The sequence below is a fragment of the Actinia tenebrosa genome, unplaced genomic scaffold, assembly GCF_029948245.1.
Source record: "Actinia tenebrosa isolate PJP-AT-01 unplaced genomic scaffold, QUT_ActTen_1.0 PGA_scaffold10__47_contigs__length_13832649, whole genome shotgun sequence".
NCBI lineage: Eukaryota > Metazoa > Cnidaria > Anthozoa > Actiniaria > Actiniidae > Actinia > Actinia tenebrosa.
In genome coordinates, this window is record NW_028292570.1 from 1,459,775 (window position 1) to 1,519,340 (window position 59,566).

Consider the following 59,566-nt stretch of genomic DNA (forward strand, 5'->3'; position numbering starts at 1 on the left):
TTATAATACCCAGACCGCGAGATAAACACGTCCCCCCCAGGAGTGGCTGCCAGGAGTTTTATCCACGCGATATAACATTCACTTCAATCGCAAATACGCGGACGCAGACAATCCATACTAAATTTTTTTTAAAGACGTTTTCAAGTGAAGATGAGTTTGCGAATGAGCATGTTTTTTACTGAAGAAGCGAATTAGTATATATCGCTGTTAAGCATTGATGCTTTACTTTATTGCCCTATTTTCTCTATTTTTTGACCTAGGTTTTTAAATTGCTTTTGAGATATTGGAGGATAAGTAATTTGCTCAAGGTTCAGAAAATTTGCATTTTCGAAAAAATTTCATATTGAAGTTTTGAAGTATAAAAATTTTGCAGAAACAAAACATGTTGGTAACCTTGTGGAAAAGTAGTTTGTTTCCTCATTTTTGAGTTCCTAATTTTATCTAAAGAAGTTGGTAAATGTTAATTAACATTTTCGTGAATTCAAATCTACACGATGAACTGTTTTAAAATTTATGTATTTACTATGTAAATTAAGCGACGCGTGACTCAAGTTGCTTTTATAAGTAACAGTATTTAAAGCTAATGTCGAAAAAGAACAAAGAAATACCATTTATTGCTCTCAATGCTCACTAATAAATAATAATATCAAACAAATGTCAGAACTGAACATCATATTAAGAATAAAATATATTAAGAATATAGTTATGTCTGCTTCGAGCAGGTTTCGTCGGATGCCGAGCTTAAACAACGCAAATTTCTCTGAATTCGAGAGTTGCGTATAAAGCGTTCATTGTATAACCTAAGCTGAATTTTCAAAGGTACTATGGCTTTCAGATAAATCCGAACACCCGGTGCACATGAAAATGCGCTTTGCAACTAAGGGTGAAATTTAAATATCGGAGAACCCGAATGTAGTTTGTAAAAAGTTTCTGTTCACTTATTAGAACGCGTTTCCCTATTTCTATTTTAGCTAAAAATAATCATTAATCTTTCCTATACCATACTCCAAAAACAGATCTTCTCTAGTTTGCTTCATTTTTGTACGCGAGCGCCATTCTCAGACCTACCATTTTCATCTCGGATTTAGGGAGTGTGCAATAATTATAATCAGGAGGGGGGGCATCACATAAAATTGATGCTAAGATAGGGGGGCTCAAAGTAAAATCACTCATTTTACGGAGGGGGGCCTTAAGTTTTATTCGAATGTATATAAGGGACTGTGCAATAATTATCAGGAGGAATGCTGAAAAATGAGATATATCAAGCAAAAGATTAGGCAGTACCACCCTTAAAAACAAACTTCTTAGTTCTCACCCCCCTCCATCCCACCCACCCCAATGATTACCATCCTTCAATTAGAGATTCTGTCGTCATGCTATTGTAAGCCTGTGCTTACTTGTTCGATATCCTCGTCTGCATCAAATAGTGCTTCATAAGAATGTTCAACAAAACCGTCCATTTCAGAGTCATCTGATTCCACATCAGAGCCGCTTTCAGAAGAATCAGAGTCGTATTCGCAATCACTGGACAGGAATTTTGTACTTCTATCACTGTAATTAATTCTTTCATCCCTAGGTGTTTCAGCAAGAGCAAAATTAAGGACACTGATGATTATGATGTCATGAATCTAATTATGTATCTACGATTGTCATGTCAATCGATATCAAGAAGTAGATTTATTCCAGTTCTCATTTATCGAAAGGAAGATACACAATATGACAGTAATTCATATTCAAGCGCTGTCTGTACACCCTCTAGATCTGTTTCATGTGGTTAAATGAAATTCAGGCAAAGTTAGACTCGATCTGAGTAGCAGCGAATAGTCTACGATAGCCGCTGTTTCCATTTGTTGTCTGCCCACTGGCCACCTATATACGCTAAGCACATGCTACTACAATCACACGCTATTCTGGTGATTACGCTAGCATTATCTTTATGGTCATCAGCAGGGCTAAGCTATTTGATCGGTAATTCAATACCGCGATATCGATCAACGCTATTTATTGCTAATGGGTCAACTCGATCACACGCTATCCATGTGATCACGCTAGCTTGACCTTAGATTCGCCAACAATCGTTTGCATTACGATATTCACTATCGCTAGCCTCTGGCAACCACACTCTAAACGCTAGATTTGTTTTTGTCCCGCCCTTCCTCCCTATGTTAGGTATATATGGGTAAGTATTCCACTGACCAGACCATCAGTGTGACAGGTGCACGGTGAGTTGTGACAGGGTTGCCATGGTTACCGCGATTTTATGTGCCGGGCTCCTCTCATCCAAACGAACAAGCACCTAACGTCAAGCTCATCTACTAGTGATGATATTAAATTCTAAACTAATGTTTTATACATTTGGGATCAAAAGTCATGGATATATTGTTATCATTTAGTCACCTCGCTACAAGCACTATGATTGGTCGAGGACTGTGCTGTACTGAAGTAATGGCTTGCTGCATGCAGTCCTTGACTAAACACGAGAGGAGGCTTAGTAGAAGCGCAACAAGGAATGGACCTTAGAATAACATTACAATGTTTTGGGTCGTACTTTCATTTCTGAACGCTTGAATGAAAGATAGTTGTTTTTTGTTTTACTCCATACAATTCCCTTTCCATCAATAGTATTTCCCAAGTATTTCCCATTCAGATTGGAATGAAAACAAGCATAATACCACCAAGCACCAGTGCGTAGTGTTGCACAATTTTTGCTCCAGTGATCGTTATCTTGATCTTTGGTAGAAAAGAACATGTTATTATGGTATGTCAGTGAGTCTCCAGCAGTACCCGAATAAGAGGCAACCTTGAGTCTGTACTTGTTTGATGCAGAACCAACACTAAAACTGCCATATTTGGCAAAATACTTTACTGCACTCCAGTCCTCCAGGTCCACACGTAGAGTCGAGGGTGTTCTTGCTGTCAGTCGATGGATGTAGTCATTACCCAACCAGAACTCGCCATTCAGGTTTCCAAAACCTGTTTTGTACTTTTGCCATCCAAGATAAAAGTCAACAGATCCATCTTTTCTTCTCTGGAACACTGTCCACCCCCCTCCGTCAGTGGACATGTCACAGTAGACTTGAAAGGGTCCTTGACTGTCGGGTTTTACTGTGTACACACCGCTACGTCTTTCACCTGATTTGTAGATATCGGCACAATCTCTGTAGACAATGTTCATTCGTGTTTTAGCTTCCGTGTCAGCAACTCCACCACTCGTAGCGGTACACACGTAGACACCAGAATCGGATTTGACAACATTTTCAATAACGAGAGATCCATCTTTCACTTCATGTCGTCCAGCTGGAAGATGGCCGTTTTCTTTCTTCCATTTTATCAGCGGTTCAGGAACACCTTTAGCAGAACAATTTAATACAGCATTGGTTGCAAAGTAGGCTTCTAAATCTACAGGTGGTTTGATCACAAATAATGGTATTGGTATTACGACTATCATTGTCCCTGCAACGGCTGATCCAAGTAGGTTTTCTGCTTTACACAAATATGTACCAGAATCATTTATTGCTGAGTCTGATATCGATAGCTTGCTGTCTTTGACAACGGTTCGTGTTTTTGATAACAAACCAACAGCCTTATACCACGTGACTTTAGGTTCGGGGTGTCCTGTCACGTGACACATTGGAAGGGTTATGTTATTCCCATGCTTGACACGCACAGGTCCTCTATTTAGATTAACTCTAGGACTAAAGTTGATTTCAATTCTTGCTGTCTTCTTTACTTTACCAAGAATATTAGAAGCCTGGCATTGATATATACCTGACTCAAGAGGTGTAACCTTTTGGATCCCAAGGTCAGTATTATTCAATATGAATGCATTCGTGGGCATCAAACCATTGACTCTAGACCATACAATGGATGGTCTTGGATATCCTTTAGCTGAACAATTCAGGATAGGAGACTTGCTTTCATTGACGATCAAACGAGGAGGAGAGATGACAACTGATGGGTGTTCTAACGATGGACCGCGGTCCCCTTTCGGTCCCGGCATGCCTCGAGGACCGGCAACTCCATTTTGTCCTGGATCACCTTTCAGTCCCGGTATTCCTTGCTTGCCTGTTCTACCTGGTTTACCCATGGGTCCTGGTGGTCCTCTGGGTCCTCTTCTACCTCTCCTACCTCGTATAGCGATAAAGTTCTTAGCAGAGATAGCTTTAGTCATTTGCTGCTGCATTATTTTGGTCAGTTTTTCGATAAGACGGCTCTCACTCTTCGTATCGTTAGTTTCTCCCTGCAATATTGAGTCTTTCTCGTCGACACTCCTTTGCATTCGTTTCTTGTTCCTTCCACAGCATTCTTGAACGTTCTTAAAAGCGAGTCGTTCGAGGCTATTTCCTTTGTTTGCAGCCATTTTGTCTACATTGACTGCTTGAAAGGTCATCTTGTTCTCCAACTGTTGTATTTTCGTGTTTTGTTGCTTCAGAACCATCTCGATACGTACAAACTCACCACAGCACAGCAAGAGAGCGACTAACGAAACAATGGCGACTATCGTTGAAGCAGCTAACTTATTCGACTTGGAAACGTTTCCATCCATTTTTAGTTTCCAAAGATACACTTGGTTATTTAGACTCTTCGAATTAAGAGTATTTCTTTGAGATATCAAATGAACAAGGACGCGCAGAACATACTACTTTAATAGACCAGGCATATTTTGATCAATTTACGTACAAAGGTCGCCTCTAATCAATTCTAATAGATCTAGAATTTCAAGACCTGATAACGCATTTGGTAAGAAATCAAGAGTCGGTAGTTAGGTTAGAGATATTGTTTTCTTATATAGAACACAGGTAGCCCAATTTAAGATTTTACTACTGAAATCACTCTCGACCCCAAAGTCTTTCAAAGGATTCTTACTGCACATGCTACACGAAATACCATTATTAATCTAGATTATTTGATATCCGAATTCTGTCAGAGGTTTTACAATCACCAAGGATTAAACTAGTTATACTTTCTCTTGTTTCACTAGCAACAGTACTGTTACCATTGAAATGTAGACCTGGTCTTTGGTCTTCAAAATCAGCGGTGTGCATCATACGAAAATGGTGTATTGTTCCGAAGTTGAGGAAAAGGGTCGAGTAGGTATTTGCAGTGCATCGTGGGACTGCTTTCGCCATCTTGGAAATATGTCCCAAAAAAGCCCCAACAATGCACTACAATGTCGACTCGACCCAGGTTTTTCCTCAGTCTTTCTCGTAATGGCTAATACGACACCGGAAATCGAACACAGGTCGCCTTCTTTACTTCCTAATGCTCCACAATACCTTGCGACTTGGGGTAACCAATCAAAATACTGTCCCAAAATGAAATGCTCTTCAACTGAAAGTACAATATACCTTTTTTTGTCTCTAAAAAAACTAACTTATCTCTTTCTGTTTCATTTTAGTATTTGGACATCAAACGAAGTGCTTACTATTTAATCAGCCTTCACCACAATAAGTGCGGTTTTTTCCTCTGGCTACCCTCAAAGTCGCAAAGTATTATGGGTATATGAAGGAAGAGTACTAGTACTGGCACGATTTTGAACTTTAGATTGTAAAGCCTCTGTAGTCTAATGGATATGACGTCGGCCTCCTAAGCCGAAGGTTGCGGGTTCGAGTCCCGTCGGAGGTGAATGAGTTGTTAATTTTTGTTTAATAAACCAACAGACTATCCCATCATGCATTGCGTATCAAACAATATTCGTGGAATTTTCATCATATCTTTTAAAGCCATCTGCTGAATCGTAAAAATTCTCGATAATCATCTAATACTAAAATACTTTAGCATACATTTGGAGTGTGTTCTCATACGTTTCTATACACGATTAATTTATTTAATCCCTTCTGGCCGACATGACGAAGTAGTCTACAAGATCCCGTGCATCGAGTGTTACAGCGTCTACAGCATGAACCTGGGAGACCAGGCAAGAAAGATTGGGAAAAAAAGGAGAGAGACATCCGCCCAGATTGGTAGAACGTCGAGTGAATAGACAGAGACAACCACTAGTACACACGCAAAAGTCAAAGAAGTCATCCATCTTAGACTCCATCCCAACAACATCAATGAGGACAACAGAATTGAGATTCCTGAAGCGTGGATACCGACCATTCGAAAACACTCCGTCACGCCCACCTATTGCAGCCAATCACAGCCAAGAAGACAACCTTCAGACTACGCCATCGCCTGATCGAGTCTATAGCAGTTTTAGTCGAAACTGCCAAAATTAAGAGACAAATATATATACATAATCTTTGAATGCAAATTCTATTGTGGTTTTGGATATCATGCATATAGACGTCAAAAAGCTAAATTTGGACAAAAAAAAAAAAAAAAAAAAAAAAAAATCTCCTGAGAACCTTTTCATTTTCATGTGAAAAATGAATAAATATAATCTTTGAATGTCAATTGTAAGCACTTCGTTTGATGTCAATAAAATGAAACAGAAAGAGATAAGTTAGTTTTTTAAGAGATTCAAAAAGGTATAGTGTACCTTTAGTTGAAGAGCATATCATTTTGGGACAGTGTTTTGATTGGTTACCCCAAGGCGCAAAGTATTATGGGGCATTCGAAAGTAAAGAATGCGACCTGTGTTCGATTTCCGGTGTCGTATTAGCCATTACGAGAAAGACTGAGGACAGACTCGTACCCAGTCGTCATTTGTTTCAGGCTTTTTTGCGAGCGGTGGCTTTTGCGCAAGGTGGCTTTTTTCCTTCCCCTGATGCACCGGGAACTCACTAAATGCTTCCCATCAACCACAGCGTGAGATCAATAAGACAAGAGAAGCGACTGGGTACGAGTCTGTCCTTGGTGTTTGTAAGACTTTGGGGTCGAGAGTGATTTCAAGAGTAAAATCTTTTAAATTGGGCTACCTGTGTTCTATATAAGAAAAAAAATATCTCTAACCTAACTATCGATTCTTGATTTCTTGCCAAATGCGATATGAGGTCTTGAAATTCTAGATCTATTAGAATTGATTAGAGACGACCTTTGTACGTAACTTTGATCAAAACAATCCTGGTCTTTTAAAGTTCTGCGCGTCGTTGTTCATTTGATATCTCAAAGGAATACTCTAAATTAACCGAGTGTATCTTTGGAAACTAAAAATGATAAGTTAACCGCTTCAAAGATAGTCACCATCATCGCTCTGTTGCTGTGCTGTGGTGAGTTTGTACGTATCGAGATGATTCTGATGCAACAAAACACGAAAATGCAACAGTTGGAGAACAAGATGACCTTTCAAGCAGTCAATGTAGACAACATGGCTGCAAACAAAGGAAATAGCCTCGAACGACTCGCTTTGGACGTTAAGGAATGTTGTGGAAGAACAAAGAAACGAATGCAAAGGAGTGTCGACGGGAAAGACTCACTATTGCAGGGAGAAACTAACGATACGAAAAGTGAGAGCCGTCTTATCGAAAAACTAACCAAAATAATGCAGCAGCATGGTAAGAACTTTGTGCAGTAGCTGCTAAGAACTTTATCGTTATACGAGCACCAGGACCCATGGGTAAATCAGGTAGAACAGTCAAGCAAGGAGTACCGGGACTGAAAGGTGATCCAGGACAAAATGGAGTTGCCGGTCCTCGAGGCTTGCCGGGACCGAAAGGGGACCGCGGTCCATCCATTAGAACATCCATTAGTTGTCATCTGTCTTCCTCGTTTGAACGTCAATGAAAGCAAGTCTCCTATCCTGAATTGTTCTGCTAAAGGATATCCAAGACCATCCATTGTATGGTCTAGAGTCAATGGTTTGATGCCCACGAATGCATTCATATTGAATAATACTGACCTTGGGATCCAAAAGGTTACACCTCTTGAGTCAGGTATATATCAATGCCAGGCTTCTAATATTCTTGGTTAAGTACAGAAGACAGCAAGAATTGAAGTCAACTTTAGTCCTAGAGTTAATCTAGGATATAGTTATGTCTGGTTCAACAGGTTTCGTCGGATGCCGAGCCCAAACAACCCAAGTATTTCTTCGTTCTTTTTCGACATTAGCTTAAAATACTGTTACTTATGAAAACAACTTGAGTCACGCGGCACTTAATTTACATAGTAAATACATAAATTTTAAAAAAGTTCATCGTGTAGATTTGAATTCACGAAAATGTTAATTAACATTTACCAACTTCTTTAGATAAAATTAGGAACTCAAAACTGAGGAAACAAACTACTTTTCCACAAAGTTACTAACATGTTTTGTTTCTGCAAATTTTTCACACTTCAAAACTTCAATATGAAATCACTCGAAAATGCTCATACAGTTTTTCTTCAAATTTTCTGAACCTTGAGCAAATTACTTATCCTCCAATATCTCAAAAGCAATTTAAAAACCTAGGTCAAAAAATAGAGAAAATAGGCAATAAAGTAAAAGCATCAACGCTTAACAGCGATATTATATTAATTTCGCTTTCAGTAAAAACATGCTCGTTCGAAAACTCATCTTTCCCTTGAAACGTCTTTAAAAAATTTTAGTATTGGATTGTCTGCGTTCGCGTATTTGCGATTTGAAGTTGAATGTTATCGCGTGGATAAAACCCCATGGAGCCACCTTAAATACTTAGTAATGAAATTTATTATGAAAACGATGAAAACTGAGTAAGAATACTGAGAAATCTGAGTCCCTGATAGGAATGGAACCCATGACCCGGAAGCTAGTGACTATATGCTAAACTGTTAGCTATATGATAGTTACTTCACCATGACTAGAATATAAACGCATTTTTGGCCACAAATTCACTCATTTATTGTCTATTAATATAAATTCAGTGGCTTGTCTTGAATAGCATTGGGCTATGCATACATACAACAAAGATTTGTTATTCAGCTTATATAAGCATGATAAGTTTTCGCTACACACTATTTTTCTTATCTCTGTCAAGAAAGCATATTTGTACTGACTACTTTGGTAAGGTTACATCAGCAGGTAAAAATAGCGAGAGTTCCTATTTGATCCTAGTAAGTTACTTGTAGAGGTATTCTGAAACAGAAAACATAGTTTTGCAGCACTGTTTCTGCCATGTAAACTTGAGCAACAAGCTTGTAGCTTCCGGGTATATCTTCTATAACGCGAGTCTGTATGATCGCTGTGGCAGGCTCTTTCGGTTTCAAAGGGCAGTTAAGATTGTGGTCTTCACAAGCAAAGGGATTTTTTAGAGGCCATGGTAGTCTCTCCCCTCTAGAAAATATGGCCACCAATTCGATGAGACCATCTTGGACAGTTTCTTCAGGAATGAAGGTGATTTTGGCGGTAACATTGGCTCCTACGTGGAAGACACAAGGTTCAGAGTCACATGGAGTCAATCTGTAGGACTTTCCCTATTATCGGTCTAATGAGAGATCCACAAGAGTCAAATTCAATTATCTTTGCTTCGGTTGAAGACACAGCTAAAACTACGGCTAAGACCACAAAGTCGCACGCACGACGCATCATCAACATTTTAAATGATATTTCACACTATGCCTAGGGAAAGTAAAGTCGACTGAATCTTTGAAATTCTTTCCTCTAAGCTTTCAAACTCTGAGCCACTGTCCAATAGGAGCGGGTTTCTGAATATATTGAACTGAAGCTGATTATGCATTATATAAGTTTTCAAATAAAATCAATAATTACGTCTTGGTGATAAATTTAGAACGATCGTAATGGTCATCAGTCTCCTCCACAGCCGCTTTCAGTGTTGTCACGCAACGCTTTCTCCCCTTAGTAACGGCTGCTAACCCAAACAAAACATTCCTTTCCTATGAATTAACCAATTACGGCTTAGTTCTCGAAAACTAGGAAACAAGATTGCGTCTTTCTAGGAAGGCTTCGAGATAACAGCTAAGAAATTTCGCATCAAACAGTTTAATGATCATCAGAAAAACGCATACGAAAGATTTTACAAGAAAAACGAGTCTTTGTTAATCTGCCTACTGGATATTATGTAAACAAAAAAGAATAAAATATTTGATGTTTTTCTGAGCAGAGAAGTGTTGTTTCTTGAGCATAGCCCAGTAATTTCTTTCGAGACAAGCTCGAGGACTTTTTGAATTACAGGAGTTCGAAGTTCTTGACATTTCATAACCGCTGACGCGATGTTAGAAGGTTGGCCACTATGATAACGCTTTGGCTAACGGTTCGTACTCACTTTTCACGCCTTTTCTAACAGTTTTTGAAGGATAATCGATCACTACTTTCACTTCTGGTGCACTGTGTTTTGCTGGCGACGATGTCGAGGTAGACGTTAAATTGCTACTCTGACGAAAATCGCTCAAATTGGATTCAGCTGAAACTTCCTAAGAATACTCTTTAAAGGTCCAATAATCACTGTATGAAGTGTTTTCTCGATATTCAGGACGAAAGTATGATATTTTTACGATTATTTTTTGGAGTCTGTGACGTCATACACTCAACATCGAACATTGCTACATACATTTCTTTGTATATAAATCCTTAATTTATTTTATTCCTATGAAGCCCAAAGGGTGGCTAATGTGCTTATTTCACATTACTTGTGAGTATAATTTATATTTTGGGGTGTTTGGGTATTTCTTTCTCCCTTTACTACTGATATTTTGATCATAAACTACAAAGAAATGTATGGAGCGATGTTTGATGTTGAGAGTATGACGTCACAGACTCTAAAAAAATAATTGTAAAAATATCATACTTTCGTCCTGAATATCGAGAAAACACTTCATACAGTGATTATTGGACCTTTAAAGAGTATTCTTAGGAAGTTTCAGCTGAATCCAAGTTTGAGCGATTTTCAAGAGTAAAATCTTTTAAATTGGGCTACCTGTGTTCTATAAAAGAAAAATATCTCTAACCTAACTATCGATTCTTGATTTCTTGCCAAATGCGATATGAGGTCTTGAAATTCTAGATCTATTAGAATTGATTAGAGGCGACCTTTGTACGTAAATTGATCAAAATATGCCTGGTCTATTAAAGTAGTATGTTCTGCGCGGCCTTGTTCATTTGATATCTCAAAGAAATACTCTTAATTCGAAGAGTCTAAATAACCAAGTGTATCTTTGGAAACTAAAAATGGATGGAAAAGTTTCCAAGTCGAATAATAAGTTAACCGCTTCAACAGTAGTTGCCATTGTATCGTTACTCGCTTTCTTGCTGTGCTGTGGTGAGTTTATACGTATCGAGATGGTTCTGAAGCAACAAAGCACGAAAATACAACAGTTGGAGAACAAGATTACCTTTCAAGCAGTCAATGTAGACAACATGGCTGCAAACAAAGGAAATAGCCTCGAACGACTCGCTTTGGACGTTAAGGAGTGTTGTGGAAGGACCAAGAAACGAATACAAAGGAGTGTTGACGGGAAAGACTCACTATTGCAGGGAGAAGCCAACGTTACGAATAATGAGAAACTGACCAAACTAATCGAGCAGCAAGTGAGCAAAGCTATCTCTGCTAAGAACTTTATCGCTATACGAGGTAGAAGAGGCAGAAGAGGACCCAGAGGACCACCAGGACCCATGGGTAAATCAGGTAGAACAGGCAAGCAAGGAATACCAGGAATAAAAGGTGATCCAGGACAAAATGGAGTTGCCGGTCCTCAAGGCATGCCGGGACCGAAAGGGGACCGTGGTCCATCGTTAGAACATCCATCAGTTGTTATCTCTCCGCCTCATTTGATGGTCAATGAGAGCAAACCAGCCATTTTGCACTGTTCTGCAAGTGGATATCCTCGACCTGACATCGTTTGGAGTAAAGTGGATGGTTCATTGTCCCCCAACAGATCTAAGATTGATGATACTGGTAAACTTTTGATAAAAGACGTCAAATTAAATGACTCAGGGATATATCAGTGTTAGGCTTCTAGTATCCTCGGGAAAACACTGACAACTTCAAGACTCGAGGTGAATTTCCGTCAAGGATTGACATTAAAGAACGAGCCAATATATGCTAGGATAGGGGACAATGTTACTCTTCCCGTGTGTCACGTGACTGGGCATCCACAACCGGAAGTTGTTTGGCGAAAGTCACTTGGCCAATTACCTGATAAACGTTCTCATATCGAAGAGAATAAATTAACTTTGGTGAGCTTACGAAAAGAAGACTCCGGGACGTATTTTTGTAAGGCTGAAAATCAACTTGGATTCGAAGTAGCAGGATGTATGCTAGTCGTGGTACAGTTGCCTGTTTTCATCGCTAGACCTCCGCTTGTCGTTAACGTCAAACTAGGCTCGACCATTATGCTCAATTGTACAGCTCAAGGTGACCCTCCACCGTTAATCAGATGGAGAAAAGAAAAACAGGACCTCCCGGTAGGACGGTATGAAATACGTCATGGCTCATTGATGATAAAAAATGTCGTCTTCTCTGACTCAGGTGTGTACGTGTGCACCGCTACGAGTGCTGGAGTTGCTGATACAGAGACTGAAACACAAATAACAGTGGCCTATAACTACGATTGTGCCGATATCTACAAATCAGGCGAAAGACATAGCGGTGTGTACACAGTAAAACCCGACAGTCAAGGACCCTTTCAAGTCTACTGCGACATGACCACTGACGGAGGGGGGGGGACAGTGTTCCAGAGAAGACAAGATGGATCTGTTGACTTTTATATTGGATGGCAACATTACAAAACAGGTTTTGGAAACCCGATTAGCGAGTTCTGGTTGGGCAATGAGTACATCCATCGACTGACAGCAAGAACACCCTCGACTCTGCGTGTGGACCTGGAGGACTGGAGTGCAGTAAAGTATTTTGTGAAATATGGTAATTTTAGTGTTGGTTCTGCATCAGACAAGTACAGACTGAATGTTGGCTCTTTTTCGGGTACTGCTGGGGACTCACTGAAATACCATAATAACATGTTCTTTACTACCAAGGATCAAGATAACGATCTCTGGGGCAAAAATTGTGCAACACTACGCGCTGGTGCTTGGTGGTATACTTCTTGTTTTCATTCCAATCTCAATGGGAAATATTTGGGAAACACCATTGATGGGAAAGGGATTGTCTGGAATTTTGCAAAAAATAACTATTATTCATTCAAGCGTTCAGAAATGAAAGTACGACCCAAAACATTTTAATGTTATTGTTTGTTTCGCTTCTACTAAGACTTCTCTCGTGTTCCGCCAATCCTCAACGACTGCATGCAGCAAGCACGCACTGGTGCCACTACTTCAGTACAGCACAGTCCTCGACCAATCATAGTGCTTGTTGCAAGGTGACTAAATAATAACCCCAAATGTGTAAAAGCTTAGTTTAGAATGAAACATATCTAGAGGGTGTACTGACAGCGCTTGAATATGGATTACTGTTATATTGTGTAGCTTCCTTTCGATAGATGAGAACAGCTGGAACAAATCTACTTCATGATATCGATTGACATGACCGCCACAATCGTAGATACATAATTAGATTCATGAAATCATGATCATCTGAAAATATACAAATATACTGATGTATTCGACATTGAATATAGGTACTTTACTTTTTTTTTTCTTTTTGATGAACGGAAGCCAAAACACGAGAAAACGTCTTGAGTTTTCTGAGCATCAAATTTTTGAGAACATTCCGGCCCTGTTGTATCGGCTATAAAATCACGAACCGGGGGCGAGCTCAGCATGATCACGTGATGTTAGTCAAAGAAACTAAAGGTACTTTGTGATTGGATGGAGGAGCTCAGCATGATCACATGAGGTAAGTCAAAGAAACTAAAGGTACTTTGTGATTGGATGGAGGAGTTCAGCATGATCACGTGAGGTAAGTCAAAGAAACTAAAGGTATTTTGTGATTGGATGAAGGAGTTCAGCATGATCACGTGAGGTAAGTCAAAGAAACTAAAGATACGTTGTGATTGGATGGAGGAGTTCAGCATGATCACGTGAGGTAATTCAAAGAAACTAAAGCTACGTTGTGATTGGATGGAGGAGCTCAGCTTGATCACGTGAGGTTAGTCAAAGAAACTAAAGGTACGTTGTGATTGGATGGAGGAGCTCAGCATGATCACGTGATGTAAGTCAAAGAAACTAAAGGTACGTTGTGATTGGATGGAGGAGCTTAGCATGATCACGTGATGTTAGTCAAAGAAACTAAAGGTACTTTGTGATTGGATGGAGGAGCTCAGTATGATCACGTGAGGTTAGTCAAAGAAACTAAAGGTACTTTGTGATTGGATGGAGGAGTTCAGCATGATCACGTGAGGTTAGTCATAGAAACTAAAGGTACTTTGTGATTGGATGGAGGAGTTCAGCATGATCACGTGAGGTAAGTCAAAGAAACTAAAGGTACGTTGTGATTAGATGGAGGAGCTCAGCATGACCACGTGAGGTAAGTCAAAGAAACTAAAGGTACGTTGTGATTGGATGGAGGAGCTCAGCATGATCACGTGACGTTAGTCAAAGAAACTAAAGGTACGTTGTGATTGGATAGAGGAGCTCAGCATGATCACGTGAGGTTAGTCAAAGAAACTAAAGGTACGTTGTGATTAGATGGAGGAGCTGAGCATGATCACGTGAGGTAAGTCAAAGAAACTAAAGGTACGTTGTGATTGGATGGAGGAGCTCAGCATGATCACGTGAGGTAAGTCAAAGAAACTAAAGGTACGTCGTGATTGGATGGAGGAGGTCAGTTTGATCACGTGAGGTAAGTCAAAGAAACTAAAGGTACTTTGTGATTGGATGGAGGAGGTCAGTTTGATCACGTGAGGTAAGTCAAAGAAACTAAAGGTACGTTGTGATTAGATGGAGGAGCTCAGCATGATCACGTGATGTTAGTCAAAGAAACTAAAGGTACGTTGTGATTGGATGGAGGAGCTCAGTTTGATCACGTGAGGTAAGTCAAAGAAACTAAAGGTACGTTGTGATTAGATGGAGGAGCTCAGCTTGACCACGTCCAGTCATTTTGACTTTGACCTATGAAGGAATATATGGAGTTCGACCGCATGGCCATCGGGTTTGCGGAGTAAAATTCAAATTTTGTTCTTTGTGACTCACCAAATGACCAATGAGCACTCGGTTTATAAAATATTGAAGAAATAGAAAACGCGCGCGCGTGCTGTGTGCTGTCATGAAGCACGCGGGGGTTGGTAGAACACGAGAGAAGTGTTAGGAAAAGCACGATGCGTAGCGGAGTGCTCCTGGACACTTCTCGAGTGTTCTGCCAATCCCCAAGTGCACTAGATGTTCTTCGTTTACAATAGAAAGTCGGGATCTTGTTTACGTCTTCGTTTATTCGCTTGTTAGTTTGTCGTTGTTCTGGTAAATCAAATACCGACGCTGGAAACATAGTCAATAAGAAACACCTTGCTTGTCCAGGTATTACATAACAAGCATGTATGTACGACTCTTTATATTTACTTGAAAGGTTTTGTAAAGTTATTCTTCTATATCATATTCTAGACATCAGAGCCCAGTTGTTCAAAGCCCAATTAGTGCTAATCCTGGGTTAACTATTAATAAGACCTATAGAATTAATCCTGGATTAGCGCTAATCCAGCTTTGAACAACCCGGCCCAGGGGAAAACATTTGTTGTTGTTTGTTGCTCGACAGGGGAATGTTTTGTTAACAAAATTTGTATTTTGGGGCAAAAAATAAGAGTTACAACACAACTTTCATTAATTTAATTGTATAGTAGTAATAAATTGTGCGTTCGGTGTGTATATAATGAAGTAGAGAGAATAATGCCAAGGGCATTTGATATTTTTCTCTTATTCTCTCTAATTTAATTGTAGTTTGATTCACAGAATACCTTCTATTTCCTGAAACAAATAATCATACAAAGAATGGTTCACGAGCTCCACTGAAGCAAGGACGCGCTGTAATCTATGATGCAATTGACTGCAGTCTGATCAAGTTCACATGAGAATCGAAAACTATAAGGGGATAAAGCCTTAAAAGTATTTTCTTCTATTATCCAACTGTACGCTAGCTTTTTCTTTAACAAAATATTCCATAGATTTTAAAATAAAAAACGATTCTTACAATAATGATGTATTCATTAAATAATTCAAAACTTTTATTTATGAGTGATATAATCAAGCTTTTCAGAAGCAAAACGTTTCCAGTCAGATAAATAATTTTCATCGTACTGATTTTAAGAGGCAATGTCCGCAGAAATCAAACAAAATCGAAAATCGGTGGCCACGTTAAAAAAATTGATTTTGTTCATAGATGTCCAAAGATGTGGATACCACCCAAATAAACGTACTGATGTTCATTTTGAATAATCTCACTTTTATTTTGAGAAAACCGTGAAAATCGATTTTGGCCGTTGGCGCCCTCAATTCAGCCTAAATCCGAGGTGAAAATGGTAGGTCTGAGAAAGGCGCTCGCGTATAAAAATGAAGCAAACTAGAGAGGTTTCTGTTTTTGGAATGTGGTAAAGGAAAGATATAGAGGATATTACATGGGCGCGCGGAGATACGAAATTTTAATTTTTTTCCGGTCCGGTATCCTAAAACATCGTGCGCTCTGATTGGCTGTTTGATCAGGCGGTATTTTGTAAGTATCCGTGCCCGCGCTCGCGGTCCGGTATCCTTTGCCGCTAAACAACAAAACAAAACGGTTACAAAAACAAGTAAAAAAAATACGGGGAAAAAAGATAACTAAGTTATTTACCGTTCTATAGTCGGTCAAGATATTGAAAAACTGGGTCCTCGGTCCGTATATTCAAGACCTCGGGCACAGTTTTTCCCTATCCGGATCTCCTGGCCATGGCCGGTAAATAACATATATTTATTCTCACATGTGAAAATATCAGTTTTTCGAAAAGTAGAAATATAGGTATTTATCATATAATTATGCATAAAATACCTATATTTCTTCTTTTCGAATAAGTGATATTTTCACATGTGAAAATAATATGTTATTTTCACATGTGAAAATATCGTTACCATGTGTATTTAAGCTATTAGTTCATAAATAAAACTTTTTATAATATTTCTCACTTCTGATTGGTTGAGAGCAGTGCTGTTTTCCTGAAACACCAGTGCAAAAATGTGAAACACCAGTGCAAAAATGTGAAACACCAGTGCAAAAATGTGAAACACTTTTCAGTGATTGGTTGAAAAGACAAAAGAAATTCAAACTAACCAATCGGATGACAGCATCTGTCATAGCAACAGAACAGCCTTCCCTCTCTGGAAGTTCTCAGAAAATTCAAGATGGCGGATTTTCATCTTAAAAATGGATTCAAAAATGCTAAAAAGGTCAAGCTTCATCAGTTGAAAACGCGCAAAAAAGGTTGAGAATGGCAAAAGGAGGACTCGCTGCTTGTTATTTCACAGGAAAAATCAATTAATTTCCATACTATGGAAATACTATGGAAATAATCTGTAAAATGGAATTTACATACTATGTAAATCGATCTTCCAAACTATGTACATACTATGAAAATGATTTACAAACTATTTTACCTTGTAAATACTTTGTAAAAATATTGAATACAATAACATAGATGTATAGAATTAATTTACTTTGGAAATAGTATGGAAATAGTTTGGAAAAAAATTATGAAAAAAACAAGTAAAAAGTATGTAAATTAACTGGAAATAGTATGTAAAAAAATTGTATATAGTTTGTAAATAGTACGGTAAATTATCATATTGGCGAAACTAACGCCTTGGAAATAGTATGGGAATTGTTGTTTATACTAGACCCTGTGACAGTTTGGAAATAGTATTGTAGCTACCGGCGTAACCATGGCTAGGGTTTTATACGGATCTCTGACAATCTTTAATAGTTCTTAATTTGATCGTAAAACTATAACAAACATAAAAGAATACATGAATTACTTAAGGTTACAATCGCTATGGTGTTATCTCTAATCAGGCATGATTTACAGTGAACAGTGGTATATATGGTGTGTCTAAATCATCCAAAAATGTACAATCAATAATAAATCATATATGTGTGTGATTACAAAGTAATTTGTATAAGATTTTACTGACCTTGTCTAGCCATATACTTGCTCTTACAAATCGCTCCTCGTGGTCCGTTGACCGACAATTGAAATTTGAGATCAGAATAATGATGTACTTATTATATACTTAATAATTATTTAAACATTCCACGACTGTTCATGGCAACAGTCACAGGGCTTCCCAACAGTCGGTGGAGAACCACTGTTCAATCAAAGAGAATCATTGTTTGTTGTTTTTTAATATTTGGAACATAAACAAATATAAATGTCACTGTGACTTAATGTTCATATACACGTAGTGTGTGTTTTACTTGGATGCTTCGATGCCCTTCGATGGTGGATGTTAGTCTTCCTCTGCCTTCTGGAGCACTACAAGCTTCTGTACAGGACGTTGAAGGTACTTCGTCTCTGTCAGTCGTCTTCCCTTGTTGTCCAATTGGGAGGTAGCTAGGGCGAGGAGTGCCTTGCGCACTAAACCATCATCACTTGGAAGAACTTCGTAGACACGAGCAAGCTTCCAATCGCTTCTTGGTAGATTGTCGTCTTTAATAATAACAATGTCATTTACCTTGACGTTTCGGCTAGGTCGTTCCCATTTCTTTCGTATTTGCAGTGTTGGCATGTACTCTCCTCTCCACTTCTTCCAAAATTCATTGGCTAGATGCTGCACTCTCCTCCATCGCTTGCGACAGTACAAGTCAGCCCTTAAAAAGACACCTGGAGGGGGCATCAGTACCTTTGACTTCATTGTCAGTAGGTGGTTTGGTGTCAAAGGCTCCAGGTCTTCTGAGCTTACTGTCGTCAAAGGCCTTGAGTTGACGATGGCTTGAACTTCCTTCATCAGAGTGCGGAAGCTTTCGTCGTCGAGCTGATGTCCAGCCTCTTGCATAAGCGGTCGTAGGACGTTTCTCACACTCCGGATTTGCCGCTCCCACACTCCTCCAGCGTGGCTTGCGGAAGGCGGATTCATCTTGAAGGTGATCCATTCACAATTTTCCTTGAGTAACTCATCGCGTACTTTCTCTTCATCTAGGGCTTCCCGTAATTCGTTACTGGCTCCGATAAAATTGGTACCACAGTCAGATCTTAATTGACGTACTGGGCCACGCTCTGCTAGGAAGCGCCTGAGTGCGTTTATGAATGAGTCGGTGGACAGCGACGCTGCGGTCTCTAGATGTATGGCACGGGAGGGCATGCAAGTAAACAAAACGCCATAGCGTTTCACCTCCTTTCTTCCCTCCTTTATACTAAATGGGCCGAAATAATCCACAGCACAATAGGTGAAGGGAGGTGCTGGTTCCAGCCGGTCATTTGGGAGGTCCGCCATCTTTTGTTGCTGCAAAGGAGCTCTTAGCCTTTTACATGTTATGCACCGTTCGATAGCCGACGCTGTTGCCGATAATCCTCCGGTTATCCAATATCCGCGCTGAAGTACTTCGTTGTAAGTCATTCCTCGGCCTTGATGCTTGGTTGCTAGATGACAATTATTTATAACCAACTTGGATATGTGGGCCTTTCCGGGCAATATAACTGGATGCTTCAGTTCTTCCGACGTGCTAGCCCTTCGAAGGCGACCTCCGACACGCAGGACACCTTTGTCGTCGATGAAGGGATCTAGACGATAAAGGCTACTGCATTTCTTTAGACTTGTGTTACGAAGTCTTGTTGACTCTCTGTTGACAAATTCGCCCTTAACATCTATCGAATTCAAGGTCTTGATTTCTTGTTGGAAGTGTTCTTGTTGAATACTGCGGATGATGACGTTTTCTGCTTGACGCAGTTCCTCTACGCTGATCGCGCGGTCGCTGTAGAAGCAATTATCTGGACTGTCGGCATCTGATGACAGTTTGAGCTTGGCCTTCTTCTTCAACAGGTTCTTGTATCGTATGCACCTTGCTACGGCCCTTTTTGCTGTAAACCAGTTTGAGAAACGGTTCAACCTGCTCGTCTCAAGATGACCTGACTTGAATTCGTCTGTATGCGTGGTCAGTGTGACTGTCTTCTTGAGTTCTGGATCATCAGGACTGAGCTCATTGATTTCACGTTGGTGGACGTCATGTTGACCAAACTTGCGGAGGAATTCTGGGCCTCCGAACCACGTCTCATACTCTAAGAGTTCCTTGGCCATCAAACCTCGTGATGCTGCATCAGCTGGGTTGGAGTCTGTGCGCACGTACTGCCATTGCTTGGATTCTGTATGCTCATGGATCTGCTGAACGCGATTGGCGACATATATGTGGAATCTCTTTGCGCTGTTGTTGATGTAGCCTAGGACCACCTGGCTGTCAGTCCAAAACACTTCTTGAATGTCCTGATACTCTAGCTCTTGACACAACCACTGACCAACCTTGACTGATACCACTGCTGCAGTAAGCTCGAGGCGTGGAATAGTGACTGGTTTGAGTGGCGTCACGCGTGCCTTTCCCATCAGCAGAGCACAGTGGGCTTGGCCTTCATCATTTATCAAACGAAGATAGCTGCACTGCCCGTAGCCACTCTGACTAGCATCTGAGAAATTGTGTATCTCAACGTGCTTTACCTCGCCAAAGTCCTTTGGCTTGTAGCATCGTGGTATCTTGATATTTTCTAAGGTACTCAGCTCGTCGCGCCATCTTTCCCACCTCGGACGAAGATTGTCGCTTATGGGATCGTCCCAGTCGACTGCTTCCCGACACAGCTCTTGAAAGATCTGTTTTCCGACCAAGACCACGGGAGCCAGGAATCCAAGAGGGTCGAATACTGAGCAAACAGTAGACAGAATACCTCTTCTAGTTAGAGGACGATCTTGGAGGATTATCCTAAACTGGAAGCAATCTGTCTCGATACACCACATGACACCGAGAGTTCGTTCGATTGGTAGAGGATCTTGGTTGAAATCTATGTCTTGAAGATTTTTAGCTCTGTCCTCAACTGGGATGGATTGAATAACTTTCTTGCTGTTACTGTTTATCTTGTGAAGTCTTAGACCCGCCTTCGCGCATATGGCTTGACTGTTCCTTATAATTTCTACCGCTTTCTCCGGGGTCTCTACAGACTTGAGGCCGTCGTCGACGTAGAAGTCTCGACGAATGAAGTTGGCAGCTTCTTGGCCAAATTCAATTTCTCCATCGTTCGCAGCTTGCTTGAAACCGACATTTGCACATCCGGGAGATGCTGCTGCACCAAATAGATGGACATTCATGCGGTATTCAATCGGTTGGCTGTCCAGGTTCCCATCTTCCCACCAGAAAAACCGAAGAAGGTCTCGGTCTGCTTCATCGACATAGAACTGGTGGAACATACCTTCCACATCGCATGAAAAGGCAATTTGTTCCTGACGGAATCTACAAAGAACACCCAATAAGCTGTTTGTCAGATCGGGTCCTTGCAGAAGGTTCTTGTTCAATGATGTGCCTCTGTAGACGGCGCTGCAATCGAAGACAACCCGAATCTTATCTGGTTTCTTTGCGTGGTAGACGCCGTGGTGGGGAACATAGTTAATACGTCCTCCTGTGGGTCTGCCGCCTTCGGCCGGAACTCTCTCTGCACATTCATCAATCGTCTTTCGCATGAACTCGAGATAGTCTCTTCTTAATCTCTCATTCCTTTTCAGACGCGCTTTGAGCTGTGCGAGGCGTCTCAGGGCTTGAGACCTGTTGTTTGGGAGACAAACATCCTTGTTCCTTAGAGGGAGAGGCATTTCGTAGTGCCCGTCTTTCCTTTGGCGAATCTGATTTTTCATTTCCGTCAGAAATGCTCGGTCGTCTGCTGACATGGGCTGTTGTTTGGGATCTGGCTTCTCGTGGAAGTCTCTCTCGAACATCTCCCTCACCTGGGCAGGGCTTATGACCTCTCTTGCGTGAGTTTCGGTCGTGAAGGTGGCTTTATTGGCATCCTTTTGCTCTTCGCGCACCATGGGGATGTGATCAGCTGTTGTCGCATTGACCCAATTGTTGGTATCAGATTCTTCTGGTGACTCTTCATTGATGGGGCTCTTACACACACGTCCAACGATGCCCCAACCAAGGTCGGTTCTTATTCCATACGGGTCGTTATCAGAACCTGGTATGACTTCTCGAGGCTTGATGGCTTTAGGGCAGTTCGTGCCTATCAGCAAGCCGACTTCGATATCATCTCTGTAGGGCATCAGTTCATCTGCGATTCGATTAAGATGTTTCCACTGTCTCGCGATTTCAGGCTTTGGGATCTGGGATGGCTTGCAAGGAATGACTGGTCTCGTGAAGATCCTTGGCAGTGTGATGGAGACTTGACGCTTGTAATCTTGCACCTTGATTCCTTGAATCTTCTTACACTGTATTAACTCATTTTCTTCGTGCATTGTTGAGAGAAGAAGATGACTATTTGCTCCGTCGATGTTCAGTGCTGATCTAAGGCTTTCGGTGATGAAAGTTGCATTAGACTGACAATCAATCAACGCGTAGGTTAACCTTTCAAGCTGAGGTTTTTCTGTGCAGGATATCCACACTGGAACAATGAGACTGTGATCTTGTCCATACTGCTGACCTTCAACCTTGCAAACGCTTGTACACTTTGTTGCTGCTGTATCTGTTTTTGCAGTCTCGACCTTATGCTGTTGCTCCCTTCGACCTTCGTCATCGACATGCAGACAAGTGGGATGTTGCTGTTTACATCGGGAACAAGTAGTGATCTCTTTGCATTTGTTTTCCTTGGACATGTGACCGTGCTGTAGACAACGGAGACAAAGTCCCTTTCTGATCACAAACTTTGTTCGCTCTTTAATGTGTTTCTTTGCAAACTCGAAACAAGCATTTAGGTGATGATTACCTTTCTTACACCACAGACATAGTGGGGTCTTGTGATCATTGCTTAAGGTGCCTTTAGTTTCGGTAGATAGGGTAGAAGCGCTGTTGAGGATGTTAGTTCTGGGCTTTACCCTTGACGGTTTGCTTGTGTCGCTAAGTCCAGTCAACACAGGTAGGCATTGGACTTCTGCTGTACTGGCCACAAATTCAACAAATGATTTGAAGGGAGGAAATTTAGAGTCGCCGTGTGCGAGTTGAAATTCCCTCACCTTTGTACCCCATTTTGGGTGCATCCAGCTTGGCAGGATTTTAAGTAATTGTTTGTTCTCATGTTGTTTGTTCAGCGTTTCTAAATCTTCTACTGACTGCATTGCAAGCTCGCATGTCTTCAAGAAGTCTGCAAATTCACGCAAATCTCTTCCTTCCTTGGGGGCGATTCGAGGCCAGTTTGTCAGCTTGTTTCTAAAGGCTTCAGCAACGACAGACGGATGTCCAAAACGTCTCTCTAACGTTTTCTTGGCCTCCTGGTATGCTTCAGCTGTCTGAACAAATTGGTATCCTTCCACGATTTTCCTTGGTTCTCCGGCGAGATACTGTTGTAGGTAAAGGATCTTCTCACTGACGTTTGTTACTCTTTTTCCAATTACAGCTTCAAAGGCAGCCTTCCAGGTAGGCCATTCTAACGGGTTACCGCTAAAGACATTAAGCTTGGGCGTTGGCAGTCGAGCTGCTTCCATACTCTCTGCAATCGCCGAGCCGAATTCTTGAACCGATGGCTGATGAACTGGTATGGAATACTGATAAGCGCGGGAATAACCTGGCACGTGTGGAGGCGTTGAGAAAGCGTTAACGGTTTCTTTAGCTCCATCGCAGGCAGTACTGGCATGAGATTGTTGATTTTCGCCCTTCGGTACTATCTGAGGAGTTGAAGTGTGGATAGGAGGTTGGCGGAATATTGCTGGTGGAATCAGAGTTCGGCGTTCTTGAGGACTTACGTTGTCGTTTTCTGTATAACGCATTGGATGGTGAGTATTTCGGTTACCTGGAGTGGCTGGGTTTCCTGTGTTCGGTATGATATCCTTCGAGATTCCTGTGCCTGGTACAAGGTCCCTTTCGTGCTGCTTGCTTCCACCTTTGTTGTAAGTTTCGCGATTTCCACCAAAATAATGACTTCCGGTAGACGTGATCTCCTTATTTGGCCTTTCGATGGGTATATTTCCATTGTCAAATGGGTTGTTGACATTTTGATTCGAGGTCTCATGTTCATCGTTTAATTCTTTCTGATTTCCGTTCAGTTCGTTATCGTTATCACTTGGCGTATTAAAATCGTTAATCGCGTCGTTTCCGGTCTTGATGTCTGCGTTGTGTTCGTTATCGTTTGGTTTATTGGAGCCGTCAATCACGTCGCCTATCTGATTTTCGGTTTTCATGTTTGCGTCGTTTTGACCTCTGAGATGTGTTTGCGTGAAACCGTGCATCGATGTTATGTAACGCCGGACGTTATCATCTTTACTCTGCGTTTCGAGTCGACCGAGATTTGCTTCGGATAAGCATGATCTATCATCGAATTCCTCCATCAGGTCTTTCTCGGCCTTCGCCATTTCGTAACTCTTCATTCTTTGCAACTCTTCAAATTCAAATCTCTTTCGTTGTAGCTCTAGTTCGAATTCTGCTTGCAAACGGGCGTATTTTAGGTCAACTTCCTTTTGGGCGAGAAGAATTTTCATCCTTTGGATACTTTTATTCGTAGCTTGAGACGTTGCTACACTTCTGCGCGAGCGGGTTTCTTCTCTTTCTAGTTCGAAGATTCTTTCTCCTAATCGTTTACGTAATTCGAGCGCTTCTTTGTTTTGTTCGTTGCATGAGTTAATCAATTCGTGATGGGATTCGATTGATGCTATCCTTCTGAGATCTTCTTGCAATATTTGTAGATTATTGCGGTATTTTTCAAGGTTATGTCTGTTCTTTCGCAAAATATCTGAGCCGTGATCGAGCCACGTCAGCTCAATGTTATTCATGATATTCTTTAGCTCCTTGAGAGCTTTGTCTAAGTTTGTTTCCTTTAATGATGTTACATATTGTTGACCTTTCGCGGTCAACGTTCGTGTACGCTTGAAATTTACGACTGCAGTCGTTTCTCTTTCACTCAGAAAGTCGGGTACAAGTTCGCTTTCAGCTCCGTCGAGCCTTGCATCGCTTAAACTTCGTCTCATCGGGCTTATAGGATCCGACGATTCCATACTAGCCTCGTTTACTTAGCTTAGCGTGCGAAATCTAGTTCACAGTCTTTTAAACCACAAGTTTTAAGACAAGTTTTACTGTAGCTACCTGCGTAACCATGGCTAGGGTTTTATACGGATCTCTGACAATCTTTAATAGTTCTTAATTTGATCGTAAAACTATAACAAACATAAAAGAATACATGAATTACTTAAGGTTACAATCGCTATGGTGTTATCTCTAATCAGGCATGATTTACAGTGAACAGTGGTATATATGGTGTGTCTAAATCATCCAAAAATGTACAATCAATAATAAATCATATATGTGTGTGATTACAAAGTAATTTGTATAAGATTTTACTGACCTTGTCTAGCCATATACTTGCTCTTACAAATCGCTCCTCGTGGTCCGTTGACCGACAATTGAAATTTGAGATCAGAATAATGATGTACTTATTATATACTTAATAATTATTTAAACATTCCACGACTGTTCATGGCAACAGTCACAAGTATGTAAATAATTATTCGTGGCTAGGCTGTACTTAGGAGCCGTGGGCTTAAATAACTATCTATCTCAGTCTACGTCGCCGTTGTGCTCAAACGTTAACATCTCCCTTCACTACAATTTGGGCTTCCTGTGTAGTCACCAGACTTAACGTACGGTCACCTTTAAAATTGGAGAATGTCTGCAATCCGTAAGATTTCCAATATCGAGCAGATTGATGTTGACATTATTTGCAAATCCCCCTGTACGCGACTGTACGCCCCAACCGTCCTCTCTTTAAAGAAGATGATGATGGTCTCTCAACTCAATAGTCGAAGTCGTGGACAACTCATTCGAACTTTAATTCAAAATCGAAATGGCTTCCAAAAAAGGAGTGGTTTTGGACTACAGGTAAGTGTAAAAGAAACTCTACAATTTTCTTTGGGAAGCTAACATTTTTTGTAAGCAATCCTTCGCCAAAACAGCTCAAAAAGTTTTGTTCAAATCTTTGTTCACTAAAATTTTTCTGAATCTATCCCCTGCCCCCAGCTAACTTCAATGTTGTTTAAATATTACGGTGTACGTTTGGTTGCTATATAACTTGGGGTAGGCCTGCCTATATCAATACATCACGAAAATTCTACAACAGGAAATATAGGAAAATAGAAATATAAATTTATTTGTGCATTCTGATTTGCAAATTAATTTTTACAAGTTGGAAAGTTATTATAAGAATTTGAGGAGTCACTTGCTAGTTAGTTAGGTAGGGGAGGGGGAGGAAGTGTTATAATGTGATCATGTAAAATAAACACCAAGACATAAAATCATGAAAACGTGTCAAATCGTTATGTTTCAAATCGGATTTGTACCAAAATTAATGTTCCCTAGCTTAGCAAAGTGTTATTTTTATTTGTACATTTTAGGGTTTTCCACTGATCAACTTAAAAGGAGTGAAAACTAAACTCAAAATATATCTTATGAAATAGAGAAAGGACAGAAGAGGAGATTAAATAAGACTTGGAGAAAGAAGAAAGAAGAAGAAGAGAGAGGAACTTAAGGTAAAACTAGATGAAGAGAAGAAACGCAAAGAAAAAAATATTATGAAATAACTGTTATGAATGTCGCGTTCTGATTGGTTTGGAGTGCGTTCTTTATGAGAGCACATTACATGCCACGCACTTTCCGTTGCTATCCATTATTGTAATTTGTATTTTATAAAAGAAATAAAAAGTCATAAAGCACTTGGGGATTGGCAGAACACTCGAGAAGTGTCCAGAAGCACTCTGCTACGCGTCATGCTTCTTCTAACACTTTTCTCGTGTTCTGCCAACCCCTGCGTGCTTTATGACAGCACACAGCACGCGCTCACGTTTTCTATTTCTTCAATAAAAAGAGAAATTCCATTTTAACAGATAATTGATACAATTGTACAATTATGGTCAAATTTTTAATTAAAGTATTTGCATCACATGAATTTTGAAATGCGAAGCTTTGTAATTATAAACAAATCATTATTTCTGAAAATATTTTTCAAAAGTACTGAATATAATTTTTCAAATGACCAACATAACTTCCTATGCAAAACAACAGCTTGCTATGTATAACTATAAATATCTTATGTTTACTATTGTACATGTTCTAGACTACTACGACTTACTATGTACTATCATGGCTTACTGGCTGTGTTTTCACTAGGACAATTTAAACTAGCTTAAATATAACACCGGAAATAAGGCAAAGTTAAACTATCCAGCAAGATGGTTTAAGTTGTCCTACCAAATAAATGGGCCAATCACAGTGTTATTCTTGAAATGTGGTTGTCGGATTAAAACACCTCCAGGAATTTTAGGCAAGTTAACATTTCTAGTGAAAACACGGCCACTATGTACTATCATGGCTTACTATGTACTATCATGGCTTGCCATGTACTACCATAGCTTACCATGTGCTACCATGACTTAATATGTACTATCATGGCTTACCATGTGCTACCATGACTTAATATGTACTATCATGGCTTACTATGTACTATCATGACTTAATATGTACAATCATGGCTTAATATGTACTATCATGGCTTACTATGTACTATCATGGCTTACTATGTACTATCATGGCTTACTATGTACTATCATGACTTACTATGTACAATCATGGCTTAATATGTAGGTGTATCATGGCTTACTATGTACTATCATGGCTTACTATGTACTATCATGGCTTACTATGTACTATCATGACTTACTATGTACAATCATGGCTTAATATGTACTATCATGGCTTAATATGTACTACCATGGCTTACCATGTGCTACCATGACTTAATATGTACTACTATGGCTTACCATGTGCTACCATGACTTAATATGTACTACCATGGCTTACCATGTGCTACCATGACTTAATATGTACTACCATGACTTACTATGTACTACCATGTGACTTAATATGTACTACTATGGCTTACCATGTGCTACCATGGCTTACCATATGCTACCATGTGACTTAATATGTGCTACCATGGCTTACTATGCAATATCACAAGTTACTATGTACTACCATGGCCTACCATGTGCTACCACGACTTAATATGTACTATCATGGCTTGCTATGTACTACCATCATGACTTAAAGTGCCTATGACACCTAACTCAATGTTTTCAGCATTGACTCTACATGAAGTTAAAAGTTAAATAGTAAACTATTTTTATATGATTTGAGTGATGCATCTTGTAGATATCAAGGTTTATACTTCCAGTATACTAATGAGTGTGATGTCATAGTAGGCATTATTAAATATACGAAAATTTACAGAGGTAGTAAAATATCCTGTATAAAACATAATTATCTTACTCAGGGTTTATAGAAAGGTTATTGTAAATTTGTTTTCTCATAATCAGTGTTTTGATTTAAAAATGATGACAAATACACCCAAATGCCTACTACGACATCACACTCATGATTAGCATACTGGAAGTATAAATTTGAGAATTAAGAAGGAAAGAAAACATCAGTTGGGCCATTTTACAGCTGTTCAAGGTCACTTCACGCGAAAGTTGAAGCGAGAGACGTTGAAACTTGATGTTGAAACTTCAAGAGCTTTCGCCTACTTTATCCGTAAAAAGGTACATAATACTTCTGTACAAAGAAAGCAGCTTATTCAACTATTTTGATTGTTTAGGAATTGAAAAAAGAGGATATTTGGTGTTTTATGTCAGTACGTTTTGCAGAATTTCTTCGCAATATGCTTACTTGTTTTCTCAAAAAAATGTCAAATATTTGAAGTCTTGGAGATGAAAAAAATGCCGTAAAAGTCCGGTCAGTAGGTGGGTTCTTGGTGCCTCCCCTCCCTCTATGTTTTTTATTATTGTTGTTGTTGTTAGTGGACCCACCTACCCTCAGTCCGCCTAATCTTCACCCCCCCTGTCTACAGGATATTTTTCCAAGGCTCGTTTTGAGAGGACAAAATCAAAATATCGAAAAGTCATTTCAAATATATATTTTGATTTTTAATTTTTGAATTCGAAAATTGACATTGATGAGATAATTTTCGAATTTTGACATGATCGTAAAAAAATGAAAAGTTCAAAAATCAGGCAAATTTCATATGTCCAATTCACGCTAACTAAATTGAAAAGCTCTTTGTGGAGTGTTACACGGACCACACGGACCATTCACGTATTTGAATTTGTATTCACGTATTTGAATTTGTATTCACGTATTTGAATTTGTATTCACGTATTTGAATTTGTATTCACGCATTTGAATTTGTATTCGTGTATTTGAATTTGTATTCATGTATTTGAATTTGTATTCATGTATTTGAATTTTTATTCGTGTATTTGAATTTGAATTTGTATTCTTGTATTTGAATTTGTATTCGTGTATTTGAATTTGTATTCGTGTATTTGAATTTGTATTCGTGTATTTGAATTTGTATTCGTGTATTTGAATTTGTATTTGTGTATTTGAATTTGTATTTGTGTATTTGAATTTGTATTCGTGTTTTTGAATTTGTATTCGTGTATTTGGATTTGAGGTTCTCTAAAAGGACTCGTCTGCTTCCCAATGAATTAGTTCATCAAGAGTAACCTTTCTTCCCTTGGTTCTTTCAATCTCGTCTATCCTTTCTTTTTTGGCAATGTCCTCGCAACATCCATAAAACAAAAATCTGAAAAATGTCTTTACCTACTTGATCGTCCCTGTTTCATCCTGGTCTTTTTCAAGTTTTAAGTTTTCCATTTGTTTCACGAGATTTGCTATTGCTCTTTGTCCTGTTCTGCGTTTGAACAGCACAGGGTTAAGAACACGACCACTTCTCAGCTTCATGGTTTACGGGACTCTCTAAGATCTCGAAGGAACAAAGTGGTGAATGCGTCTCTGATTGAATGCCCTGTATCCTCTCTTTCAAATTATATATTCTTTCGGACATTCCCCAAAAATGTAACATTTCTTACATTCAAAAAATAATAAAAAAATTAAAAAATTAAAAATAAAAAACCACATTCTTTCTTTTGTTCCTACATTCCACACAAAAACAAAGTTTTCAACATTCCTTATTCTTTTTGAGCATCGTCCCTCAAGTCTAAAGTCCAAAGCCCTCTGTCGGTCTTACATAATCGTAAATAACCGGATTAAGTTAATTCCTGGATAGTAACATATTTTTCTCAAGAATTCCTGAACCCATGGTTGTGATAGTCCTGATTCCTCAAGTGACTCTACATTAAACCTCTTTGAAATATCCGGGCACAAAAGCATTTAAGAAATACCGTTTTTCTCTCCCACCACCCCCACCCCCTCCTTAACAAGTTTATTCAAAATAAAGCGAGGCTGGTTTTATTCCGCGAGTGGTGATGTCATCCAGTTACACATTCTGACAAATCCCCCTCCCCTCCCCTCACTGAGATAGACATACGGTCAAAGTCCAACTGACCACCCCTCCCCTAATTATGCCATATTGGGGGGTTTAACTACTAAGGAGTTGATAAAGAACAAATGCATTCTTATTATAGAGGTGTCTGTACCTGAAAAATCTATCACTTTATTGTTTCATAGTGTTACATTACTACAAACTTTACTTTAAAAAAATATTAAACTTAAAAAAACGTTTTTAAGAATAATTAAAGGAGCCCTACTTGGATTTTGTAAAGGAAAAAAGCACATGGATTCATTATCCAGAATGACTTCCCTCTATTTAGGATGAGCCTAATGTCTCTAAAAAAAGAACATTGCATACCAAAAAGAAAGAATCCATAAGATAAGACCCTCATTGGTTAGCTTTGCACTAGCACGTGGGTCAGCGTCCTCTCCATCTCGATCCGGTGTATGGGTTCCCAGATGTTTCCTTGGCCCCTCTTTCTGTTCTTCGCGTGTAAAGCTGTTTTCGCCATACATGGTCGATTTCCAGTTGTCACCACATTTCTCGAGCTTACTTCTTAACAACCAGGTGGTCTCGATTATTTCAGTTTTGTTCTCCCCACAAATATGGCATTGCCCAACCCAACCAGTAACAGATGCTCCACCACGCCACACTACCATAATGGCGAACGTGCTGTTGGGATTGCCGGGTGTACTTATGCCATACACTTTAGAATGGCTTTCTCCTGCTGAGCCTTTTTTGCGTTCCACAGCAGTACGATACTCTCCAACAATGATGCCATTAGCATATTGGTTTAGTATCACTTCAGAACCTAGCTCGTTATACCAAGTTCCGGTTATGTCACATGGCTTACCTGATGTGTTTGTAGGAGCAAAACCTGTTGGAAAAGAAGGGATGGTTTTATCCGGTTTACGAGGGCCGGGGAGTTGCTCTGTTCTTGTAAAGGTGTCAAGTCCAATCATCGTAGACTTCCATTTGTCAATGCAGGTATAAGCTTGTGACCGTTTTAACCAGGAAGTAAGTAGCATTTCTTTTCCATCTTCACATACAAGACACTGACCGGTCCATGCTTTCGTTGATGATCCATTAGACCAAGTGACAGCAAATGAGAAAGTGGCCCCTGGAGAGTTATATGGAGCAGCACCTGTTTAGTAATCAAAACGTTCTTGAGTTCAATATTTTAAACGTAATCATTAGCATTATAAATTGTTTTGTAGGTATTCGAAAGGAAGTAATTATTTTCGTTCTCATTGTCATTGTCATTGTCACACTCACACTCACACTCACACTCACACTCACACTCACACTCACACTCACACTCACACTCACACTCACACTCACACTCACACTCACACTCACACTCACACTCACACTCACACTCACACTCACACTCACACTCACACTCACACTCACACTCACACTCACACTCACACTCACACTCACACTCACACTCACACTCACACTCACACTCACACTCACACTCACACTCACACTCACACTCACACTCACACTCACACTCACACTTTATCATTTAAACTATTGCCTTCAGGTATATTCTTAAGCTGTGACGCGGTGTCCTCCGCACTTCGGCATAAATCAATAAATTTCTTGAAATCAAGCTTACGCTCTTGAAGCAAACGTTTGCGGAGATTGTTACTGTAAACACTAAGGATAGTGCGATCTCTAAGTAAGCTTTCGGAGAGGCAGTCAAAAAACCCGCATGTTTTGGTCAGCGATCGCAGTACGGCTATGTACGCGTCAACCGACTCATTTGGTTCTTGTGATCTGCTGTTAAAGACAAAGCGTTTATATGTCTCATTGAATTCCCCAATCGTTCATTGAATTTCTCAAAGATCGTTTGTATGTTCTTTCGCTCATCATCGCTGGCGAACGACAGGCCATTATAGTTTTGCAGGGCATCTGGCCCAATACAATGTAGAAATAGAGCTACCTGGTATTCCCGGGCCTGATCCTTGAGGCTGGTTATGATAATGTAGTTTTCACAGATCTGTATGTACGATTTCCAGTTGTCAGTGTTGTTCTCAGTAATTTGGAGATGTCAAAGGGGCGTTATCCCTTGAGTCATGGAAGCTACAGGACCTTGTTTGGAAGTCGAAGATGTTATGGTGCAACAATCAGGGCATTCTAGCTTTGATCTCGTTTGCCGCCATGTTATAATAGCATATGATATTTAATCAACAGAGAGGATCAATATAGGCGTCTTCTTAGTACTCACTCGTGTTTTACTAAAGTTTGAGACCGAATAACAATAATAATAGGGTTACAGGCTACATCGAGTAAATGACTGATTGTGTGATTGCGTGACATACATATCGTAACAAAAACCACATCCAAACGCTACTACAAGAACAGCAAGACGACTTGTTATGTCTACTCCAATTAATTAGCACCGGACTTAGAATGTTTCCCTCTAACTCCACCGAATGCAAACGACAAAAATGTATAGCTCGCCAAGGAATTTTGGTAACGATTTGATACCGCCGGAGTGTTTTTAAAACACTGTTGGTAACCAACTGTACTATATATAATAACCAGTAGACAAGGCATCCAGATGTACCGCCGGAGTGTGCTTGGCTTATTATTAATATCCATGTGTACTATCTAATCATTAGAGTAGGAATCCTTTCATTAGCTCCTAGTGCTAAAATCGTAAACCATAATTGATTTTATCACAAGTTTCCTCCGTGACGTGTAAAATAAAATGACCACAGACTATTACTATTGTTAAAAAATACATTAATTGCATTGTAAATGAGAATTAAAATATGAAGGAATGACAGTATTCTGTTATTTGGATTCGTCATATAGTAGAAGTAGTGTAGGCTTAAGAGTGATGTGAGCGATGTGGCGTGCTTAAGTTATGTTGTTATTCACAATGTTTTTCCAATTAAAATGATGCACGTGGAGGAGGTTCACTTTAGCATGATTTTCACTTGAGCATGTCTTTAACATGCGAAATATTCTAAATAAAAAGTGTTAATTGCACGGAGTTATGTTTTTTTAATTTTTTGTTTGCTATTTGTTGTAACATTTTGCGCGCAATTATAAATTGAAAGCATTAAGTCTGCTACACTGTATTTGCGTAAATGATTTAAACGCTTTCATTTGCAGTTCTATAGCACTAGTAATATAACGTACAGGGATTGTAAATAACTTGCACAAAGATGATAGTCGACCCCTGAAGGAAAATAAAACACCAGAGTTATTTCAGCTACGAACCATGGACTCTGGCTTTCATTGATAACTGCGGTCATATACACAGGGCCTAAGTAAATTATTTGGTCGACTACCTGTGCGCGGTGAATGTCTTGAACATACTGCTTGATAATCGACAATCAACTTTTTGTTTAACAACGAATCAATTGAATTATTAGCAGAACCTTGATCTGCAGTCGACCGAAAAAATTGCACTAACTCATGTTTAGGTACGTATGGCCAGGTGATCTCGGAAATAATAATAATAATAATAATAATAATAATAATAATAATAATAATAATGGGATACTTCTATAGCGCAATTCAAATATCTCAATGCGCTTCACATTTATAACCAGTGGAGGACTTTACGGGCTGCGTATTAAGGCGCCTTGGCAGCCGTGCATCTTACAATCATGAGTGTAATTGTTAGTAGATTAGTATTATGCTTCCAAATTGGGATAGTATGTTGAACCGGGAGACAATCCCCTACGCGCAATGCATGATTTTGTCTGCAAGTTAATCCCATATGCCCCCGCGGGCGCACTTTCACTTAACGAGGCCTGCATGGTGTCCGCCATTTTGTTTTTTGCTTCGGTGCGAGTACTTTATTTCCTTAAAAAACCGTCAATAGGAATCGTTTCGTTTACTAACACTTGGCTATCCAATAATGTTTCGAAAGGACACTTAGAGAATTGAATAACTCAGAATAATTGGCCAAATTTAGCGGAGTTATCGTAAGTTGTTTGTGTGGTTTTGTGCAAAACACATCGAAAAAAAGGCACATATTTTTTAGCATATTTCTGCTTTGGGAGACAAACAAAAGGCGGTACAAATAAACCAGACATCCTTGTGTGGAATAAGAAAGACAAGCAATGGATTATATTTGAAGGAACAGTCTGTAATGTAGGAGAGATACTTGACAGGGATAAAAAGAAAACTGTTAAATATACTGACTTAAGATTTAGTCTTAAAAGAATGTACCCTGGATATAAAGTAACGCAAGTCAACATAGTATTTGACTTTCTATCTGGGTACCACCCGGATTTGATTAGTAAACTGGCTGATGTAAGCCCTCAAAGTGTCAGAAATGGGTTATTTCACAGAACTGTGAGATTGTGAAATGTCTTTACAATTGTTAAATTTGTATACATCTTTGTAAAATCAGTCATGCAGATATTTGCTTAGACTATTCATGCCCGCAATATTCTGTATTCATGTAGCAAAAATGTCTGAAGTTGAAATAAACAAATAATAATAATAATAATATTTATTATTATTATTACCTTCGTTTATTTAAACTTTTATAGTTCTAAGCTATATCCTTAGTGTGTCACGAACAAATATTTCCGTCGCAGTTTTGCAATATCATTTACTTTTGGTATTGTCTTATCAAGTTTTGTCCATCAGCTATAACTACACTTTCCATATCATGTACAAGTTGTTTCTTATGACCCTCTAGAAAATCTAGGACAATATTTACTTGGATTACTTTATAATAATTTAATATTTTGTTCTTACTCGGTGTTGTTCATCATTCGATATTTCACCTCGTTGCTAAGTTTTTGTTTGGTTTCGAATTTGCTGCGCGTGTTTGTAGTTCTCTTTGGTGGTATGTTAGAAAGAACTATTATTATTATTATTATTATTATTATTATTATCATTATTATTTTATTTTATTGCACAGCAAAATAGGAATATTAAAACTCTTTTGCTGGTATACATTAACCTTGAGCTCGAGATTCTACCCGGCTCCTGAGAGTTGAGGTACTCTTCTTAAGATGTGTGCCGTGCCTAAAAGTACAGATTTCTGTAGTTCTAACAAGCATATACTATCAAGTTCTAGTCTCTGAACAAGGGCGCCAGGACAGACGGATTGGGTTTAAAGGTATGTGTGATTGTTTCAGTTATTCTAATTGAATTGATATATGTATGTTTCTAAATGGATACTAGGTAGTGTTCACTAATCTTTAAAAATGAACGTCCTTCCCAACCAACGCCCTTGCTCTGAACATGATCCTTAAATTGTTTTGATATTGTTCCGAGCGATCCAAGGACTGTTGGAACTACCATGGTCTTCATACTCCACAATCTTTCTATTTCTATTCTTAGATCTTGGTAATTGTCAATCTTTTCCATTTCCCTTTGATCAATTCTATGGCCCATAGGCACTGAGATGTCAATGAGTTTCGCCTTTTTCTGCCTGCGCTGTTGGTATTCTTTCTTGGTCTCTTCTGATTCTTTCACGGTTTCCTTTACAATGTTCCATATAATTTCATGTTTGCTGACATATTCTTTCCGGGAGAGTTCTTCCTCTCTTACAGTGCCCTCTACGGTCTTAAATCCTCTTCCACCCATAGATCTTGGAAGATAGATGTTATCTATATCAACATGTGGATGTAGCCCTCGATGTATGGTTGCTATCTTACGTGTCTTTCTGTCTAGAGAGTGGAGTTCTTCGTTTGTCCAATTTACTATTCCAGCTGTGTATCTCATTACTGGTACCGCATAGGCGTTTCTTCCTGATAACTTTGACTTAAGAACCAGTCTTAATCTCCTTTTGTATTCTAGTTGGATGCTATTCTTAACTTTCTGATGATATCTTCCTTTTCTAACACTCCTAGATATCTATAGTGATCATCACCGACCAAGTTCTTTATCTGCTGACCAGAGAGTAGCTTTATCCCATCCTTCTTTAACACCTTTTCTCTTCTTACTCCAACTCTGGCGCACTCCTCATCGCGTACAATTGCACTCAAAACTAGGTCATGACCGCCTTATAGTTGCGTTATAGTTTTACAAGTCCAGAATCTGCTTAGTCCTTGAGCTTGTATAAACGTTTTCATCATTTTTCGTCTTCCATTAAAAATGCCATGACTATCCGCGCCAACAACAACTTTCAAGATTTCTCGCGAACAATTTTGGTCTTAGGCCTCGCGCGGTTTGCTTCCTTGACTCCAGACCTCAAAACGGGGTTTGCTCGGTTCAAAAAAAGTGCGTCTTCAATAGAAACTGGTGAATAAGAGCGTTGTTTCCAATATGGCGGACAAAGAATGATAAAAACGATTGTAAATTTGACTCAATCGCAAAACCAGCCTCCACATTGAATGAACAAATACTTCAAAAATCGCATATCACATTTAAAGTCGAAAGAAACAAATGCAGGATTCATTTACGGCAGTGAATTTACATCAAATTTCCGGTGCTACATTTTTCAGAAGGGCATTTACGAAGACACACTATGGCGTTTCTTCAAGGCATTGTCGTACTTTCTATATAAAAGGACGCCATTTTGACACAGTATTCACTCAAAGAAAATCGCTGGATCGACCAAGAGCTAAGAGGTAAGATTAAAGCACACTAAACTATCGTTGTATTACTCTTATTTTCCGGTGCTACATTTTTTTCTTAACGCTTCCCCTTTATTGCGATCGAGAGTGGAAAGTACGAATTCTTCCTTATTCTTTGTAATTCCTTGAGGCTAAGGTATCAGGGTACCCCTAGCGACCATTGTGGATTCAACTCTTAATAGCACAAAGCCTTTTAATCAAAACCTCAACAAAGTATACATTTTCTGAAAGCTGAATAAATGTAGAAATTATTCCTTTTTTCCTTTTTGTAAAATAGATTCATCCTTTTAAGTTAGAGCGAATTATTCAAATTTTCACCGTGACATCTTCGTGGAGTTTGATGACAGCCGGTAATGATCGAAAACCAATGCTTATTGCCTTTCCGAGATCACGAGACATCACTTGTCAAAAGTGTGTCTCCAATTTTTGATTAGCTGCCCAGTTGCTTTTTTATACGCTCTTAAAGTTATGACGCTACTATATCACCGGAATGCGAGACAAAATCCACGATAACTTTGGAAATAAGCAAAAAAATAAATAATCGGAGACACAATTTTGAAGAACAACTATCCATAATGACTTCCTAAAATTTCAGTTAAATCGGTCAAATTATTTTTGACATCGGACTCAACATGTACGGGTAACTGAACGCAAAATCACTTCCGAGAAAAACGCAAAAATGTTTCTGACTGAGCGGAAGCGCCTTTGCTGACATAAACCGTATTTTTTTTATTACTCGCTATTAAAAATCACTATCAAAATTGTTTGGGGGGAAAATCGAAGAATATTATATATTTTATCGCAAAATGTAAAAATGTAAAAATCGATACTTTTGAGCAATTTTGGGGTACCCTGATACCTTAACTAGCATGAAATGTGACAGGCGTTCCGTGATATAGTATGCAAATGAGCAAAATCGCCGGAAGTGACACGGAATTGTACGCGATGTCTACTCCGAATGTCATCCCAATGTCTGTACTAAATATTCGTACCAAACATTCGTACAGAGTGTAGTAGTGACTCGATTTCTTTCTCGTTCTTCCCATAGAGCTTCATATAGCTGAACCTCAACAAGAGTGATAAACAAGAAAGACGCCAAATGGCTGATTTAACACCCAAAGCAACAAATTCTATGCTGAGAAAGAAGTGGTTTTCAACCATTGAACTGGAAAAAATTGAAAGGGAGGCATTAAAAATGGAAGGTGTACAACAGGAAACGGATCAAGATACTCATGACACTGCATCACTGAACAACGAAACCCTTTTATGCTACTGCTACTACTGAAGTGGGAGTCAAGATAAAGGTAAACAACAATATTAATAAGCAAGAACCACCATGGAAGAGAAGTCTAGAAGGCAAGATTACAAGCCTAAGAAAGGATTTAAGTAGGATGAAAGGACTAGATGCAGGATGGCTAAAGAACCAGGAATTTATCAATGCGTTGAACAGAAAAATATCATCTCGCCCAGTGACCACTGAAACAAGTCATTGAGGAATGTAAGGAACAAATAATAGCCACAAGCAAGAAAAAAATTAGAGGTTGACATCAACATTAACTTGCTACAAGCAATAAAGTCCACAATGTTCGTTTGAAGTGTTAAAATGATGTCTATGACAGGAGCTCTTGGAGGCACAACTTCGCAGGCTGATTGTACGCATTATTATTAGTATCAGTATCAGTGTCAGTGTCAGTGTCAGTGTCATGTCAGTGTCAGTGTCAGTGTCAGTGTCAGTGTCAGTGTCAGTGTCAGTGTCAGTGTCAGTGTCAGTGTCAGTGTCAGTGTCAGTGTCAGTGTCAGTGTCAGTGTCAGTGTCAGTGTCAGTGTCAGTGTCAGTGTCAGTGTCAGTGTCAGTGTCAGTGTCAGTGTCAGTGTCAGTGTCAGTGTCAGTATTAGTATTAGTATTAGTATTAGTATTATTAAAACAAATCCTAGTCCCTTTTGATAAGGCATCTCCACTTCCTTCTGTTGATTTTGATGAATCAAAGTACTTGAGGACTCAAGCGGATGATACTGCTTTCATGATTTTGCTAAACGCTTGTTCTTGTTCGTCTGTCCATTTCCACGCACATTCTTCTGGGTAAACCGTATAAGTGGTTCACTCATTTGTAAGAGGTCGTTGAGAAACTTTGATATTTGACCATTTGAAACTTTGACCATTCCAAGTAGACGTCGTAGAGAAGGTATGTCATATGGCCTCTTCATGTTAAGTATGGCTTTCACCTTGTTCGAGTCTGGCTCTAGACAGCTTGGGTTAGTAACCGGATCCTGAGAGCTGGAGGACACGTCTTAGTATATTGGTGGTGCCTAACAGAGCAGCTTCTATCTTGGCAGGCAAATGCGGTCCACATCGGCACGTGGGTGAAGACCACGGTAGATGGTTAGTTTGAGGGTCTTTCTATCCATTCTCCGGAGTTCTTCCAAGGTCCAGTGGACAACACCAGCTGGGAATAGCAAAGGGGTTAATTGCCAGTTATTTATTTCTTCTATGCAGCTTCGATTTGAGAATAAGTTTTAACCTTTGTCTGTTTGTCGTTCTGTTTGAATTGCTGCTGTTGTATATCCTGTCTTTCGAGAACACCGATATATTTATAATTTTCATCGTTGTTCAGGTTCTTTTTTTCTTGCCCGTTTGGGAGTTTCATTCCTTCTCTTCTCACTATCTTCCCTTTTCTTATCCCCATTCTTGCACACTTGTCAATACCAAAGCTCATACCAATGTCCTCACTAAATAATCCTAATCGTATTTACGAGTGACTCGATTTCCCTATCGCATTTCCCAAAGAGCTTCAGATCATCTGGCTATGTGAAGAAGATGGTTCAAGGTATTCCCGCCTGTCAGCTTGAAGCCCTTTCTTGTCTTGTTTACCAAGAGAGGCAACAGTATGAGATTATAAATAGCAGTGGTGATAAAGAATCCCCTTGGAAGTTTCCACATTTGATATCGCAATGTCCCCTCCCTCGGTTATCAACTCGGTCTTCCAATACTGCATGGACTTCTCAATGAAGTTGGTAATTGATGGGTGTGCGTTGATGTTTCTCAGACGAGTCATAAGCTTTTTTGTACTCAATCCAAACCATATCTAGATTATGTTAAATGGTTCTTTGATCTTATAAGTTGATTATTATTATTATTAGTTGATTATTATTATTTTGTTTATTTCAACTTTAACTCGTTTTACAAGAATTTTTCTTAGTGAAATTGCGGATACATTATATATCTAAGCAATTCCCCAGTTATATCAAGTCTATGTCATATCAGATGCATAGAGTCACTGTGGAGGCTGGTTTTGAGATGAGAAGTCCGGAATAGCTCGAGAATTGCGTCGAATTTACAATCGTTTTTATCATTCTTCTTCTGCCATATTGAGTAGCCAGGTTTCTCGTTGGCTTGGAAACGACGCTCTTAGTCACCAATTTCTAGTGAAGACGCACTTTTTTAAACCGATCGAACCCCGTTTGGAGGTTTGGATTCAAGGAAGCAAACCGCGCGAGGCCTGGGACAAAAATTGTTCGCGAGAAATCTTGAAAGTTGTTGTTGGCGCAGATAGTCATGGCATATTTAATGGAAGACGAAAAATGATGAAAACGTTTATACAAGCTCAAGGAGTAAGGTGATTCTAGACTTGTAAAACTATAACGCAACCATAAGGCGGGCATGACCTAGTTTTGAGTGCAATTGTACGCAATGAGGAGCATACGATAATGGCGTGCTTTGTATAGTGTTTGAGCAATTGCAGAACAACTGCACATTAAATGAGGAATTGTTTCTTCCTTGACTCGGCAGAAAATGCACATAAGGTCTTCTCCTCCAATTTTGAATTTCTTTACTTTGCATGTCTTCGTTGTTATTAATTGCTGGGCGATACTTGATTACACGCTGTATACTGTATTTGGAATGTTCGGCCATACTTTAGCAATGTTATAGCTTTCCTGGTATAGGTTTTTATCTTTCCAATGATTGTGGCATATTGACCAATCCATGGTTGTTGCAACACTTCATCTTCCAAATTTCTTTCAATTTCCTTTCTTAGGATGGTCTTGAGATGTTTTGGTTGACACTTGTTAACTTCGGTGGTGCATCTGCGTGATGTGATGGTAGTTTTGCTTTATGTCATGTTGTACTTTATGTCTTTGCAAAGTTCTTAGCATCTTTGATTATAGATCTTAGTGACTTTCTTTCTTTGGCGGCTTGGAATGATGACACAAGTTGCACGTGTGGATCACTACTTACTGTAATGTAGTGGGCAATCTTGATCTTACTTTTTTTGTATAGGGTTTCTAGTTCTTGCATACCCTTTCCTCCTCTGTGTACAGGTAGATAAAGGAGAGGGTTTGATTCATGCTTGTGCTTAGCTTTGTTTTCATTCATTACTTGGCGGGTTTTTCGGTCAAGTTCTCTTAAGTGTTCAATTGGCCAGTCAGCGGTCCACATGTGATACGATAACATTGGTATGGCAAAGGTGTTAGTTGCCTTGACCTTCTTGTAAATGATAGTGGTGAAGACCAAATAACTGACAGTCTCCTGATGTATTCTTTGCTTGCCTCACGTTATACCTCTTTCTCTAACTGTGTAGCATTCTCGTATTTACCTAGGAAGTTATAGTAATCATCTTCCCCTAAGACAGGAATGCAGTTTCCACTGTGTAAGGGTAGTCCTTCGCTTGAGAAGATTTGTCCCCTTTTCAAGTGTGCAGCAGCAAATTTGTTTATTCCCCATTGAAGGCCAACATCTTGGAACATACAAAATGTTAAGGATACCAGTAAACTTCGGTCAACGATCAAGAGGCTAATACCCAAAACGAAAAATGTGTCTATTCAGGAAATGTCATTTCAAAGATCTAGTTCTACGGAAAATCAAGGAATTGCAAATATATTTAATACATTTTTCACTTCGGTAGCTCAACGTTTTACATCTATTTTGCTAAGTTCTCCTATCACTGGTAGATCTGTCTATTCCCCGTCTAATTGTACAAGTGTCTTCAATTCTACAGTTATTGCTGTTGACTTTGTACGAAAAGAGCTGCGCACTTAAAAAGTCAAGAAGTCATCTGGTATGAACGATATCCATATACGATTCTTGATAACTGGCGCTGACGTTATTGCTGCACCACTAACGCATATTTTCAATCTGTCCCAGTGCACCTCCAATATTCCAAGTTCTTGGAAGTCAGCCACTGTTACCCCTGTACATAAGGATGGAAAATCGTCTGATCCTAATAACTTTTGGCCTATATCAGTCTTACCAGTGGTCATGAAGATTTTTGAGCAAGCAGTACATACACAGCTATATCAGTACCTCTACTAACAAAATTTTGTTTTCCTGTCAATCGAGTTTCAGACCTACTCATTCTACATCCACGTGCCTATTGGATGTTACAGACTTGCGGCTTATTTCTTGACCTCGGTAAAGCTTTTGATCTGATTGATCACTCGATTTTGAAAAAGAAACTTTCTATGGTCGGCATCAACAACAACGCTTTGAACTGGTTTAAATATAATCATCTGGATGGAATGACTCAAACTGTTTGTGTAAATGGCTCCATTTCAAAAGTACAAAGTCTGCAATCTGGTTTTCCACAAGGGTCTGTATTAGGCCCTTTGCTATTCATAATTTTTATCAACGACCTACCTAGCTGTGTTACACAAAGTAAATTAGCGCTATATGCTGATAACACCGCCCTTTTCTTTGCTCACAAAGATGTCAAGACAATAGAGAGTGTTCTTCAACAAGAAATCGATGCTGCTGGAAACTGGTTTTTCCGAAATGGTCTGGTTATAAACTGCTCAAAGACTAACGTTATTCTCTTTGGTACAAGTCAGCGACTGGCAAAAGCCCACAAGCCTAAAATAAAGATGAGTGATACAGATCTACCTCGAAAAAATTCTATTAAATATCTTGGTCTAATAATGGACGATAAATTGAACTGGCATGAACATATTGACTATAATGCTTCAGAGGCATCACGTAGATTAGGTCTGTTGGGTAGAATTAGAAAACTTATCAATGTGGACACCTGTAAACAACTTCATGAGTCTCTAATTCTCGTATTATGCTAGTTCTGTCCCAGTTAAACCGGTTAAACTGGGACAGGACTAGCATAATACGGTGCCATATTTTGCGAGTTCTCTTGACCTTATAAGGTAAAATTACGTAATAGTCGTATAATAAAATAAATTATCTGTAGAAAGATATAAAATCATTGAACGAAAGTCTTCTTTGTTTTGCCGATGGGACCCCGCGATAGGAAGCGAACAAAGCAAATTCAAAACTCGCACCAATGTAAGGCTTAAGTTATGAACAAAGGAATCTGGCGTGACTCAAAGTAATCTGGCGTGATTCAAAACTCACGAATCACGCCAGATTCCTTTGTTCACAATTTAAGCCTCACATCCGTGCGAGTTTTGAATAGCGCAGCGCGCTGATTCTAAAAATAGCTTAAAGATTCGGACAAACATTGCATTCTGTTTAAAGTGCTAGTCTTACGAAAATGACACCGTCCCTGGAAATTGTACCATATAAAACTAGATATGTAATATAGCTCACTGTCCAAATTCTTTTTCGATACAAGACTGGGAAGATGCTTTATTTAGCCAGTAAAGTTTGGCCGTTTGAGTCCGCCATTAAGCGATTGCGTTCCTGGCAACTTTTAGTGATTCGAAGGAAGTGACGTCATACGCGCAACCTTTCAAAATTCGCGGCTTTTCACAATGTGTAATTGCAACCAAATTTCGAATATTTTTGATTTAAAAACAAGCCTTAAGCCAAGTCATGCCTTCTTACAGAGAATGCTGTAGAGTCAGTGTGGATAAAAAGGATGCTAGTTGCGCGTATGACGTCACACATATATTAAAATGCAACGATAAAATCGCTGCTCACAGAAATGGCGGACGAGCTTTGAACAATTTTCGGAAGTAGAATTCAGACGGGAAAAGTTTCTTTTTCGAACCAATTATTGTTTATTGGTGAACATTATAACCTATTTGAGCATATAGAAAATCTGGGATTTTTTTTGCTTCATTAATATTTTCGTAAGACCAGCACTTTAACCGCTACGAGGATTATACGAACCGATTTTATTATTTTTACTTAAAGTTACAATAATAACCCATCAACTGCGATCGGCTGTGAAAATTATCTGCTGAAAGTAAACTTGTAAGTTTGTTTGTTCGAATTTCGCCTTTGTCTTCGTTTTTATGACGTCACGGCTGCGCTGCGCTATTTGGTCTATGGTTTACCATTTTTTCTTAAGTATGATGCTCCGCTATTATCCTCGTGATCTTCAATAAATGATGATGCTTCATCGACTTTCTGTCTAATATATGTAACAATATTCTGGCTTCTGATCAAAATTCTAAGCTTACTATTTGTGCAGAAATAAATAAACTACAATGAATAATTAATATTAAAAAGTTCATTCTGTTTCAAATGTATAAATATCCCATACGAAATGATAAGGCGCTTAATATTCTCATTACTAATGTACCCCTTTTTTCTGTAATGAACCTCTGCTTATATTTGATCCGACTTGATGGTAAAAGCCTGCAAAATTTGTCAAGACGACTCTTAGTTTCAGAGAAGCAATTGACGATAATAAGATTAAAATGGGTCGAATTTTGCATTAACTGGACTGGATTGATGTGATTTCAAGAACCAGAAAATCATTACTTACAGAAAAAATAATAATTATAAATCTAGTCTACTTAGAATAAAACAGATTTTTATAATAGAGAGTAATCCATCGACGCCGCTAAAACAGTCACATCTGATTGGTTTCATGGTATTAATAGTAAAGTTTATTGACCTCGCACTGTAGGTGTTTTCATTATTTTGGCAGACTTACGAGGCTTCGACAATTGAAAAAGAGACACTGCCAATAAATTGTATAGATAATCTAAAGACATGCTAGGTCGAAAAATTTGCAAGTCCAGATACTGAGTTATAACTAACAAATAGCTTTAAAATGTTTTTTCGTGTGTGTGTGTGTTGAATCGAAACTGTGATGACGATAATAAAAACAATGATAATAAACACGTTTCAGTACAAGCATGGTTTGGTCTTTGCTGGTGTCATGTGTTTGGTACGGTATAACTTAAAACAGTTCTCTTGGCTACTTGCAAACTGATCCTAAGTTTTCCTATTATAAGTAGCATCTAAGCTTCCCTTCTTTTTTATAGAAATGTTTTTGTATGACTGTTTGCCCTACCTGAAATAATCGAGTGTTTTTTTCCATCAGGATGTTCAAAACTTTCCACGGCACTTCGATATTCACCGATCAATTTTCCATCGCTTGAATGTCTGAGAAAGATTTCAGAACCCAACTGGTTGTACCAAAAGCCATCCAGGTCATTACATTTCTCACACCATCCTCTGGCAAGACATGTTAGAAGCAAAACGGCAACAAAACCCAACATCTTAACGGCGTGATTAAAGAAGATACGGTAGCGTTGAGCGCTCTTTGCACCTTTATAGCCTAATAGGCGAGTGGCTATGACTATATATGGGCATGGAAATTGGGCGCTGTTGAAGCTGTACATCGACTGACAATCAATCTCACTGTCGGATAAAGTTATCATACCAATCTGTTATAGCTTTACTTCAGTTTAACTGGACTTTTTTATTTATTTCCAATTTTAACTGATGATCCACGACAAGAATTATGATCTATATAGCCTTGAGGACATTTAATGAACCGAACTTATGCTAGAACCAAATAGAAATCTAAAATAGTTTGCCAAAAATAGGTTTAGAACATAAATCATTTTTTAATTGAAAAAAACGAGACTTTTATTCAAGTTGCCTCTTGTGACGCCGTGAAAACAGTGACTTCGGATTGGTTGAAGTATCTATAGAGTATATTTGACCTCTCATTAAAAAACATTTGGCAGACTTACAAGGTTTCGACAGTTGAAAAAAGGACCATGCAGATAAATTTTATAATTATTCTGAAGACACGTTGGGTCAAACAATTCGTACTCTTAGACATGTACTCTGATCGCTAAGTAGTATAGGGAATGGGGGTTCTAGCGCAGTGACCACACGAGGATTTTCCGTTTAAAGTCACTAACCCGTGTTTGCGTAGCCCTCATTCCCTATGAGACCCCCAGGATTACCCGTGGGGGTAACAGCGCACTCGAAATATGTTAGTTTACGCCAGGATTACCCGTGAGGGCAACAGCGCAATCTCAACACGGGGCAAGACCCGTGTCAAAAATCCACCTACGGACGACCCCCCACTCCAAGTGTGGTTGAGGGCAACAGCGCACTTAAATATGTTAGTCTATATATGGAGTGCGAAGAATGTAAGAAGTTCGTTAACGACTTTTGCATAATTTGTCTAAGACCTAAAGTTATCGTACCTAAGCCAGAACCCTTTTGGTGTTGTGGTAAGAAAATGCAAATAGAAGATGACACGTCAGCACAGTGTTACGAGTGTGGTAAGAATATTCGTAATGCCGTACCAAATGCTACCAAAGAGCAATATTACGCCAATGGAGGTCGTACGAAGACCCCATACAAAAGAATAAAATACTTCCGAGACTGGATGAGTCATATCCAAGGTTATCGGCCGGTATATTTAGACGATGAAGTAAGGCAGAAAATCATAGACCACTTAGAAGAGCCAACCCCGCAAAGTCTACGGAAAACGCTGAAAAAATTAAAGCTAGGGAAATATTACAAAGCTATTCCCTATCTTTTGTCTGAAATTACCGGTAGGCGTATTCCTCATGTCCCAGATATGCAAAGGGCCGAGTGGTTATTCTGTCGGCTGGATAAGGATATTCCTTATTACCCCGACGTAATTTACGAAATATTTTACAAAATAGACCCCAACCACCCCCTATTAGAATGGATTCCGAGAAGATGAAATGTGCAGTCGAAATCCACCTACGTTCTTTTCAAAGCAGATGTCTACTGAGCGAGTTTTCTTTGGAGCTCCTCTTTTGCCTTCTGATAGATCTGTTTGCGAGATTCCTCGGAAAGATCTTTCACGATGGTTTTTTTATTGCCCGACTTTAATTCGCCATATTTCTTTTCCTCCGCGAGGATCAAAGAAAACTCCGTGTCGTCTATGCGGCGGTCCCGCAGAGCTTGGGAGACTAAGTCGGCGATGGTGTTAGCCTTTGCTCTTGCTAGGGCTATGTGTGTGTCGTGCTTGGATATCTTACCGGACAATTGCTTCATAATGCCTGTCGTAACAGCGGAAACGATGCCGCAGACGGCTCCAACGCTGGCCAAAGGAACGCCAACGACTATTCCAGGTCCGGTAAGCGAAGTAGCAACGCCAGTGCCTGTTAACGCCACGGACATGGAGCCGGAAGTTATCGCGATTTTATGTAGTATGCTTCGGGCTCTGGCGTACTTTTTCCTGACCTCTTCGTAGTGTTTCGCTTGCCCTTCCAAGTAAGCCAGGATTAAGTTTGCTTTGTTGAGCCTAAAGTTTTCAGCGTTTAATTCGTTAGGACCTGTATCCTTAGTGGTAGCGTGATAATTGGGAACATCTGGGTACAACTGAGGTGCTGAAGGTATAACATCCATTATATACTAATGTACGACGCTTTTGGGGATGATATTGAGGAGCAGCCACATCACGACAACCGGGATTATGCCAACTGGAGAGCCTTTAGGAAGATGTTTCCGCATGCAGACCCTAGTAAGTTCGAAAGAAGACCCGATGGGATTTACTATAACGGCGAAAGAATGTACAGCAATACAGACTTGGAGCCGCATGAGGAGAGGAAAAAGGCACAGCATTTGTCAATAACGAAGGAGGCACCCGTGCATAAAGCACCCAATTTTCCTAGAAACTTATTGTTAACTACGGAAGATTACCCATTTTACGATGCTGAAGGTGGTGTAAACGACTTTGAAACGATGGTAACGTTCCTGAAGATTTCAGTGGGTAGGCAATCATTTGATGTAGTAGTAAGGAATATCTATGGGGATACGATGTTAAAGCATACGTCGGGTAAAGAGGCCAGGGAATGGTTAGCAGGACCCAATATGCGATATTGGCCGCAGCAGTTAAACTTTGCTGTCTGGGCCGCCACTAAAGGTTGTGGCGTTGCCGCGGATATGTTTCACGTTCCGATCATGCGGTTTCACGTTGCCTTTACGGTAAGGAGGTTGTTGAAGGAGCTTAACGTACCTTTACCGGGAGATAAGGCATTTAATCCAATGAATAATCGATATAACGCCGCAGCCCTAGAAAGGTTAATTAATGAGTTCAAACCACAGCAAAGAGACTTTCGTTACAAAGAGGGTAAGACGCATGGCCTTGGCATCGTTTACGTTTGGGGTGCCAACGGTGAGAAGCCGGCCGATTATGGGCATCAGGAATACCCAAGTAATGAGTTAGAGTTCGGTGATATGGGTGGTGATAAGAGCAATAATTCATTAATTACCAGAATCCAATCGAACTACCTCGGCACTTGGGATCCATTCGTGTTGATGAAAGGAAAAGGTTTAAGGAACCTAGCCAGGATTAACCGCAGCATTGAAGCATTTGTGTACTGCATCTTAGGAGCGCAGGTAAATACCCGCAGCCCCATCGTTGGATCCCAAGGTGCTTCGCGGGAAACGCAAGAAGAATTCCTAACTTTATTTGAGTCAGCAATAATAGAGAACGACATATCCAAGTCGGTGCAGAGATATCAATTAGCGGTGCAGCAGTCTAAAGTGCGACTGGATTACGCTTTGTCGCCTGGTTGTTGGTTAATGCCGAGTAATTTGGTCATCAACGCCCATTCCGTTGTGGGTTATAACAACAAGCTGCAGCGAGCTACTAAGGATATGAAGTTTGGGGTGAATGACGTGAACTCTGACACTCTTAGGAACATTCCTCACTTCGTAGAGAAGCCAAAAAAGTCACACGAAGCGAAGCTACCCGTAGTTAAGAAACCATCAAAGAAGGCCCATGTTATGCCTACGATACCCGAGGAATACGACCATAACTTACTAAAAGCCGGCTTAGCCACCGCGGGTGTTGGTCTGAGCTATTATATATGGCGATGAACAACCCCTACGTAGCTGGAGTAGATTGTGTTTATACGACTTACACAGGCGAGAAAAAATACAACCAGGCATCTTGGGTTGATGTCACGGGCATGTCCGTGAATTTGAATTACTCAGGAAAGAAATTGATCCTTTGTAGTATTTGCATTGGCACGAGCAGCCATGCTAACGTGGGCTTTAGGTTCTGCGATGACAATGGCGTACTGCAGCCTATGCGCGCGAAGACAAACAACAGGGAGCCTGCACATTTCTCCGTAGAGCCAAACACCGACAGCGCCGAAAATCTATCGGTTTGGACTTTTCACATGGTTGCCGATTGCCATGGAAAGGTAAAGCTGCAAATGCGCGTAGATGATACGGGAAAGGTTACGGTAAATAGCATAGAGGACCAAAGAGATCGACCTTATAACCATATGACCATTAGCACTCTTACGGTATTAAGTTTGTGAGACTTACTGTATACAATGACCACGTTAATGTCCAACCCACACGCAAAGGAGGATTGGTTTCTTCATTATTTGGAGGAGAAGGATGACGTAAATGATGATAATTGGCACGGCACCGGATTATGGGTGGAGGTTGGAGGCCTAGGATTAATCATGTACACCATTAGCATTGCGGGGTGGTATGCGTGTAATGTCGGGTTTAGGATCGTTGATGAGAACGACCGACCATTGCTGCCTCATAGAACGAGAAATAATAAGAGGCATCCGGTTCATTTTTCGATGGATCCTCCTCTGGGTGGAGAAGATTTGACCCCAGTAACTTTTCATATGATAGCCAATTGCCAATATGCAAAGCTTCAAGTTCGTTCCAGCAAGTCAAGTGGCGCCAACAGCCGCGTACGAATAAATGGCCAGGGCTCCCATAACAAAAATGCTGCATGGAATCATAAGCCCATTAGCACCATGAGCGTGCTGCCGCTAGTTCCGCATTATCAAGGCGGTGCGAATACTGTCTTTACTTATCCCCAGTCGAGAACACCTCGGGCGCCTGACGACGATAAGCCACCAGTAATACACAAGGATAAGATTAACCCTTCATCTTCTTCAGGAGTACCACTCCAATAGCGACGACCAAGATCCAAATGTTATTCCCCACAAACTTTAGCAGTTCTCCGCCGGCCCTAAGTGCCAAGGAAACAACCGAACCCAGCAGCCCAGGAAGACCGGCTGCCATCTTTTTTCCCAAGTCCGTCAGCCCATTGCCTAATTTCTTTACGCCCGCGCCTGTAGCCTTAAGCGCGGACAAGATCACGCCTACTACGCTTGAAATAGCGACCGCAAATGCCAGCGGAAGACCATACTTCACCAGAGCTCTTTTTACCTTTTCCTTGGTGGTAAGCCCCAATTCTCTTTCCAGGTTGTCCTTTTGCGCTTGTAATTCCGCGACTCTTTCCTGAAGGGCTTCTAATTCCCTTTGTGCTGCCTCCCTTTCCTCTTCGGGACGAGTTTGGTCATTGATTATTTCCTGCTGCCGCTCTATTTGTCCCTCCAGGTCTTCAATAGCCTGATCTCTTTGCCGGATTTGTTCTTCCTTAGTGTTAATTTCGGCAACCAACTGCCGCCGTTCCTCTAAAGAGCCAGCTATGGTGGTACGTAAGTTCTTAGCTTCTTCCTTGCTTATGTCTAGGTCTTGCAGGGCAAGTTCGAAGGCCTTTTGGGCTTGGTCCCTATCGCGTAGGGCTTTGTCTGTTTGTTCTCTCATTTCTATTATTCTTTGGTTTTTATCGTTAAGTTCTCTCTTTTGAGCATCGAGGAGTAGTCGGTTTTGCCTCATGTAATCTGCTTCCCTTTCCTCCATTGTTTCCTTTAGTCCTTCGACTTCCCTTATCGCTTCGATGCCTTTTCGTTGCCGCTGCATTAGGGTCTTGAACTTTTCAAAGGCTTCGCTGGTGTTTTCATCGTTTTCTCTTAGTCTTTCCACCAAATTAGGTCTTCCTAATGCGTCTTTGATTTCTTTTGGGAGATTACTGGTGAGCCTGTCGGAGTCTTTCCTTTGGTAGAGATTATACCACTTATCCCTTCCTTGGTACTGGATTTGAATTTGCCCCTTATCTCCGGTTTGGAAATTAAGGCGGGCCAAGTCCACATTTGGAAATTTCTCCCTTACGTCGTCCAAAAGCCCCCTTAGCATTTCGGTTCTTAGGTCCGTGGAATCCAAGTTTTGCAATTCCAAATATTCTGGAATAGGCCGCCCTGGGTTCCTTGATTGCCACTTATCCTCTAAGGAACGCCAGGCCTCGCGGGCCCTGCTGCCATATTTGCGTCTTAGCTTGTCAAAAAGGCCCCGCCCGTCAACGTTGTCATCAGGAAGTAAAGACTCGTATTCTTCGTCGTTAATATCGACTTGGCCTTCTTCGGTAAGGGGGTCAAAATCCGTTCCTTCTACTTCCATTATATATGATAAGCTCAAAGTTAAATCCCAACGTATTACCTAAGCAGGTTGGCGGACTGAAAGCAGAACGCACCTTTCACCGGGTCACATTCACGCCCAGTAGCGCAAAGCCAGGGGAGACGCTGTACGTAGGCGTACCCCGCCTAACGGATAACCTAGTATTGGTTCCTGGCACCTTGGCTTTGAGGTTTGACCTAGCGGTACAGTCAAGCCCCACAGATAAAAGGATTATCGTTAACAACGTGGGCCGCAACATCGTTTCTAAGATGAGAATCAAGTTTGCTGGGGAATCCTTGCTGGACTTAAATAGGTACGATCTGTATACCACGTACAAAGACTTATGGTTGACGGCCTTTGACCGCGCGCAAAGGATAGAACAAGGAATTGGTAGTGTCATTTTACGTAAGGTCCGCACACCTACGAAAACGCAACCTACTGACGGCAGCGGAGAAACCGCAGTGGCAGACGCAAAGCGAATAAAGACAGCCTATGGTAGTAAGTATGTCATACCACTGGACTTTGAAGTGATTACGAATCACGGCGCGTATTACCCAAGACAGTTATCCGAGCTACAGTTTGAAGTAACTTTAGCAGATGCTAATAACATTATTGGTGGGCTAAGCACTGCACTTACCACAACAACCCCATACTCTATTACTAATCTAGAATTACAGTACGAGACCGTGTACAGCGAAGAGCTGGCCCGTAGCGCTGGCATGGAGTACAGCTCTGGCAAGGCATTCCTTTACGACCACGTAGTGATGTATAAGACGTTCAGCTTCCTGGATAAGACGGATGAGGTTATCAACCAAAGCATTAACCTCCCGCGAAGAAGTCTCACGGGGTTGATGCTGGTGTTTGCCAAACCCTACGAAGCCGGTAAGCGCGACTCCGAGGCCTTTCACAACCCCAACATTACTAACGTCGGCGTGAATATCAACGGCGTTCCAAACAAGGTCTACTCCCAGGGGATAAAGCCCGCAGACGTGTACAGAGAGGCCATGCGCAAGTTTGGCGACCAAATTAGCCCCGAGGAATTCTTTAAGGATAAATATGCGCTGTGGATTGATATGCGCACCATTAACGACGAAGACCTACATGGTCAAGGCCTCCGTCTAGTAAATACGCAGGATGGCATAACATTGGAGATCAAACGCACCAAGAATGCCTCCGCGGGCGACGGTGATAAAATAAACTGCTACGTCTTCGTCGTGTCTGACGCGCAGTTAAGCGTAGAAATGAACCAATTGAAAAGCGTTGCCTACTAGGACGGCTGAGGAATGAAGTCGTCAATGTTAAAATATTTCTTGAATATACAATGCTTCGCGTATTTGAAAGCAACGGTACGAAACTGCAAGTCGTGCAAGGCGATAAATTGTACTTCAAAGCAAAGGAAGTAGCGGCCGCATTGGGCTACGAACGCCCAAAAGATGCAATTAAGGTGCACGTTCGCGATAAATACAAGGTAAGGCTTAGCGAACTTAGAATGGAGGTGAATCGCCTCCCTTCCAATTCACACCCACATTCCCTGTATGTGAACGAATCCGGATTGTATCAGTTGATATTCTCCTCGAAGATGGCAAAGGCAGAAGAATTCCAAGATTGGGTCCTCGAAGAAGTCCTACCCGCGTTGAGAAAGACGGGTAAATATGCGATGAACAAGCGCTTCGACGGCCCAAACAAGTTAGTATTTAAGATCGAAAATGAAGCCGACCTACACGCGAAGGTAGTCGACTACATACGTAGGTTTTACCCTGAATTCATCATAGCGCCGGGTCTTGGCGAACTTCAAGATTCAGACAGCAAGCGAATAACCTGCTGGCGAAAAGGCTACCAAGCCGGTCAACCCGACCTCTTAATCCTAAATGCGCATAAGAAATACCGCGGGTTGTGCATTGAGTTAAAGACCCCAAAGGGAAACGGCGTCTTATCCGCGAAGCAATCTAAGAAAATCTCACAGCTTGATGTAAATGGTTACCTAACTATGGTTAGCAACGATTACGACGTCATCTGTCGTGCCCTCATGGATTATGCGGACGGCATTCGTATTCCCTGTAAGGGCTGCGTAAAGCGGTTCAAATCCTACGACACTTTGAAAACGCACCTAAAGATATTCCATAGGTATAATGAAGCTCAGCTTGACTCACTGGCGTGATCTTGTCCACGGTAAAGCATACGAAATAAAAAATTACGTCGTCTTCGAAGACATCGACCGTTTACGGTTAGTCCTCAAAGACTTAGAAGGCAAGGAATATTCCCTTTGGGCGCCGGATTGCGTGCGGTACGTAATTCAGGGCGAGGAATTCACCCACTTACGCAGCTATGGTAAGGTAAATGGCCGATGGAAGTTTGACATTGAAAGAAGAGTCACTCCATCTCCTCTTTGTAGTTAAGCGCGTCTGCTAAAGTCCGCTGCGCTTTAGGATCCGCGGAGCACCAATGCCCCACAAAGGATCCTTCGGAGAATACCCTGTCGCAATGAAGGCAGGTGTATTTTTTACGCGGCGGCTTACGAGGGGTAATGCAGTCGGCAGGTAGTTCGCAAGTAATACAGTCCATATATTGAAAGGGTAATTAGAATGCCTCCCAGAAAGGCAGCTGCGTAGGCTAGCATATACCTTTAAAAGGGGTCCTTATTTTTATTTATTATTATTATTAGATTATGCAAGCGCCCTTAAAAGGGGTCTTTATTTTTATTTATTATTATTAAATATCCTTAATTCATTATTATCGAATATTCTTAATAATAATAAATAAAAATAAGAATGGGATTTGAGACTCTTTGCACAAACCCTACTTTACTATCTTAGGTCCTTTCTAACTTCTACGGGCTTTCCTTGCCGCCTCATTGCCGGCATGCCAGGCCTCAAAGCGATCTAAGTACTCCTTAAAGCCGCCTTGGCCGTCGTAGAGGCACTGCCAAACATGTTGGTCACTTCTTTGACAGCCGCAGCGCTCACAAGTTGCCTCCCAATGTTCTCTATCCTCCCACCTTACGCCTTCGACGCAGTCAAACTCCGCAAAGCGCTGGTCGATTTCCTTCTTCCGGCGCGTTAACTTCCTTTGGGTTTCCTTTGGGCAACATCGTGCAGCAACGTCGCCGTGTTCCTCACAGGCTACGCTCAGTAGGTCGTAATTGCCGCGGCACCGATGTCGGTGCCATTCATCGTTCTTGTCCTCCTCGCATCGCTCACATACGTTCTTTAGGCAAACGCGGTTTTCTACGTGATAATCCAACATTTGCGCGCTGCTAAAGAGTCGATTACACTCCTTACAACGCCTTTCGCGTGCCTTCTTAGCGCATACCTTCTTTTCCAGGTGGTATTTTAACATTTGCTTGCTGCTGAACTCCTTGTTACACCGCTCACACTCCATATATAATAAGGATTTAATAACCCTTATATGGGATACCGCATAAAGTCCTTAATGGACTCTTTTGCCCCGGATACTATTTCAAAGAGTGTCTCAGAATGTTGACGTTTAGGTTAAATCTTTGTTAAGGATGCCTGGAAACTATTTCAAAGAGCGCCTTAGAATGTTGACAATAAGGTTAAATCTTTGTTAAGTATATGTGGAAAGCCCGTAAGGATTAGTAGGCAGCTTAAAATAGTAAAGTAGGGTTCGTGCAAAGAGTCTCAAATCCCATTCTTATTTTTATTTATTATTATTAAGAATAATTAAGGATACTTAATAATAATAAATAAAAATAAGAACCCCTTTGAAGGGCACGTCTTAACAAAGATTTAACCTAAGCGTCAACATTCTGAGGCATTTTTTGGAATAGTTTCCACATATACTTAACAAAGATTTAACCTTATTGTCAACATTCTGAGACACTCTTTGAAATAGTTTCCAGGCATCCTTAACAAAGATTTAACCTTATTGTCAACATTCTACAGGGGATATCGCATGAAGTCCTTAACGCTTTCTTTAGCCCACGTTGCCATCGTTATCAGCGCGCCAAACCGTTCTGCACGCTTCAGACCGCACATTTCATCGTACAACTCCTGCACGCGCTCTTTTAACCGGTCTATCTCCTCCCTTTGCATTTCTATGGTGTCTCTTTTATCTTTTGCGTCGGCGACAATTCTTTGCACTGCTTCCACTGGCTCCATCTATATATCTAGTGAAAATCCCTGTGATTTTCTAAAATATAAATGAACCCAGATCACATGCCTTGTAACGCTCTGATAGTAGGACCCACCGGCTGCGGCAAAACGCAGTTCGTCGTGGAGCAGCTATTAGGACCCTTTAGATACCGCTTCGACTATATCGTGCTATTATGCCCCACCTACGTGAATAACCGCACCTGGACGGGCATAGGAGTGAAAGATGACGACTTCTTTGTAGATATCTTAGACCCCAACGAGTTATCCAGCCATCTTAAGTTCTGGCACAAACAATTCCCTAAAGATACGCAAACCCTCCTTATATTGGACGACATCGCCTGCGGGGATGACGTAAAAAGACGCACGTCAGAGCTCGTTAAACTCGCCTTTAGCGGCAGACACGACAATATTAGCGTTTGGTTGCTCTCGCAGCAGCTTACCAGCGTCTCTAAGCCCTTCAGGGAAAACATAGGTTCACTTGTCGTATTTTATACTCCGAGCAAGTCTGATCTGGAAACCATCTTAAGCGACTACGGCGGTGAGATATCCAAGGAACAGTTACACGAATACATGCGGCATCTAAAAACACACCAACATTCCAAGATGATCTTCTCTTTGAGGTTTCCGTATGAGGTAAATATATATGGAGATTGAGCAGTTGATAGATGAAGTTCCCACACAGCTAGACGAAAGTAACCTTAAGGAACAACTTAACATCCTTGTGTCATCTGGGAAGTGCAAGGAAATGATAGGCAAGGAACTTACCCATGAGCAGGTCAATAAGTGGTCAGAAGAGGAAGTCAAGAAATTCCATAAGAGGTATGAGGCCGCCCTTGCAAGTAAGACCACGGACGCCGTAGCAGACTCCGCTATCCGACTTGCCACCAAGCTTCTCGGACTTGCGCTGCCCATAGACGACGTGGAGCAACTACAGAAGGACATAAGAGATGACTATGTCATATCTCAAGAACTTAAGATAACCTGCGGGTGGTTGTCTTTGAAGTGTGGTAAGTTAATGGCAGTCGCCTCTGCGGCACTTCACGTAGCTCAGCACGTCGACTTGAAGGAGGTACTAGGTTCCTTCGGAACATCTTGGAAGGACTTCAAGAAGGACAGAGAAGTCGAAAAGGTCTTCCAGGCAGCACTTGCTGAGGTACCTGATCAAGTCGCCTCAAGTACTTAGTCAAGTCGTCCTTAAGTACTTGGTCAGGTCGCGCCCAGGTTATTTCCAAGTCGTCCTTAAGTACTTAGTCAAGTACTTATCAAGTCCTTCAAGTCCTTAGATATAAATGAGTGAACCAGAGTCGAAGGTAGAGCAGCCCCAAGAGGAGCAAAAGATTACCAAGGTTAAATCTCCGGGCAGAGTCGCTGCCGGAAAGAAGCTCGCGGAGATGAACAGGAAGAACAAAGCAAAGAAAGAAGAAAAGGTGGAGGAAAAAGAAGAGGAATCCTTCATTAATCCTGGGTACGTCATTGGCGCGTTAGGAGTTGCTATAGCAGCAGGCAGCCTTTACTTACAATGGCGGGCAACGAAAAAGGTAGAACCACCAACATATCACGCGCCCGTGCACGCACCTGTGGAACCAGCTGTTAGAAAAAGTAAGATCCCTGAAATGGAGTAGATTTATCACCACGTACCGTGGCGACCTAGATTTTCCTTCTCGCTCTGTAATATAATGTCAACCGCGTTATTGAAAACTGTTGAAGAAGCAGCTATCATTACTTCCATCGTTGCGGGTATTGGTTGGGTAGGTAAGAAAGCGCTCAAAGAAGACTTTACTGAAGACCCAAGTAAGAGCTTCGCTAATTTTGCTAAGATGACCGCTGCCGTAGGCGGGGCTATCATGGTAAAGGATTACCTACGGAAGGAAAAGTACCTGCCTACGGTGTGATTTTCTAATATATAATGGCTAGCGTGGTCGCAGGTGGAGTTATTGCAGCCTTAGCATTCACTGGAGCTAATTATGGTGGTCAGTATTTGGATAGATTAGTTAGAGGTGATCGCAGCGGAGATTTGGCCGCCGAAAGGAAAAGGCATGATTTAGCGCTGGAGAAATATCAAAGGGACGTGGCAGCTTGGAATGAAAAAAGACAAGCTTACAGGGATTGGTTGGACAAGAACTACCAAGACAAGATGCAGGCGGATAAGAACTTCGAAAACACAGACTACGCCTTTAAGCTCTATGCGCAAGCACACCCCGCGGCATTGACGGGGTTAAAAAGGCCTCAGTTTAAGAATTACTACCAGCCTTCTAAGAAACAAAAAGATAGTGAGTTGGTATTCGTGGGAGTTGCAGGGCTGGCGGGAGGCGTAGCTTTGGCGTATTTAGTCTAAGTCAGCAAGCGTAGCTTACTTCTAGAAGGGGACTTGTCCCCTGTAATATATGATCGTCTTTTTGGAAAGCGATAAAAATAACTTTACCACTTATCTGAATCCCCCCATCAAAGCCCATAAGGTTCGGCTGGTTAGTTGTTCTTTGTACAATTCTTGGTATAATCTAGTCAATGGTATGGTCACCGTGCATAAGGGGTCTAACAATTACCAAGGCGTAATGCTGCCCGATGGACATTACACGCCAATCACCCTTGCTAAGGAATTAGCAAAACACGGTTATACTCTCACCACGGGATTGCCGCACGAAATGACCTTCAAACATAATCTTCCTAACAATTTCTCGGTAACCCTAGGAAAAACTGATGCATTAGGATCTTTACTAGGTGTCTCAGGCAAGGAAATTACCAACACAGCCATACCTGTGAAATGGAAAGTCGCATCCTCTTACGAAGTCTATTGCGACTTGGTTCATAGTTACAACAATGGAGAAAAGTCTTCTCTTATGTCCAAGTTTCTGCCCAAAGGTAATCCATTTGACCCAGTAGAATACACCCCCATTTCTTTGAGCTATGACTTGTCTAATTTGGTAGAAAGCATAAACATCACCATCAAAGTGGACGGAAAGACGGTGGATTTTAACGGACGCAAGATCAATCTCGTCCTATCCTTCGCTTGAATCAAGCGAAGCGCGATTCTATTCATATAATGGGCCGCGTAGAGGACAAACTCAAAAGGATTTACTATGGGCCGGAAGGCTATTGGAGAGGAGCGTCAGCTATCAAGAAACTCGCGACCGCGGCCAGGGTATCAGAAGAAACGGCTAAGAATTGGTTAAAAAAACAAACCCTCTGGCAGGTTTATCTTCCCGTGCCCAAGTACATTCCCAGGCCCAGCTTCACCGTAAATGCCCCCAACGAAGTTCATCAGGCGGATTTGCTTTTCTTACCGCACGACAAGGTGAGAAGAAAGACCTATAGGTACGCTTTGACCGTAGTTGATATCGCAAGCAGATACAAGGACGCCGAACCCATAACCAGCAAGGATTCTGGGGAAGTCGCAGAAGCCCTAGGTAGGATTTATAAGCGCGTCTTGAAATGGCCTAAGCTGCTGCAAGTGGATGCGGGGACAGAGTTCATGGGCGTGGTTACTAAGACCCTGAAAGACCACGACACTAAGATTAGGAGAGCCGAGGCAGAGTACCACAGGGGTCAGAGCATCGTTGAAAGATTCAATAAGACCCTGGCCGAGCGTCTCTTTGGGTACCAGTATTGGAAAGAGCTGGAAGATCCCTCCAAGCGCAACAGGGAATGGACTCAGAGGCTCCCCCAGGTCGTCGCGGCTTTGAACAACGAGGCGGCCAGGGCTACGGGAATGAAACCCAAGGATGCCATAAAAAAGAAACACGTGGAACACAAGTCCTACGTCAGAAGTTCAAGGGCGGTCTTCCCCCATGAAAAAAAATTAGGTAATGTCACGGTCCGATATCTCTACGGACCGGGTGAATTAGAAGGAGGATCCAAAAGAGCTACGGATCCTAATTGGTCTTTGGAAACTTACCAGATCCGAAGCGTAATAGCTAAGAAGGGTCAGCCCATCTTGTATTATCTTCACGATGGCCCCACACGTGGGTTCGTCATGGAAGAACTGCTTATCGTGTGATGTCCGAATGCTATCGTATGCACTCCGTCATCACACATCCATCGCTTACCGTCAAATGCAGACAGTGACACCTTCTCCTGCGTGACGTTATGTATCTGATGACCATAGCTGCGCAGGCTGTTCATTTTATGTCGCTGTTCCTTGCGTGTTCGTAATACGTTGAGGTAGGACTCGTGCGTAATGTCCTTCTTAACCACGTACTTTTTTACGCCTTTAGCTTTCTTTTCTACGCCGTCTAACTTTAGCACGCTGTACATCTTTGGTT

General features: G+C 40.7%; 4 protein-coding genes, 1 non-coding gene and 2 pseudogenes across 5 annotated transcripts; 2 read left to right on the forward strand and 5 right to left on the reverse strand.

Moving 5' to 3' along the window:
- Positions 1-1,661: 1,661 nt before the first annotated feature.
- LOC116288869 (uncharacterized) lies at positions 1,662-4,515 on the reverse strand. The gene has a single exon (XM_031695737.2). It carries the CDS (start codon positions 4,436-4,438, stop codon positions 2,528-2,530), a length of 1,911 nt encoding a protein of 636 aa, XP_031551597.2. The 5' UTR covers positions 4,439-4,515; the 3' UTR covers positions 1,662-2,527.
- A 1,037-nt stretch (positions 4,516-5,552) lies between these two features.
- Positions 5,553-5,625, forward strand: Trnar-ccu (transfer RNA arginine (anticodon CCU)). The gene has a single exon. It is a non-coding gene; the product is annotated as a tRNA-Arg (tRNA).
- Positions 5,626-7,452: 1,827 nt separating this feature from the next.
- LOC116288918 (uncharacterized) lies at positions 7,453-13,422 on the forward strand (annotated as a pseudogene).
- On the reverse strand, positions 8,716-9,595 carry LOC148912706 (NPC intracellular cholesterol transporter 2-like; annotated as a pseudogene).
- Positions 13,423-17,442: 4,020 nt separating the features above from the next.
- Positions 17,443-23,399, reverse strand: LOC116308458 (uncharacterized). The gene is made up of 2 exons (XM_089026447.1): positions 17,897-23,399; positions 17,443-17,708 (listed from the first exon to the last, which is right to left on the reverse strand). The coding sequence occupies exon 1, from the start codon at positions 23,366-23,368 to the stop codon at positions 18,212-18,214; it is 5,157 nt and encodes a 1,718-aa protein (XP_088882573.1). The 5' UTR covers positions 23,369-23,399; the 3' UTR covers positions 17,443-17,708; positions 17,897-18,211.
- Positions 23,400-23,489: 90 nt separating this feature from the next.
- On the reverse strand, positions 23,490-25,345 carry LOC148912707 (uncharacterized). The gene is made up of 3 exons (XM_089026819.1): positions 25,219-25,345; positions 23,627-25,030; positions 23,490-23,510 (listed from the first exon to the last, which is right to left on the reverse strand). Exons 2-3 carry the CDS (start codon positions 24,869-24,871, stop codon positions 23,490-23,492), a joined length of 1,266 nt encoding a protein of 421 aa, XP_088882945.1. The 5' UTR covers positions 24,872-25,030; positions 25,219-25,345.
- Positions 25,346-30,340: 4,995 nt separating this feature from the next.
- Positions 30,341-45,253, reverse strand: LOC116290228 (uncharacterized). Its single transcript, XM_031697235.2, has 2 exons — positions 44,993-45,253; positions 30,341-31,363 (listed from the first exon to the last, which is right to left on the reverse strand). Exons 1-2 carry the CDS (start codon positions 45,198-45,200, stop codon positions 30,555-30,557), a joined length of 1,017 nt encoding a protein of 338 aa, XP_031553095.1. The 5' UTR covers positions 45,201-45,253; the 3' UTR covers positions 30,341-30,554.
- Between the last annotated feature and the right edge of the window lie 14,313 nt (positions 45,254-59,566).

What these genes read in the sequence shown, in the direction of transcription:
- LOC116288869 (XM_031695737.2), bottom strand. Translation starts at nt 4,438, where the DNA reads ATGGTTCTGAAGCAACAAAACACGAAAATACAACAGTTGGAGAACAAG.
- LOC116308458 (XM_089026447.1), bottom strand. Translation starts at nt 23,368, where the DNA reads ATGGAAGCAGCTCGACTGCCAACGCCCAAGCTTAATGTCTTTAGCGGT.
- LOC148912707 (XM_089026819.1), bottom strand. Translation starts at nt 24,871, where the DNA reads ATGGAATCGTCGGATCCTATAAGCCCGATGAGACGAAGTTTAAGCGAT. An exon ending in GTTATACAGAAAACGACAAC is followed by an intron (nt 23,511 to 23,626) that starts GTAAGTCCTCAA and finishes ATCTCATGCCAG; the next exon opens with TACTGCCTGCGATGGAGCTA.
- LOC116290228 (XM_031697235.2), bottom strand. Translation starts at nt 45,200, where the DNA reads ATGTTGGGTTTTGTTGCCGTTTTGCTTCTAACATGTCTTGCCAGAGGA. An exon ending in AAAACACTCGATTATTTCAG is followed by an intron (nt 31,364 to 44,992) that starts GTAGGGCAAACA and finishes ATTACTAAACAG; the next exon opens with GTGCTGCTCCATATAACTCT.